A 70,878-nucleotide genomic window follows, 5' to 3' on the forward strand; every position below is an offset into this window, starting at 1 on the left:
CTTAGTTCTGCCCTGTGCTGGTGAATGATGAACAATGTGGCAAGCCCCAGGGTTGTAACGCTTGCTGATCTGTGGGCTGATTTGAGGATTTCACACTACTGTGGGAACATATGTGCACTTCCTGTTCTGCCCTCCCGTGGCCTTGAAGCACACAGTGCCACACAGCAGTTAACTGAAGCTCTCCCATAGTATGATGAGGAGCCTTCCCTGAAGAGATGTAAGCCATGTCTTCCTCTGCCTCCTAAGGTCCCGTCTAAATGGAACCATGTGGCAGTCTTCTGTGCAAATTTTTTAATTAGCATTATTCTTTTTTAAAATATGTCTTTTACAGATTTATTTATTTATTTATTTATTATGTATACAGTATTCTGCCTCCATGTATAACTGCAGGCCAGAAGAGAGCACCAGATCTCATTATAGATGGCTGTGAGCTGCCCTGTGGTTGCTGAGAATTGAACTCAGGACCTCTGGAAGAGCAGCCAGTGCTCTTAACCTCTGGGCCATCTCTCCAGCCCTTAAAGTATGTTTTTATTGAAATAGAATTATGTCTCTTTTCCTCTTCCTGTCCTCCCTCCAGCAGCAAATACCGATGATTTGCTTGCTTTGTAATGCTGGGGATCAAACTCTGGCAACATGCATGGTTGACAAGTGCTCTGCCTCTAGGCAGCATCCCCATCCCTGAAATGAACCCATTCAAACGGCTAAGGTGGGGCCGGATCGACGGCTCAGAGGCTGAGAACACTGGCTGCTCTTTTACATGACCCTGGTTCCATTACCAGCACATGGCGGCTCACAACCACCTGTACTCCAGTTCCAGGGGATCCAGTGCCCTCCTCTGGCTTTCTCAATTATATCACCTATATGATACACACATATACATGCAGGCAAAACACGCTTACACATTAAAAAATATATATATAGTGTTTTAAGATGACTGAGGTGGTACACAACTATAATGCCAATATTGAGGAAGTTGAGGCCAGAGAGTGATGAGTTCACACCAGGCTGAGACTCTGGCTCAAAAAACCCATACCAGCAGCTATATCCTAGAGATAGAACACTTGCCTAAACCTGTCCAAGGCAGTCCTGGGTTCTATCCCCCAACATAACCATAAAAAGGCTAAAAAGCTAGAGAGGTATTTCAGTCATTAAGTACTTGTCTTGCATGAGTACCCAAGTTCAATTCACAGAACTCCTGTAAAAAACCGGGGAGGTGGAGACAGGAAGATTCCCAGAGCTGGCTCGCCAGCCAGTCTAGCCTAAGTTGTGAGCTCCAGGCCAATGAGATGCTTCCTCTCAAAGGAGGCAGGCCGTGCTTCTGAGAATGACAGCCAGGGTCGTCTTTTGGCTTCCATAAGCATGTGTATACACATGCGTGTGCACCACCCACATTCAAATAAAAAAGTCAATAAATACATTAAGATATAAAGCCCTCATGTATTTTTTAACCACGGATTGAAAAGTACTGGCATTGGGAGGGTGGGGTGGCTAGCGAGATGGCTCCATGGTGAAAGGTATTTCCTGCCCTTCCAGAGGACCATGGGTCCCTAACTCCCATGTCAGGCATCTCTCAGTCACTTGTAACTTCAGCTCCAAGGGAAGTGGAACCCTCTGGCCTCTAAGGACGCCTGCACACCCATGACATGTGTGCATGCACACACAAATAAAACTAAAACAATAAATCTTAAAGAAAACAAGTGGTTCTTAAAAACAAAGAGGACATGCTTCATTATCAGAAGCCATGCCCAGTCTGGAGAGATGGCTCAGCAGTTAAGAGCACTGACTGCTCTTCCAGAGGTCCTGAGTTCAATTCCCAGCAACCACATGGTGGCTGACAACATCTGTAATGAGATCTGGTGCCCTCTTCTGGCATGCAGGCAGAACACTATACATAATAAATAAATCTTAAAAAGAAGGAGGAGGAGGAGGAAGAAGAGGAAGAAAAAGAGGAAGAAGAAGAGGAAGAAAAAGAGGAAGAAGAAGAAAAAGAGGAAGAAGAAGAAGAAGAAGAAGAAGAAGAAGAGGAAGAAGAAGAAGAAGAAGAAGAAGAGGAAGAAGAAGAAGAGGAAGAAGAAGAAGAGGAAGAAGAAGAAGAGGAAGAAGAAGAAGAGGAAGAAGAAGAAGAAGAGGAAGAAGAAGCAGCAGCCATGCTCGTTGCTGAGGAACAGTAACAACCTGACTCTCATGCTCTGGGCCCGTGACTCTGAGGAACACACCCTTCTACGCTGTACTGTACTCTATGATAAAGAGGTCAAATTCTGCTCTGAGGAAAAGAACATAGTAAGCTGGTCATGCCTCAGGAACTTCCAGGTGCAGAGTCAGAGTGTGTACGGCGGCCTCCCTGCTTCGGAGACATGGGTCAGAAGCGTGGACAGCTGCTAGAGGATGATAGAGCAGACTCCTGCCTCCCCTCCTTCGTTACTCACCGTTTTGGACTTGGGTTCTCATGGCCAGGGGACACACCCTTGTGGTGTACAGCTGGGGACAGGGCACAAGTGAGAGAAGGCACTTTGGGCAGGCTTTGGACTTTAGGCTCCTCATGTCAACCCCTCTCTAGACAAGGTGCAACCCAACAGCACAGATGAAGAACACATGTGCACGCTTGGACCTCGTTATGACCCTTTCCTTATCATGACGGCTGCGAGACCGGGACCGATGCCAGTCCCTGCCTCAGAGCAACCCCCAGCACACTCCCACCTCAGTTTGTGCCCTCAGGCATCCAGGGCTTTCCACGATGCTGTGTATGCACACTGCTGAATAGCCTGCCATGCTGCCCCATGGCCCAGAAAGATAAGACGTAGGGAAAGATGCATTGGTTGCTGCTAACTAGAATGCTCTATAATTTGAATGCAAAAGAAAGTGATTGCAATTGTGATAAGGTAGAAGCTGGAAACCCCCATCTGCAGCCATCAGTACACCAGGGGCCTCAGGCCACTCACTGCTGGGAGAACACTTTGTCCTTGGCTTTAAAATCTGAAGAGGTGGCAGCGTTGCTTGGTGGCAAGAGCCGTGAGCATACACCAACGTGGAAAATTAGGGTAGAGTCAGAACAAAACCTGCCTGTATGTGTGGTGTCCTCACTTCTCTTCACACCTCCATCATTTAGGTGAGGCATGTAATCCCAGCACTCTGAGGTGGAGGCAGGGAGGCCAGGAGTTTCAGGTCATCTTCACTGTATATATGGAGTTTTAGGCCAACCTGGGTTATTTGAGATAACCACCAAGGGACTGGGGGCATGATTCAGAAGTTAAGAGCACTGGCTGCTCTTCCAAAGGACCCGGGTTCAGTTCCCAGCACCCACATGATGGCTCACAACCATCTTTAACTCCTATTTTAAGGGGTCTGATATCCTCTTCTTGGCTTCCTTGGGCACTAGGCATGCACGTGATGCACATACATACATGCAGGCAAACACTCATAGACATACAAATTAAAATAAAAAAATAAAATCTTTTTCAAAAAAACAACCTCTACCAAAAATCACACTCTGTATCATTTTACTAAACCTTTTCTTCCCCATTTACAGTGTACAGGTGAACCCAGGGCCTCATTCATGATGGGCATCTGAACGACACTCCCTTCCCAAACATCTTTGAGACCAAGTCTCAGTATATAATCCAGATGGATGCTACTCAAATCTTCCAATCTCAGCATTCACAGTGTAGGGATATTTATATAGATGTATGGATATGGATATATAGATAGATATAGATATAGACCACGATGATGCCCAGTATGATGATTAGTTTTAAATGCCATACTTGTGTCAACCTAGAATCTTCTGAGACAAGAGCCTCAGCTGAAGAAGTGCCCAGATCAGGCCTGTGGGCATGTCTTTAGGGGATTGTTTTGATTGTTGATTGACATGGGAAGTCCCAGTCCATTGTGGACAACACCATTCCCTAGGCAGGAGCTCCTGCACTATTCAGAACAGGAGAAAGCTACATGAGAACAATAGGCAGCTTGGGTGCATTTGATCTCTGCCTTTGACTGTGACTATGATATGACTGATTACTGACTGAGTTCCTGCCCTGGTTTCCCCTCAGTGATGGACTGTGACCCAGAAGTATAAGCCAAGTAAACCTCTTCTCCCTTAAGTTGCTTTTGGTCAGGATGTTTTATCACAGCAACAGAAAGGGACCCAGGTCACCCAGCTTCTCCCAGCTTCTTAATGCCTTCTTCTCTTTGTTCCAAAAGCAAGTTCCTGAACTCAGCAGGAGGCAGTCGGATCTCTGTTAGTTTGAGGCCAGCCTTATCTACATAGTGAGTTTCTGGACAGCCAGGGCTGTGTAGAGAGACTCTGTCTTAAAAACAAAAACAAACAAAAAGATAAAGAAGGCAAGGCTACAAGCCCTGGCAGGTGTCTGCCTGCCTGTGGGTGTCCACAGAGGTTTCCTAGTGAGATCTGAGCTCACTTTACCCAGCAGGGCTGCATAAGGGGATGGACTGACCACGTGCGTGGTTACCAGGTGCTGGAAGGGTCTGCACTTGGCTGTGCTGTAGGCTTTGATCTAGCAAGGGGAGGGCTTTTGCCCTTAAAAAGCCCATTAGAAGGGACAGAAGGGGCCGGTATTTCTATCTGACTCTCTCACCTCTATTTTTCTATCTAAATATTTCTCACTTCTCCCTCCTCAAGAGTACTCTGAGGTAAAAGTGGGAGCGGGTCTCCCACACCTGCCATCCGCCAGTCTCCTCTCACTGTTCCCTTTACGCACTTCAGACAACCTAATTTTGCAATTCCTTCATTGCAATGTGCATGCTATTAGTGCATACTGTCCCCTTCTGGCGCCCACCACTGCCCCGACTTCCATGTTCAGCCCTCCCCGACTCCCTACCCCTGCCAAGAACCATTCATAGCCCCGAGTTGCTCAATATGTTCATGTGACTAAACTCCATACGCTGCTTAGTTTTTTTTTGTCAATGGACAGGAAGACTGACCTCAACTGAGAAAACGCCTTCATCTGATTGGCTTGTGGGCAAGTCTGTGGGGGCATTTTCTTGAATAATAATAATGGATGTGGAAGGGCCCAGCCCATTATGGGTGGTGCCACCTTTGGGCAGGTGGTCCTGGGATGTATTAAAAAGGCAAGTCACGGAGACCAGACAGTAAACTGTGTTCCTCCATGGTCTCTGCTCGGTTCCTATTCTAGGTTCCACCTTGGCTTCCCCCAAGGGTGCTGTCGTCAGGAGATGGACTAAACCCTCCCCTCCCTAAGTTCTTTTGGGTCATAGTCTTTATCACCGTATAGGAAGTAAACTAGGACATTCTGTTTCCCCCAATGAGAGTCTGAGCCCTCAAGAGGCCACGGCTATTTCTGTACCCATTGCCTCTCCTCTCTGGTAGAAAAGGCCCAGTAAATAAAAACACCGACTAAAGAGAAAATCATACATAAACTCACAGCCCAGAAAAAGCTGCTCCCAAACTCTAAGATTTCCTTCTCTCCCCGACATCCTTCCCTTTCTTGTTTTTTGTTTTAGACATGGTCTCACACAGCCCAGGCTGTCTATCCGAGCATGACCTTGATCTACCTGCCTCCACCTCCCAAGTGTTGGGATTACGAGCTGTGACCACACCAGGCAAGACTTATTCTCGAACTGTGTGCTGACCGTTTCTGTGCTGTGTTACTAATCATGATTTTGGAATTGAGGTCTGTGACCTAAATCTTCATCCCAGAATTCTGGGCAAAGTTCCTTCACCATTTAGAAGCACCTTACGGGGCTGGAGAGATGGCTCAGCAGTTAGAGCACTTGTTCTTGTCGGGGAGCCAGATTTGCTTTCCGGCACCCACATGGTAGCTCTTAACCATCAGGTGACTCTAGTTCCAGGGGATCTGTGTCCCTCTTCTGACCTTGGCAGGCACCAGGCATGCACGTGGTACACACACACACACACACACACACACACACACACACACACACACATACATACAGGCAAACCCATGAGAATACTCACACGCATAAAATGAAGTAAATAAATCTTTTAGACCATTTTGGAAACAACTTAATGTGAAAGGTTGATCCTGAGAGGATGTTTGGTGGCTTTGGTGTCTCCTATTGTTCCCCACAGTGGGTCAAAACTGCCTCCCGGAGAGGAGGGAGTCCCCCCAGGTACCGCACCTGAGTCACACAACTTTTTCTCTTTAACCCTCTGGCTCTTACCAGAGATGGCTCCGAAACACAGGTCACGTTACTGGAAATATTAGTCATATGTGTTCCTGCCACATGCCTCATTCTGTGATCTGTAACTCACCCAAATGTCCATGAGTGTGGAGGCCCACAGAGGTTTCCTAGTGAGATCTGAGCTTGCTTCACCCAGCAGGGCTGTATTAGAGGATTGCTTGACCACGCGTGTGGTTACCAGGTGATCGGAAGGGTCTGCACTTGGCTGAGCTAGGGGGAGGTCTTCAGTTCCACCCTTGGCATTCCTATAAAAGGCCCTTTAGAAGAGACAAAGGGGGCTGGTGGATAAGGATCCAGGCCCTCCCGAGGCTACCCTGTGTTTCTGTTTCTCTCTCCCATCCTTCTGCCTAAGTCTTTTATCTCTCTCTCCCCAAGATTACCCTAGGGCGCCTTCAATCCCAGCACTTGGGAGGCAGAGCCAGGCGGATCTTTGTGAGTTCGAGGCCAGCCTGGTCTACAGAGTGAGTTCCAGGAAAGGTGTCAAAACTACACAGAGAAACCCTCCCTTGAAAAAACAAAAACAAAAACAAACAAACAAAAAAGAGTACCCTGGGATAAAATGTGGGAGCCAGTCTCCCAGTTGGCCTCCCACACCTGAGTTCATCGGTGGTGTTTCTTTCTTCCTTCCTTTCTTCCTATCTTTCTTTCTTTCTTTCTTTCTTTCTTCCTTTCTAAGAATTTTTTAATTCATTTTACATACCAACCACAGATCCCCCTCTCTTCCCTCCTCCAGCCTCCTCCACCAACCCACCCCCCCATTCCCTCCTCTGAAAAGGTAAGGCCTCCCCATGGAGAGTCAGTAAAGCCTGGTACTTTCAGTGGAGGCAGGTCCAAGTCCCTCCCCCTGCATCAAGGCTGTGCAAGGCATCCCACCATAGGTAGTGGGCTCCAAAAAGCCAGCTCATGCACCAGGGATGGATCCTGATCCTACTGCCAGGGCCCCTTAAGCAGACCAAGCTACACAACTGTCTCCTTTATGCAGAGGACCTAGTCCAGTCCCATGCAGGCTCCACAGCTGTTGGTCTAAAGCTCCTGAGTTCCCACTAGCTTGGTTTGGTTGTCTGTCTAAAGACACTGTTTTAGAACAATTGCTCAGACTTGAATGGAAAGAGGGAAGGAAGAAGGGGGGAGGGAGGGACAGAGGAATGGATCCTAACTGAAATGCTTACATCAAAATAAATTGCAAATGGATCAAAGAGTTGACCCTTTAAAAATCACCGTGTGTGCACACACGCATGGCCAACATGCACTTGTTGGGGGTCAGAAGACAACTGCTGTGGGATGTTCTGTATGTCAAATGTGTTGCTCTGATTGGTTAAGATAAATAAAGTACTGATTGGCTAGTAGCCAGGCAGGAAGGACAGGGTAGGTGGGACAAGGAAAAGGAGAAGGCGGGGAACAGGAAAGCTGAGGAGGGGGATACTGCCAGCTGCTGCCATGACAAGATGTAAGGTACTGGTAAGCCATGAGCCATGTGGCAAAGTATAGATTAATAGAAATGGGCTAAATATAAGAGTAAGAGCTAGACAATGATAGGCCTGAGCTAATGGCCAAGCAGTTTAAGTAATATAAGTGTTCATATGATTATTTTATACGTGGGTTGTGGGACCGCGGGGGTTTGGTGTAACCTGGAGAGAAGCTCTCCAACTACAGACATCTTTGTATTATTGGTTCTCTCGCTGCACCTTTTACACGGTTCCAGGGATCAAACCCAGATAGCCAGGCTTGCTCACCCAGCAACCTTACTAGCTGAGCCAAATCACACCACCTCACAAAAATAAAATAAAAATAAAAAATGAAAAAATGTGTAAATGATCTCACAGTGGTACAAATAAATAATAGAAAAGAAAACCTAAAAGCCGTTAAAAACAAAGCAAAACAACAACAAAAAAAAAACCCACAATCTTTTCTTTAGTAAGTAAAATTTTTTTGCAAAAAATAATACAAGTATGGCCCGAGAGTAGGGGAGAAAGAGGCATCAGGATTAACGTATAGAAGAAGTCAGTCGGCCAAAAGATCAGAAACCGTTCCCCACCAGGGCTCCATGTTACAAGAACAGAGCATGCGCCAGAGAAGCCCCTCGCTCTCCGAGGGGAGATGGCCGGCGCTGCCCCGACCCCTTGGACCTGTCCCGACACTGAAGCCTACTTCTTCCCACAGCAGCGCCTTTCTCTTTTTTAAATACACTTAAAAAAAATCACAGTCCATGGTCCAGTTCTTTGTTCTCTAGCACAAGAACGTGCACATCTCAACAGGCGCCCTCTGGGACCTTAGCCCCTCACACCCACCTACAACACATACATCAGTTTAAAATGAACATTTACTATTTTATATATGCCTGACCTACGATATTTCTATGTAAGTCAACGTCTGCGTTATGGCATCTAAGTGTTCAGAAGCCGCCACAGCAGCCTAAGACACTTCTCTTAACCCATTTTACTAGAAGCCTCTGAAGAAACTGATACCACAGTTTTCATTTTACTGCTCTACGTCACAACCTAGATCTTGGTGGTGTTTCTTAAGGTTTTTTAAAACTCTGACAGTTGAGCTGGTGGTTCAGACTTGTGGGTGACCCCAACATTTGGGAAGCTGAGGCAGGATTCTCTCAGGTTCAAGGCCTGGCTGAGCTATATAGTGGATTCCAGAACAGCCTAGATTACAGAATGAGACTTTGTCTTAAAACAAAAGTGAGGGGTTGGGGATTTAACTCAGTGGTAGAGCGCTTAAGCACAAGGTCCTGGGTTCTGTCCTCAGCACCGGAAAAAGAGGATAAATAAAAGCATAAAAATAAATCCCAAAGCTAAAATACAGTGGCAGATTTCCTTCCTCATCCAGAAGCCAACAGAAGCAAGGGCAGGATGGACAGGGAAAGCTCAGCAGGCCGAATCCATCTGCCACCGAGGGGCAGGGCGCAGGGGAGGTAACAAGAGGAGGTAGTCTGAAAACCAAGAAGATCCACGAACTCCCAGGCCAGAAGCACCCAGGGCGCTGTGTCCCCAAGAGTGCCCACTGCCCTCCTTCCAGCCCTAGAGCCTGATAGCTGTGGCATGGCTGCGCCCTGAGACTCAGGACCGGTCTTCAGAGAACACATAAGACGTGTCTATAGAACTTCCAGGAGTGCCCTGAAAGTGCCCTGGGCGCAATGGCCCTGATTCCTGTGGGCAGGCTGCGGTTGGGGCACGAAGGACCATCCAGGGTGAGGAAGACCAGACGGAAGCGCGGCCCATACTGCGGTGCAGCGGCGCACCCCCTCTGCCCTGGCTCAGCTCAGGCATATGCCCTCGAGACTGAGTGAGGACGAACGTTGGTCACGCCGAGCTGCGACTGCGCGGGAACCAGATACTGGCTGGATATTCTCTGAGGGTCTGAACACAGACCTGCGCCTGCCCTGTTGGGGAAGTCGAGGCAGAGATTGAACCCTCCGCTTTCAGATCCCTTCTTATCACAAACAGGCAGAGAGAAGAGAAATAGCTGGGGGCTAAGAAGCTGGTTTTGGTCTCTACATGCCCAAAACTGCAAACTTACTTTCTTTTCCTATCTATACCTCACTTCTCACCCCTAAGTAAGTGACACCACCAACCATCCTCAATTTACATGCATTTTTTTGGAGGGTCTTTTTCAAACTCTTTAAAATATATGGAAAGCTCTGGTCCTGCTACACCTTAGCTGGAGACCTTGTGTTGGAGCTGTGTAGGAAGAAAACCGAAGTTTTGTTGAAGGGAGACGTCTCCACTGTCCATTGCCACTTGAGCGGACCTACATTCTTAGATTCGTAGTGGGCTCCGAATAAACGGCTGAGGGTGAAGGAGAGGGGAAAAGATGTCTGTTGATTGGACTTGAGCCACAGCAAATAAATCAAAGAGCATGCCTAAGACGAAAATCTGCGGGCCTGGGGGGGACTTTGCTCTGGATTCTGACCACTTGGGCTGGCCAGCCCTGTGGCTGAACACGTGCTGAGGGCAGGAGCCGGCAGTGGCCAGGCTGTGGGCAGACTGCTGGACCCCGACCAGCCTCGGGTGATTTATCCTGCACTGCTAAGGAAGAGTACAGGTATTTACTGCTTTCCCAATAGTGAGAAGTGGATCTCTCCAGGCCACTCAAAGTTCCTTAAAAAGACAAAATAAAAATTTCTCCTTAGAAAGTGTTCCTTGGGGCCAGGGCATAGCTCAGCACATGCACTCAACTCAGTCTCCAGCACCAATAATAATAGTAATAGTAAAGGGAATATTAATAATAGTTTGGGCATGGTTACTTGGGCAAAAACTGACTCTACTAGGGTGCTTGCCTGTAGAGCTCATGGTGGGGACCTTGCTGCTTGTCTCTACAGCCTCATCCATTGCTCTGTTGTCCAATGTGGGGTTAGGCAAGTGACAGCTGCCTGTGTCCATGTGTTCCAGATAGAAAGATCCTTTCTAGTCACTCTTCAAGAACATGATTGGGAGAAGCTTGAGCAGTGGGGAAACACTGAGGGCTGTTTCTCCTGGGTGCCATGCTGAGCCTGCAATTTCAGGGGACACACTGGTTTAGCCAAACTCTAGACACTTAACTTAAAAAGCAGAAGTGAAAGGGGGGGCAGTTTCTCGGTGCCCGAAAGGGTTATTCTGATTTAGACTGGCAATAAAAATGCAACTGACTGGGAGTTGGCATGACCAAAGTGCAATCTAAATATCTTCCCTCTCCACACGGCACAGCTGGCACTTTGAGGAGCTGAGCTGTAGGCTGCCCTTGCAGAGCAACAATGGAGAAAGATGATCGAGAAAAGGAAGGGGTAAGTGTGTGGCTGGTAGCGGCCAGGGCTGTGGACCTGCTCAGCTGTCCTTGGAAATCCCCGGGGCTCTGATGTTGCAGAGCCTGCCTTCAGCTGGATGCACTGTCTGGAAAGGGCCGCTTGCTCAGAAGCCCACCAACGGCTTTAGAGTAGAAGTGTGATGTTTAAAGACAGATACCCACTAGGAATCATGGTACTGGAACAGCTGTTGAGAAATAACTGGGCTGGGGGTGTGGTTCAACTCGTAGAGTGCTCACCTAGGATGCGTGAAGTCCGGAGTTTCGACCAGGTGTGTCCTTGGAAGTAGAGGTCAGAGGGTAAGGAGTTTGAGGTTAACCTCAGCTACAAAGGGAATTCAAAGTCAGCCTGGGATAGAGACCCTGTCTCAAAAAATTTTTTTAAATTTTTTTCTTCTGTTCCAAACACACAGTGTAGCTGTGGGCTAGGTGTAGATTTCTTTGAGAAAAACTTGCAGTCCCAAGAAGGTAACATGAATCGATCAATGTCCACTTTCAAGGAATTTGCATTTTAAATTTTTTAAATAATTAAATTTTTAATTCAATTTTAATAATGCATTTCCTAGTAGCATTTGCTCATAAGTGGGTGGAGAGAAGCATGCATTTGGGTAAAATATTATTTATTGAGGCCTGTAAGACATATGGTCTGGAAGCAAGGTCTGCAGCGTGTAGAGCGGGAGTGGGTTTGGGACGGAGAAGTGCCTGCTATTCTGAGCCGTGGCTAAGAATTTGGCCAGGTATTTAATTGCAGTAATTTAGTTATTGAGACAGTTTGTACCACTGAGGCTGGCCTCAAACTCCTGATCCTCCTGCCTCCACCTCCCAAGTGCGAGGTTGTAGGTGTGTGGCATCTCACCTTATTAACTCTTTTAGTGTCTTCTCACCTACAAGATGGACTGATAGCCACTCCCCTCCTGGTGCCAGAACAGTCAGCCAGTGCACAGGAAGTGTCTGGCCAGCAGGGAATGCTCCTGTCCATATTCTGCTTGGTTTATCCTATGGAGCAGGTGACCTCACTATTGACACTGGGCATGGGCTATCTCTGGGACTGTCTAGAGTGATGAACTCCCAGCTTCTCCTCATTTTATTTCTGGTATGATAAACAAATGTCCTGGCCGGGCGGTGGTGGTGGTGGTGGTGGTGGTGGTGGTGGTGGTGGTGGTGCACGCCTTTAATCCCAGCACTTGGGAGGCAGAGCCAGGTGGATCTTTGTGAGTTCAATGCCAGCCTGGTCTACAGAGCGAGATCCAGGAAGGGTGCAAAGCTATACAGAGAAACCCTGTCTCGAAAAACCAAAACAACAACAACAAAAAATGTCCTCCAGAGGGCAGAATCAACCCCTCCCTGCAACCCAGAATCACCAGTTCAGTCTTTACCCAGGGACTTCACTTGGATTATCTCGTTTTGTTTTTTTGTTTGTTGATTTTTCCAGTGCTGGGAACTTAACCCAGAGCCTCCTGCATGCTAGGCAAGTGTTCTACCACTGAACTACACCCCCAGCCACTTTCTCCCTTTCAATTTAAACTAGGGGCTCTCTAAATGGTCTAAGCTGGCCTTGAACTTGTGATCCTCCTCCCTCAGCCTCCCAGGTGGCTGAGATTACAGGCCTGTGATGCCATGCCACCTGTCTGGGATTGTCACGGCTGAGAAAGTGTCTGACAGGTCAAGTGCCATCACCTGTATTTGATAGGAAGGCACCTGAGGCTAAGAAGATGAAGTCCGGGGTCACAAGAGATGCTGTGCCTGCTGCTTAAGGAGAAAAGGGAAGAATGGGGGTGTCCCCACAGGGTGCACTCTGCAGATGACTCTCGGTGGAGGGAAGCAACCCAGGCAGCCACTAGCATGGGGCATGGCTCGACTGTCCGTCCAGGCGTGAAGCCAGGCATGAAGCCTGGGGGATTAGAAGCCAGGGGCAGAGGCCGCGTGGTCTTCTGGGAAGATGCCAGACAGCAGTAGGCCCCAGCTATCTCTCAGTAGCTGTACAGCTCAGGTCTCAAAACTACTTAAGAACTGTTGAACAGATCTCTCCTTTTTCCTACAAACTAGTGCTTTGGACAATGAGGACAATGTTTTGTGAAGTGTCTCTCCACAGCTACTTTAGTGTCCTGGACGGTATCCCTTGCTGTCTGACCTCCCTAGGTCCTCATTGTTCTGTATTAACTGACTAATGAGCCCACCCATGTATGACACTTGCTATAGATCAGCTGGGGCTGGGGGAGCCTCCTTCCCTGTATTCTTGAATCAACCCAGCAGGGTCAGCCCCAATGGTGGGTACTTTACTTAAGTCTCAGGATGTTTCCCCAGTAATCTGGAGAGAGTGGGATGCTGAGGAGGGAGTCTAGAGCCTCATCCATGCTCAGCAATTGCCCTGTCCCTGAGCTACGTCCTAGCTCCAAATTCTTTTCCTCCTTCTCCTTGAAGGGAGGAAAAAAGAAAAAGAAAGCTGAGGTGAGACTGTAACTCATGTGACGTAGGGTTCAACCATGTAAAGATGTAGTTAATCGCTCTCAAAAATAAAGGGAGTCCTATTGCTTTGTGCCTGGGTGGGCACGCGGAGTGGCAGAGTCAGGTACAGAAAGACACAAGCTGCATTAGCAGATGTGGGTGCAGCCCAGAAGAGCGGTTGCCAGGGGCCTGGGGAAGAGGTAATGGGCAATCTGCTCAAGAGTGCGAAGTTTCTGTTGGTGGGATGAGCAAGCCCTGGAGCTGCACCTCAGGGCCTGTGATTGCAGCTGGTGATGTGCAGCTCGCTGGCCAGACTGATTGCAGCTAGCTCTCCTTGGGTACTTGAGAGTCACTGAGTGCATTTTATATGTCTTAGCCGCACACATAGGCAAAGGTAACTGTGCTGATGTACTGTGTACCCTAATAAACTTGCCTGAGGATCAGAGGAAAAAGCCAGCCACTAGATTAGACACAGAGGTCAGGCAGTGGTGGCACACATCTTTAGTCCTATCACTCAGAACACAGAGATCCGTCTGGATCTCTGTATAAGTTCAAGGCCACCCTGGGCTACATGAGATTGATCCAGTATAGGAGAGACACAGAGCAAGGCAATGATGGCACACACCTTTAATCCCAGCACTTAAGATCTCACGCCTTTGCTTGGGAAGGACACACACCTTTAATCCCAGGAAGTGATATGTCAGGGCAGAGAAAGGTATATAAGGCGTGAGGAAACAGGAACTCACTCTTTAGGCTGAGGATTTTTAAGAGGTAAGAACTAGTGGCTGGCTGCTCTGCTTCTCTGATCTTTCAGCTTTCATCCTGATGTCAGGCTCTGGAGTTTTTATTAAAAGACTATCCAAGATTTGAACAACAGGTAACTATGTGTGGTGGCGAGTGTAGTGATGAGATGACTGTGCTACATTTTACAAAGTGTGTGTAAACACTACGCTGCACACCATAAAGAAAAGCCAGACCTGCCTGTTCCTTGGAAGACTGGAGCACAAGAAACACAGATTCAGTGGAAGCCTGGGCTACAGAGAGTTCAAGGTCAACCTCGTCAACTTAATGAAACCCTCTACCCATCTCAAAGTAATGGGTAAAGGGGGGTTAATTTGTAAATCTTTCCCCCACTTCTGTTTTTGGCCAAGACTAAAAGCCTTTTCATTGCTTGTTGGTGCTCAGTGGGAGAAGGAGGAAGGACCCAGCTTGGGGACAAAAACTGGTCAGTTTTGGTATCATAGGTAGGATGTGGTCTCATGATCTACACTCCTCCTCAGAGAATTAAACATCAGACAAGAAGCTGAAGAGATGGCTCAGCATTAAGAGTGCTTGCTGCTCTTCCAAAGGACACAGGTTCAATCCCCAGCACCCACATTGGGCAGCTCATAGCTGTAAGTCCAGGTCCAGTGGATCTGGCACTTCTGGCCTCTTTGAGCACCTATATTCATGTGCACATGCCCACATACAGACCCACACACATACACATAATTAAAATAATTTTTATTATTTTTTCCCAAGACAGGGTTTCTCTACATAGCTTTGGCTGTCCTGGAACTCACTCTGTAGACCAGGGTGGCCTCGAACTCGCAGAGATCCACCTGCCTCTGCCTCCTGAGTGCTGGGACTAAAGGTGTATGTACCACTACCTACTGGCTATAAATTTAGTTTTTAAAAGCAGCAAGTCGGGGCCTGGAGAGATGACTCAGAGATTAAGAGCATTGGCTGTTCTTCCAGAGGTCCTGAGTTCAATTCCTAGCAACCACAGGATAGCTCATAACCATCTGTAATGAGATCTGGCGCCCTCTTCTGGCATGCAGGCATAGATGCAGACAGAGCACTGTATACATAATTAATAAATGAATGAATGAATAAATGATAGATAGATAGATAGATAGATAGATAGATAGATAGATAGATAGATAGATAGATAAGCCTTTGAAAAAAGAAAAAAAAGCAGCAGGTCAGTATCGAAGGAATGCTCCTAGGGTTGACTCCGTGACTTTTTCTTTTGGATTATGGCATCCATTGTTAGATCCTTATCTAAAAAAGCAGGGATTGTTGGGGACCTACTTCTGAGGAAGAGAGAGATACCTCTACTGTGAGGGTCCCCAAACCACACAGCTCACTTCTTGGAGGTTGAGAGAAATCTCTGGAGCTGGAGGCAGAGATAGGAAAGCCTAGAATTCTTCTAAGAACTTTTCCATCATCAAGATCTGTTCTTGAAAGTCCATGGGCTATGTGTGATGGCACACACTTTTAATCCCAGCACTCCAGAGGCAGAGGCAGGCAGATCTCTGTGAGTTCAAGGCTAGCTTGGTGTGGTCTACATGGTGAGTTCCAGGACAACCAAGACTGTTGTAGAGAGACTCTGTCTCGAAGAGAGAGAAAGAGTATAGTTCACACCTACAATGCCGGAACTCAAGGAGCCTGAGACAAGAGAATCAAAAGCTCAAGGCCAGCCTGGACAACTTAACAAGATCTGTCTCAAAACAACACAACACAACACAACACAAACCCTAGGTGGTGGTGGAAAGCTCTATTAGCATGTACAAGACCCAGTCAATGTCCGATCCACCCAGCCAGCCAGCCAGTCAGCAGCCGAGTAAGCCAGGTATCAGTCTAGGTGCTGGAGATACAGTGGTGAGCACAGCTGACAAAAGTCCCCTCCATGTGGCTGTTGATTTTGTCTGTAAAGAAGGGACCAAGCTGTCTAGATGACTCAGAAGGTAAAACCACTCAGCAAGCTGCTGGCCTGAGCGTGGTGCCTGGAACCTGTGTGACAGTGGGAAAGAAGAAGCAACTCCTCAAAAGCTGCTACATGTGGCCCCAGGCACACATGCACACACAGGCCCTCACACAGGTGCTCCTGGTGCACACACATAGACCTACACACAGGTGCCCCTGGTGCGCACACAAGCACAGACCTACACACAGCTGCTTCTGATGCACACACACACACACACACACACACACACACACACACACATACACACACACACACACACACACACACACACACACACACACACACACATGGCACTCCTGGTATGTGAGGAATCCTTTGGAAAGCACGACAGAGGGCCAGCTGCAGCTGTATGGAGCCAGTTGTAATGGGCCGGTTGCAGAGGTACTTGCTGGAAGTCCCAGCTACTCAGGAGGTTGAGGCAGGAGAATTGTTTGAGCTGAGGAGCTGGAGAACAGTCTGGATGACTCAGGGGGTTGGAAGAGTGTGCCTGGATGAGAGCCTGTTCTAGCCTCAGTGGGTCAGTCTTTGAATAAAGAGTAGCTGGAAGACCAAGGGTGATGTTAGAATGGCTGTGTGCACACTGGCCATACAGCAGGGACCACTCCTGACCCCTTCCTGACATCCACCTCTCACAGAAGCTGACCCTGGTGCTGGCTCTGGCAACACTGATAGCTGCCTTTGGTTCATCCTTCCAATATGGGTACAACGTGGCTGCTGTCAACTCCCCGTCAGAGGTAGGTAGGTCACTGTGGTAAGTGAGCCATAGCTGCTGACATAGGGAGGGGCTTAGAGGTGCCTCAGGGAGCAAACATAGCCAATCCCTTACGGGAAAGGAGAGGAAAGTCTCTTCAGAACCTCAGGTTAAGTGAATGGCCAAGTCCTCAGACCTCAGGTTCTCATGAACATACCTTCTGTGGCTTGGCAGTGTGTGGAGTCACCTGGAGGGCAGTGGCCACACCATCTGGAAGTCTGCAGCCATCCCAGGGTGTGAGAAACACCACAAGTGTTGGCCTGCTAGAGTTCTTCCCATGGGTGTTCCAATCCACACACTACCCAGTCAGCTCTGTCCCTATCTCCAATGGGGCTGTCCCGATTCCGTAGCTAAACACCTATATTAATTCTTTGTGCAAAACAAGCTCAGCTGCTCTGACGGTCTGTTCCCTCTGTCCCCAGTTCATGCAGCAGTTTTACAATGACACCTTCAAGGAGAGAACCCAGGACACCCTTGATTCCTTCTCCTTGACACTAATGTGGTCCATGACGGTGTCCATGTTCCCCTTTGGAGGCTTTATAGGTTCTCTCCTGGTTGGACCCTTGGTGAATAAGATGGGCAGGTAAGTTGGTGTGTGTGTGTGTGTGTGTGTGTGTGTGTGTGTGTGTGTGTGTGTGTGTGGTGTGTATGTACTTACTGTTGTTAGTATGTGCATGTAAGTAAGCACTAACATGCTAGTGCAAGTACAAACATGTATGTGTGCTTGTGGAAGCTAGTGGTAAATGTTGAGTGTCTTTCCTCTATTCCTTTTCACATTTTTTAAATTGATTTATTATTTTTATTTTATGTGTATGAGTGTTCTGTCTGCATGTATGTATGTGCACTGCCTGTGTGCCTGGTGCCTAATGAGGTCAAGAGAGGGCACTGAATCCCCTGGAACTGACGTTAAGGACTGCTGTGAGTGCTGGGAACAGAACCCAGGTCCTCTGCAACAACAGCAAGACTTCTTAACCACTAGGCCATCCCTTCATCATTTTTTTTTTTAAAGATAGGGTCTCACTATGTAGCCCTGGTTGGCCTCAAACTCACAGACATTCACCTACTTCTACTTCCTGAGTGCTGGGGTGAAAGGCACTCTGCCACCGCTGGCCCCACCCTTATTTAAGACAGCACCTCACCAAACCTTGAAGCTGCTCCACCTGGCTTAGCTGGCTGCTCAGTGTCCTTCAGAACTCGGCCAGTGTAGTTAGAGTTTTCCTGCCTGGCCCACAGTCAGGACAAATCTCACCCACCAGGCCCATAGACGCTCAGACCCAACCAAGTAAACACACAGAAACTTATATTGCTTACAAACTGTATGGCCATGGCAGGCTTCTTGTTATCTACTTCTTCTATCTTAAATTAACCCATTTCTATTAATCTATAAATTGCCACATGGCTCATGGCTTACCGGTGCCTTACATCTTCCTTGTCATGGCGGCTGGCGGCTTGCAGCTTCTCCATCCAGTCTTCCACTTCCCACCATTCTCCTCCTCCTTGTCCCACCTACCCTATCCTTCCTGCCTGGCTGCTGGGCAATTAGCACTTCATTTATTTTAACCAATCAGAGCAACACATTTGACATACAGAACATCCCACAGCAGGCCAGTCTTAATGCACCCTTCCCTGCTGCCCTGCCCCCACCCCTCTACCTCTATTGCTGTGGCTACAGTCACATACCACTGTGCCTAGCTGGGCATGCAGGTCCCCAAGCTTGCACATAGGCACTTTCCTGGCTGGACCATCTCCCCCATTTGTTTCTGTTTTTGAAACAGGGTCTCCTGTAGCCCAGGTTGGCCTCATACTCATTATAAAGTCAAAGGTGGTCTTGAACACCTGATTTTCCTGCTTCTTCCTCCCAGTTGATGGGATTGCAATCATGTGCCAGCAGGCCCATGAGGGTGGGTAGATTTTTATTACCCCAAACTTACAGATATGTATCATCAGCGCTTTTTTTGTTTGTTTGTTTTTTGGTTTTTGGTTTTGGTTTTGGTTTTTGGTTTTTTGGTTTTTCGGAGACAGGGTTTCTCTGTATAGCTTTGCGCCTTTCCTGGAACTCACTTGGTATCTCAGGCTGGCCTTAAACTCACAGAGATCTGTCTGCCTGCCTCTGCCTCCCAAGTGCTGGGAGTAAAGGCGTACGCCACCACCGCCCAGCATCATCAGCTTTTAAACATGGGCCTGAAACCGAGTTCTTATCATGAGATGAGGGTAATTTTACTTTCTATTGGGGTCATTCAAATGACTAATGTTTGGGAAGCTAGACAAGGGTGGCTGGGGAAGTCCCCAGGAATGAGCATTGTGTGCCAGGGAAGACAAGGGGCTCCATGTCCTTTGCCTCACTCAAACCAAAAGCTTCTTCCTCGTCGGTGTTTTTGACGCTGGCAGAATTACCTGCCCGTATGCAGTCATGCATCCTACAATCTCAGGACTCGGTAGGTGAAGGAGAAAGGATCTGGAGTTTAGTGCCAGCCTGATCTACAAAGTGAGACCCAGTCAGGATCTTGAATCAAGACCAATCTGGAACCTTCCTTCTTCATACTTTTGGAAAGCCTTGGGGCTGGAGAGATGGCTCTGTGGTTAAGAGCACTTGTTGCTCTTGCACAGGACCCAGGTTTGGTTCCCAACACCCACATGGCGGCTCCCAACCATCTGCAACTCCAGTTGTAGGGTATCTGAGGTCCTCTTCTGACTTCCACAGGCACCAGGCATGCACGCAGTGCACAGACATCCATTCAGACAAAATATTTATACACAAAATTAAATATATAAGTAAACATTTGAAATTTTTCCTTAAGTATTCAACCTCTGATTGAGGATCTGAGACCCTGAGATCACTCTGTGAGGTTAGTATTGAACCCACGCTTTCTCCAGGAGCCCCAGGTTGAGTCAGATCTGCCAGACACAGGTCAAGGCTGGTGAGCGCTTGCCCAGGTGGGGCCCAGCCTTGCTCACCAAGCTGTCTACTTGGAATTTAATCAGCATGCACTTATGTGTTTACAATATTTGCAGGTATTTTAAAAACAGCAACGGTGGCTTAATTTAGGGATGTTGTCTATGTTCCAAACACTCTCCAAAGCATTCATAGCTGAGCAGGGCGGCTTACTCCTGTGACCCCAGCACTTCAGAGGCAGCAAGTCTAAAGTTTCAGGCCAGCCTACATGACTGTTTTTAAACACCTTTAATCCCAGCACTCAGGAGGCAGAGGGAGGCAGGCTTCTCTCTGTGAATTTGAGGCCCTCCTGGTATACAAAGCGAATTCTAGGACAGCAAGAGTTGTTACACAGAGAGACCCTGTGTAAAAAAACAAACAAACAATTTTAAATATGTATGCACATACACACATATACACACATGCACACACAGACACATGAGTTTTAGTTGGCTTTTGTTTGTTTGCTTATTTTATTTGGTTCTGAGGTTGTGGTGGTCAAAGCCAAGGCCTCCTGCATGCTAAAAAAGCAATTTATCACTGAGCTGCATCTTCAGCACACAGCTGGATATGTCCATTTTTCTTGAAGCTGTGTTGAAACCTCTCTGGACAGTTTTGGGTTTTGTTGGGTTTTTTGTTTTGTTTTGTTTTGTTTTCTGTTTTACCTTTTTATTCCCCCAAACAATATTTTTTCAATTTATTTTTATGTATATAGGTGTTGTCTGCATGTATGTATGTGTACCATGTGTGAGCCTGTTGCCTACAGAATCAGAAGAGGACGTTAGATCCCATGGAACTGGAGCTGTAGACAGCTGTGAGCCACCATGCAGGTTTCAGGAATCGAACCTGGGTCTCACAGAAGAGTACATAGTGCTCTGAACCACTGAAATATCCAGACTCCTTTTGCTTTGTTTTTTGGAGGCAGGGTTTTAGATGGCAATCCTCCTGCCTCAGCCTCCTAAGATGGCTATGGAGTTTAAGACATGAGCCGGCTCTATTTACCTCTTTCCAGCAGCCTTGTGTTTCTTATATTTTTACATCAGCTTATATTTTGGCATTTCTTTTTTCTTTTCTTTTCTTTTTTTCTTTTTTTTTTTTTTTTTTTTTGGTTTTTCGAGACAGGGTTTCTCTGTGTAGCTTTGCACCTTTCCTGGAACTCACTTGGTAGCCCAGGCTGGCCTCGAACTCACAGAGATCCGCCTGCCTCTGCCTCCCAAGTGCTGAGATTAAAGGCGTGCACCACTACCACCCGGCTCATATTTTGGCATTTCTTAAGGCTGTTTGCAACCTCTCTTTTTGTCTATATTGGCTTTTTGTTGTTTCAATTCTTATGTTTTCCAGCTCTCTTTTTTCTTCATTTTAAGCATCCATTTTTTTTTCTTTCATGCATTATACTTTGGTATTGCATCTAAAAGTGCATTGTGAAGCCACCTAGACTTTATACTTCTAGAATGTTCTAGTTTTACATTTTTTGTCATTATCATATTGAATTACTATCGTAAAGGGTACAAAATCTGTGTCTTGATTCATTTTTATTTGTTTGTTTTTTAATTTTTATTCTTTATTTTATATGTCTGGGTGTTTTGTCTACATGTGTGTCTGATGCCCAAGGAGACCAGAAGAGGGTGTCGGTTCCTTTGAACTGGAGCCACAGATGTTTGTGAGCTGCCATGTAGGTCCTGGGAATCGAACCCAGGTCCTCTGCAAGAGCAGAGTGGTCTTAACTATGGAGCCATCTCTCCAGTCCACATGTTCTGTTTTTGTTTTTGTTTTTTATTGTCACACTGGAACTGAATCAGGGCCTTAGCACAGGCTAGGCAGCTACTCTCCCAGCCAAGCCACCCCAAGACTTGTTTATTTTTGAGACAAAGTCTCCACACTGTGCCACCAGGTCTGGCGTGAATCGCTGGGCTCCAGGGATCCACACCCACAGTCGTCAGAATGCTGCAACCGAAGCCCGCTGACACCATAGCAGATCGACTTGACTGTGTCCGGATGAGTCCGTTTCCCTCTGTCCTTTGCTCCACAGCAGGATGCGCACTCTGTTAGCTTCAGGTTCCAGTGACACTCACTGCTGTAACTAGGGGACGGTGGTCTGAGTAGACATTGAGAGTGTTTGTTGACTGCATGCATTAGTCATGAGTGAATGATGAAGTGAATGAATGAATCCTTACACTAGCCTGACTCTCCCACCCCCTCTACAGAAAAGGGGCCTTGCTATTCAACAACGTCTTCTCTGTCGTGCCAGCCATCTTAATGGGGTGCAGCAAAATGGCCAGGTCATATGAGCTGATCATTGCTTCCAGGCTCATGGTTGGAATATGTGCAGGTAAGGAACCCTGGCTGCAGTGCCGCTCAGCATGGAGGAGGCAGAACCCACTCTCAGGGATCTGGTGTCGTCTGGGGCCTTTGGGAGCCCAGAGCTTGAAGCTGACCCTCCGCAGGCACTTGAGTTTGTGCCTGGTTCCCCTGGGTGGGCAGTGGGCCAAACTTCACAGCGAGGCTTCCTGCAGGGAAAGCTGTCTTTGCCTTTGTTTTCCCAAGGCTGGGATTGAACCCAGGACCTCATGAAAGCTGGATAAGCACTCTATCGCTGAGCCACAATTCCCAGCCCCGGGAAGTGGTTCTTTGTAAGAACAAACTACAAACCCTGAGTTTAGAAGCGTCCTTCCAGTCTGATCCCTTTTCTTCCAGTATCTCAGCATTGGCTAGAGTAACGGTCGGTGGGAGGGTAGAGGTGTCAACTTAGTGAGCAGCAGCTTTGGGTGACAGTAGACTGTCCTATGTCATGGGAACAATAAGACTCCATGGAATTTTGTCTCAGTCATTGTTCATCTGTGCATGTGTGGGAGAACCAAGTTGAAAAATCCATTTCCATACTTTTTTTTTTTTTTTTTTTGGTTTTTTGAGACAGGGTTTCTCTGGTTTCTCTGTGTAGCTTTGCGCCTTTCCTGGATCTCACTTTGTAGACCAGGCTGGCCTCGAACTCAAGAGATCGGTGTGCACCACCACCGCCCGGCCATTTCCATACTTTTTTAACTGTGGTTTGTGGTCTTAAAAAAAGGTGTGGAACTTGGGCCGGGCGGTGGTGGTGCACGCCTTTTATCCCAGCACTAGGGAGGCAGGAGGATCTCTATGAGTTCAAGGCCAGCCTGGTCTACAGAGTGATGGGACAGCCATGTTACACAGAGAAACCCTGTTGTGGGGAGGGCAATGTGTGAAACTGGCTTGTAAACCCCCACCCACTGTCTTCTCAACCCAAGCTCTCTGGAATATGCTGCCTTAGTTTTAGAAAGGTCTCCCCTAATTGCTTAGAAGTGGAGACACTTTTAAAGCCACACTTGTGGCTTCCCCAACAGTCAGCCTTTCCCAGTGTCCAGCCAGGAGTGGCTTTGCCAATTCTCGGGGTCCTACAGAAGCAAGGTAGGCACCTTCTGACCTCTGCCCTCACATATCTCCTTCTGAATGGTCTCAGAGTGTCCTTCCTAATGTGGGGTGCCTGGCTATAAGCAAATCCCTAGAGCTCATTAGCAGGCAGAGAAGTTTGCAAGCTGGTGAGCCAGAGACGGCTCACACCTTTGATTCCAGCACTCAGGAGGTGGAGACAGATAGATCTCTGAGTTTGAGGCCAGCCTGATCTATAGCAGTTAGCTCAGGCCAGCCAAAGTGAAGAACTGCCAAACAGGGTGGTGAGGGAGAAGTAGCCACATCAGGAGAAAACTAGCCATGAGGCAAACTTCACTTAGCACTGAGTTCTTGCTCCCGGTCTCACCCCCAGGCCCCACCCTCACCCTCACCCCTGAGAGTTTCAGGACAGCATCCCTGCCATCATGGCCTCACCTGGCTTGGCTCTGCCTTTGGTTTTCCATGCAGAAGCTTTTCAAGAAATAGAAAGCTCCAGAAGTTGTCAGCTAGTGCAGTCACTTTCCCATTGATCATAAGCATTCAGGATGAGTTTCCAATAATAATAAAGTAATAAACTCCAATCAATAAATCACAGCTAAAAGTCCTGCACACACATGCACACACACACACACACACACACACACACACACACACACACACATAAACATAATTTAAATCTTAACCTAAGCAGGGCCTGGTGGTACACACCTATGATATCAGCTACTTAATGGGCAAAGATAAGAGAATTTCAGGTTCAAGTTCTACCTGAACTGCAGAATGAGTTTTCGATTAGCTTGGACATACTGTATCTCAAAACCAAAAAAAAGTAAAAAGAGGGCTGGGAATATAGCTCAGTGGTAGAACGGTTGCCTGACAAGATCAGAGCCCTGGGTTTGTTCACAGCACACACACAAATAAATGCTAACCTATGGAGATGAGGGCTCCTAACCAACTCTAACACTTGCCACATTGAGGCAGGAGGATTACCAGTTTGAGGCTAGGACTGTATATATGTAGCAAGACCTCGATTGTTTTGTTTTCATTTGTTTGTGTTTGCTTTTGAGACAAGGTCTCCTCTGTAGCCCACACTGGCCTCAAACTTTTAGCAATCCTTCTGCCTCAGGCCCCGAAGTACTAGAATTATTAGGCACTCACTAGCATACCTGGCTAAGACCTTTGTGGGGGATGGGAGACCCCAACCTTTATGTTTCAAAAGCATACTTTTAGTCAACAATTTGTCTCATATTTTTTTGGCACTCATGTGCCATGGCCCACATATGGAGACCAGAGAATGATTTATAGGAGTCCATTTCTTCTTCCATTGTTTGTGATCAAAATCCGTTTTTCTTGCAAACTTGGTGTTTCAGTCTTGGCAGTGATCACCCTTTCCACTGAGCCATCTTACTGGCCCTGTTCTCAGATTTTGGCCTTGGCCTTGGGACTTCTTTTCATTCCTTTTTTTTTTTTTTTTAAGCTGGGGATCGAACCCAGGGCCTTGCGCTTGCTAGGCGAGCACTCTACCACTGAGCTAAATCCCCAGCCCTTCTTTTCATTCTTGAACTAATTGAGTGCTCCACAGGGCTGGAAAGATAGGTCAGAGGTTAAAAGCACTTGCTGCTCTTGCAGAGGACCTGGGTTCAGTTCCTCAGCACCCACATCAGACAGCTCACAACTGGGACCAAGGGGACCCAAGGTCCTCTTCTGGTCTTGGCATGTATGTTGTATGGACACACACACACACACACACACACACACACACACACACACACACGGTTTTTGTTTTGTTTTGTTTTTGTTTGTTTGTTTGTTTTTATAAAAAGTAGTCAGCTAGAAAACAAAACAAAATGATTGCCAGGTGTGCTGAGCTCAAGACTCAAGACCAGGCTGGTCTACCCAAGACTGCCTCAAAAAAAAAAAAAAAAAAAGGTATGTTTATGTTTTAAGACAAGTTTTGTAAGAAGAGTGACTTATTTCACATCTTTGCAAATCACTTTAATGTCTGTCTTATCAGCAGACAGTTGGATTTTCTCTTCATCTTCATGGAACAAATGATAAATTGTATTTATACAGTAAATAAATACAGTCGACAAAAATACCAAACCAACCACCATCCCTGGGACTGAGAAACACCTGGGTGAACTCCTCTGGGTGTTCAGGAAGGGAATGGCGTGGCAGATGCAGTACACGTGGCCAGTGGCCTCATGACCAGCACAGCAGGTGGCAGGGACATGTGCTGGATGGCCAGTGGGAGGGAGGAGCCCAGAGGCTATGGGATGGGGCCTGGGTCAGAAAGCCTCTGGTCATTGCTGCATGATCACAGGCACGGTTGATTTTCAAATCTGTCCAGTTAGTTGTAACTGTAGATGACAAGTGGCTTCTGGAAAACTCCACACTGTGCTCCAGCGAGGTCAAAAAGGAAAAGGGCAAAGAACACCTTGAGACAGTAACGAAAGTAGTTTCAACCTCAGAGATGCCCTGGGAAGGTCCTCAGCTCACACTTGGACCCAGCGGTGCGACATCGTATGTTTGAGCTCAGCTTCTCACTCACACCTGGACAGTCAGTCATGGTGTGATCAGGCTTCGTGCCCTGGGACCACTGACCCCAACACCATAGCTCACCCTGAGAATAAGTAACCAGCCCTGCTGTGGGAGAGGAGCATGGGTGGCTGAGTCTCCGCTTCTAGAGGCTCACGGTTCATGGGTTCGCTGTTGATTGACTCCTTGGCAAGAAGGCTAAAGGCTTTCCCTGGCCATCAGGAATGCAGACATTACAAACCCCCAGATCCAACTCTAGGGTCTTCTCTTCCACTGAGCCATCTCACCAGCCCCAACTTCATCTATTCCTAAAAGAGTCATGTTTTGATATGATGGGAAATTTTATGGGATTAAATAGTTGGGAGCTGGAGAGATGTCTGAGTTCAGTTCATAGTACCCATGTTGGAAGGCTGACAACCACCTATAACTCCGGTTCCTGGGGGAGCTGACACATCTGACCTTTGAGAACATCTGTGCTCATGTAAACATGCCCATGAAGACACACACATACACACACACAAAACTACATTACTAAAAACAATAAAATTGTTTTAAAGATTAAATAGTGGGGTTCAAAGTAGCCCAGCATTACATAAATTGCAGAGATGTAGATTTTCAATGATATATACTGAAATTTGTTGTGGTTTTTGTTTTTGTTTTTGTTTTTTTTTACATTTTTAGACTTTTCTTGGTTTTGTTTTATTTTGGTTTGTTTTCAAGACAGATATTCTTTGTGTAATAGCTCTGGCTGTCCCGGAACTCTCTCTGTAGACCAGGCTGGCCTTGAACTCACAGAGATCCACCTGCCTCTGCCTCTTGAGTGCTGGGATTAAAGACATGCTTCTTTTAGATTTATTTTTACTATATGTATATAAGTGGACTGCATGTATGTCTGTGCACTACATTTGTGCCTGAGAAGGTGGTGAGCTTCCATGTAGGTGCTGGGAATTGAACCCAGATCCTTTGCAACAACAAGTGCTCTTAACTACTCAGTCAACTTGCCACCCATTTGAAGCTTTTCTAAGTCATGGTGTCCTTTTGTATCCCAGGTTGGCCTTCCTGCCTCAGCCTCCCGGGTGCTGGGATTAAGGTGTGAGCCACTACTTCACGCAAACTAACAAATGTAGCTTGTGGTATGTGTGTGGAAAGGGCTCTGTGCAGAGGTTTATTGTGTGATGTGCTGTCCCCAGAAAGTAATCTGGTGGACAGGGGTGTTCTTTTCTTTTCTCCCTGAGGCAAAGGAGAGGAGCATGTCTAATCCTCTCCCTGAGACCCGGGCCAGTCAAAAGCAAGGACACAGGGCCTGGCCAGGCTGACACCAGTCAAGAAGCAAACACTCCTATTAGGAACGTCTCTGATGCCATTTCTTTATTGAAGTTTAAGGAACTGAAAATTAGAAGAGGTGTTTGCAAGGGCCATTCATTCATTCACTGTGTTATGGGAGGCTGTGTGTGAGGTCATTCATTCACTGTGTAATGGGAGGCTGTGTGTGAGGTCATTCATTCACTGTGTAATTGGAGGCTCTGTGAGAGGTCATTCATTCACTGTGTTATGGGAGGCTGTGTGTGAGGTCATTCATTCACTGTGTAATGGGAGGCTGTGTGTGAGGTCATTCATTCACTGTGTTATGGGAGGCTGTATGCGAGGCGGGGTGCACATGTGTATAGAGGCTACAGGTTCACGTCAGATGTTATTCTTCAGGAGTTCTACACATTATTTTCTGAGACAGGGTCTTTCAATGAACTTGGAGCTCATTGAAAGCTGGCTGGTCTTCAAGCTCCAGAGATCTGCCTCCCCAAGCCCCTCCACTGGGATTACCAGTGTGTACCCCCATACCCAGTTTTGTGTGGGAATTGAACTCAGGTCCTCATGGCTGCACAGCAAGTTCATTACCAGCTGAGTTATTCCCATTTGAAGGGAGGGCTGGGCTAGAGAGTGTGCTTGGTAAAGTAGGGTGGGTCCTTAAAGACACAGTCTGTCTCTCCAAGACTCTTTCCTGGTTGTATTCTTATTTCGGTTCTCCTTCAGGTCTGTCTTCCAATGTGGTCCCTATGTACTTAGGGGAACTGGCCCCTAAAAACCTGAGAGGGGCTCTTGGGGTGGTACCCCAGCTCTTCATCACCGTCGGCATCCTTGTGGCCCAGCTGTTTGGCTTTCGGAATGTTTTGGCAAATGAGGAAGGTGAGAACAGAGCCCTGCCCCTGCCCTCTGTCCCCCGAAACCCCTACTGCCATTACTGGAAACTACCGCCTGCTGACTTCCCTGTTCTGTCCAATGAAGACTATCCTTGTTGCCATGATCTGTCCCTAGCCCACCATGCACACTGTGGGCCCTGAACAAGCATGTGGTGACACATTTCTTTTAGGAGATGGCAAGGTGTCTCACCTGAACAGGAAGGGCCTATGTCCCTTGACTACTAAGTGACTGTCCACACACTTGGAAGCACACAATAACTTATAAATGGCATCATTACCTCCTCTTTGTCTTGAGTCTTGGGCTACTTTTTTTCCGTTTTTGAGACATAGTCTCATGTAACCCAGGCTGGTCTTGAATTCACCTTGTAGTCAAAGATGACCTTGAACTCCTGATCTCCTGTCTCTACCCCACAAGTACTGAGATTACAGGTGTGTAAAACCACAACTGTTTCATGCAGGGCTGAAGACCAAATCCATAGCCCTCTGTGTTGTTGGGGGTTTTTAGTCTTTTGGGGGGCCCGCCACCCAGCTCCCAAATAAATCACACGTGGAGGCTTATTCTTAATTATTAATGCCCAGCCTTAGCTTGGTTTAGTGTCTAGCCAACTTTTCTTAACTTTAATTATCCTGTCTATCTTTTGCCTCTGGGCTTTTCTTTTCCTATTCCTGTATGCTTTTCTTTGTTTCTTACTCCATGGCTTGCTGTGTGGCTGGGTGGCTGGCTCCTGGAGTCTTCCTCCTGCTCTGGCTCCTAGATCTTAGATCTCTCCTCCCAGATTTCTCCTTCTATTTATTCTCTCTCCCTGACAGCCCTGCCTATCCTTTCTCCTGCCTTGCTATTGGCTGTTCAGCTCTTTATTAGATCATCAGGTGTTTTACACAGGCACAGTAACACAGCTTCACAGAGTTAAACAAATGCAACATAAACAAAAGTAATACACCTTAAGATAATATTTCCTAACAACTCTGCACATGCTAGGCAAATACTCTACCAATGGAGCCCAGCCCTACCCGCCTATCTTCTCTTCTTTCCCCTCCTTCTTATCTTTCTTTCTGATTCTTGAGCTTCTGAGAAGGAGACCAGTCTCAATGATCACCCCAGTCAGGACGTAGCACTTGCTTGCCATGGCCCCAGGTGCCATGTCTTCTGCAGTAGTTCATTTCTTCCCCTGGCAGTCAGTCCCAGGAGATCATGTACTCTACACCCATTTTACAGATAAGCCCATAACTGAGACTCAGCAGATTGGAAATTTGTCCAAGGTCCTGTTAAGATTCACCCTGCAGCTTGGGCCTGCTCTGTGTTGCTCTGCCACACCCCTCTGTCTTTCCATCAGGACTGCATGTGTCCAGGACACTTCTGTCAAGTGCTACATTCTCCCTAGGAGCTGAGACCCAAAAGGGTCTGGAGAGATGGCTCAGAGGTTAAGAGCACTGGCTATTCTTTCAGAGATCCTAAGATCAATTCCCAGCAACCACATGGTGGCTCATAACCATCTATAATGAGATCTGGCGCCTTCTTCTGGCATGCAGGCATACATGCGGACAGGACACTGTGTACATAATAAGTAAATCTTGAAAAATAAAAGGAAATAAAAGACAAACGGGCTGGGGATTTAGCTCAGTTGTAGAGCACTTGCCTAGCAAGCGCAAGGCCCTGGGTCCAGTCCTCAGCTCTGGGAAAAAAAAAAAAAAGAGAGAGAGAGAGACCCAAAATGAATGGTCTAGGGTTGAGTCTCAGGGCACCACAACCAGCAGGACTCAAAGCCAGGAGTCAATCTCTGCACTGCACTACATTGAGCAGGAGGGCAGGTACAGTCCAATCCAAGGAGAGAACATTCTAGACCTGGGCAAAAGAGACAAAAGTGTCAAAATCCTTTGTATTTGTAGGGAACTTCAAAAGGGTGGCATGTTAGACCTCCACCCTTCTCTGTGACTCTCCTGTAGTGCAAGGGTGGGGTTTGACCTTCCCCATATTAGAGTCTCAAGTGTGATCCCTGGCATAAGACAACGGCTTTGCTCAAACAGGGATGGCAAACAGGCATGAAGTCAGAGGAGGCATGGGAAGAAGTAACCCCAGGATCAAGGTTGCACACTTGTGCTCAAGGGTGAGAAGTAGGATCTGGGTTAGTGTCTGGGGATCTTCGGTGACTCCCGTGAGGAGAGTGACAGTTAGGTAGGGCCTGGGAGGAAGGGCCCAGCGGCTGGTAACTATGGCTCCCGTGGGAGATGCAACAGCAGCTCTTGCTACAGACAGGGCAGGGGGATAGGCACAGGGTCCCAGGATAACCTGGGGCCCTGGTTCTGATCAAGGGCCAGCAGAGGGATGGCAGGAGGAGGATGCTCCAGCCAAGAAAGTAGTGAGGCCACAGCTGAACTTAATATCAGATGACGCTCAAATTCTAGAAGATAGAAGCCGATTTCTTGGCCAGAAGCAATGGATTGGGGACAGGGTGAAGGTTCAGAGGTTCACATGTGCCTTGATTACAGCCAAATGAGGGTACCCTTGGCCTGTTTCTCTTTTATGGGATCAACTATAAAAGGCCAGGGAAGTTAGACACAATGACACATGTCTGTAACCCCAGAACTCAGAGGGTAGAAGAAGGAGACTCAGGAATTCAAAGTCAGCTGTAGATACAGAGTAAGTTTGAAGCCAGCCTGAGCTACACCTATTTTCTTTAAAAAAAAAAAAAAAGAAAAATGGCCAGTTCAATGGTTAGAGGCACCCATTACCAGCTCGATGACCAGAGGACGCACATGGTAAAGGGAGAGAAGTGACATCACAAATTGCTTCTGATCTGAATGTGAGCTCTGAGGTATTTCTCTCCCTCCCTCTTCTACACACACACACACACACACACACACACACACACACACACACACACACACACACGTATCATAAAATAAATACATGTAATGAAAATGTAAAAGCTCAAAACCAAAAATGCACTTACATTGGGCATCATGATGCCTGTCTATAATCCCAGCCCTCAGGAGACTGAGGCAGGAAGACTCTGCTTGAATCAGTGTCTGTGCATGTAACATGGGGCTGGTCTGGAACCCACCCCACTGGGTGCTTTAGGGAGGGCATGGTTAATTTGTGACAGGCAGTTAGGTTGGTTCTTGGCATTCAGATAAATGGTGCATTTGGACATCCGTGATGTCACTGGCCCAGAGCACAGGAGAAGGAAGCAAGCCAGAGACATTCCTCAGGCAGGAGACGGAGCTGTTTGCTTGCTTTTGTGGTCATTTGCTCTTGTTTTGTTTCTTGCAAATGGGCGTCTGGCCTACTAGTATGTCTGTCTGTGCACCATGTGCGTGCCTGGTGCCCACAGGCACCGGAAGAGGCCACGAGATCCCCTGTATCAGGCTTTTTCCTTTAGGCCACCAACCAGCTCCCAAATCATGACATGGAGACTTATTAGTTATGAATGCTTGGCCTAGTTCAGGCTCATTTCTTGCTAGCTCTTTTCACTTAAATTAACCTGTTTCTCTTCACCTTTTGCCTCAGGGCTTCTTACCTTCCTTCCTTCTGTATGTCTTATTTTCACATAATTAAATGCCACACGTCCTTACATTGTTAAACAAATGCAGCATAAACACATGTAACACACCTTTGTCCAGTTACAACAATATTCTACAACAAGAAACTGAATCCAGATCCTCTGTGAGAGCAGCAAATGCCCTTAGCCTTAGAGCCATGCCCAGCCTCTTCATTTAGCTATTTTTATTGTGAACACATCATGTATGATCCCTAGTAAACATAAAGAAGAGAGAAAGAAACCAGACACTGTGACCATTCCCCAGGACAAGAGAGAGTTGCGTCAGCCCCCAAGAGCTGCTGTGTGCCCATTAATAACACCTCCCTTCCCGGGGCTTGGGGGTGGGGTGCCAGTGTGCTGACATATACCCTTGTTGTTTTCTTTCTTTGGTCCAGGCTCGTCACGTTTCGAGATGGTAGGGTTGATTTTATCTGCTTCTGAACTTGATGTAAGGTCATTGAACATTGAGTTTTTACGCTCCATATTACATTGGACAGATCTTTCCAGGTCTTTGCTGTTTTTGTCGCGGTACTGAATAACATTCTAGAACCACAGAACCGCCTCTGTGTCTGTCCATCCCATGAGGACTATAATGGGCATCCGTACTGCTCCTGGTTTTGTTTCCCAGTTGCTCTGACCACTCCAGTTTAACTGTCCTTGTGTCCCCCCCACAAGCCTCTCTGGACATGTTCCTGGAGAGGGATCACAGTGTTGGTCTCAGTCCGCATCTGGTCCCTGGTGGACAATGCAGGTCTGTGTGATAGATAACACATGGAGGCTTCCCACTGGCACCACATTCTTGCCCACATTTGGAATCATCAGGTGCTGTTGTTTGCCCACCTCATGGTGTGGAGTGGTTATGCCTTAACCCCTGTGTAAATAGCCACCACACAACCACTGAAATAGTCAAGCATTGTCCTCACAGAGCTGTGTCCTGCCTCAGGGGAATGGTGCAGCGTGCCTGGCACGTGCAGGGGCTAGAGGAAAGGGCCCCAGGCCCCTAGGCTTCGGTGACAGTCGACCCTTGCTTGCAGGCTGGCCCATCCTCCTGGGGCTGACTGGAGTCCCCGCAGCCTTACAGGTCCTCTTGCTGCCCTTCTTCCCTGAGAGCCCCCGCTACCTGCTGATTCAGAAGCAAGACGAGTCAGCCACCAAGAAAGGTGAGGTTTATGTGGTCTCCTTTTCACCCTGGATCCCCAGGCTCTTCAGCTCTGAGTTCACGCCCTCTGCTCATCTCTCCCTCAGCCCTGCAGAGGCTTCGAGGTTGGCAGGATGTAACCCTAGAAATGGAGGAGATCCGGAGGGAGGACGAGGCCGAGAAGGCAGCGGGCTTTATCTCCGTGTGGAAGTTGTTCAAGATGCAGTCCCTGCGCTGGCAACTCATCTCCATCATTGTCCTCATGGCTGGTCAGCAGCTGTCAGGAGTGAACGCGGTATGGACAGCCTGTGGGCTTAGGGGCAGCAGGCAGTGTGTGACCAGGTGCCGACAACGATTCTTGCATATAGCTCTGAGGGGTTGGTGTGCAGTGGGCCACTGGCCACCCTACCTTTGAGGCCCTCTGCCAAACCCATGGTTGCCTTCCAGATCTACTACTACGCTGACAAGATCTACCTCAGCGCAGGTGTGAAAACCAATGACATCCAGTATGTGACTGCTGGGACAGGGGCAGTCAATGTGTTCATGACCATTGTCACGGTGAGTGTCTATGAGGCTGTGGTCCTATCAGCCACCGGGGGTAGAGTGAAGAAGGTCCTAACCTTGGAGGGATCTGGGGCCTAAAGTATGCAACATGCCCCTTGGGCCCTGATGCCCCAGCCTCAAAGCTCTGCTATGAGGACATCCCCATATGGTGGGGAGCAGCCATGGACCCCTAAAAGCAGAGGCCCAAACCTTACTCCAGGTGCTCCCACTGTGTGCAGTGACTCTGCTCTGACCTCTTCTATCTGGGGCTGCTGAGCGTGGCAGAAATGGAGAGAGTCTCTGCACAGGATAACTCAGTGGCCCAACAAGGAGCTCATGACTCACTGCTGAGGTAGTACTTGAGTGATACTTGTCCCCCTGTTCAGAGGAGCCAGCCAGGCCTCCACGTGGGCAGACCCTCTCAAGTTGACTCCAGTGCCTGGCTTCTTCCTTGCAGGAGCTTAGAGTCACAGGACTCAGGCCCTTAATTTGGGCTCTCATTTAAGAGTGATTCAGCTGGACCTCTTTCTCCACTGGCCACCCAAGGACACATGTTCTGCGCATGCATGTACACACTGGTGGCTGGGCACACACTCCTCCTGACACCTCAGCAGTTGGCTGAGGGATAGTGAGGTTGCTCCCATGATGGCAGCCCCAGGCAGGGGTGCTCTGTCCCGCAGGGGTAACATGGGGCACTAGCTCTAGAACCCCACTTTCTCCCTCCCACACCTCCAGATATTTGTGGTAGAGCTTTGGGGACGGCGACTTCTGCTCCTCCTGGGCTTCTCCACCTGCCTCACTGCCTGCGTCGTGCTGACGGCCGCTCTGGCTCTGCAGGTAAAGAATGCTGTGACAATCACCCATTTAAAGAAGCCTCAGAGAAGGCACCAAACTGCACGGGTGTCACACGGGGCAGAAAGAGACTTCCTCTTGTGGTACTTTAAACCATGTGTGAACCCAAATTTGAATTCTCCACTTCTCTCCCTGTGTCTTCCTCTGGTCTGCAGTTTGTGACCTGTGGCCTGTGTGTGTCTGATATCTGTGTCCCTAACAAAGGGCTTTGATCTATATTTATTGAACAGCACAGTAAACACTGTGAGATTGGAAAGGAATGAGGGATATTTTTCTTTCTTCTTTTTCCTTCCTCCCTTCCTCCCTCCCTCCCCTCCCTCCCTCCCTCCCTCTCTCTCTCTCTCTCTCTCTCTCTCTCTCTCTCTCTCTCTCTCTCTCTTTCAGACAGGGTCTCTACATAGCTCTGGCTGTCCTGGAACTCACTATGTAGATCAGACTTCCTGGTCTCCCTGAACTCCCAAATGCTAGGATTAAAGGTATGCGCCACCACCGCTTGACTATTTTACAGAATTTTTTAACAGAGTTTTATAAGGGAAGACATTGTTTACTGACCCCTAACTGGCCGAGAATAGCATTCAAAGTCACATACAGATATTATCAACCTATATCCACATTTTACTTCCAACACGTGTGAGATATTTGTTGTTCAAGTTTGCTTTTAACCTGTTGGCTGCTTTCAGCTAATGATTACCACCACACACACACACACACACACACACACACACACACACACACACACACACTCACACATGTGCACAGAAGCATGGAAAGACAGCATAGAAGAGTACATATCTGAAGATTTAAAGCTATGCATTTAGCTTAGGTTGGAAGAGCTGATTGCATAGGAAATCAAGATATAGTCAGCTTGGTTATATTGTTGTACTGATGGGAGAATAAACTTATACAGCTGGAACACACAGCAGGAGAGCATGTTAAGTACACAGTCATCAATGATCTCAAGGCCTATTAGTAACTTAGCTGCAGGGTCCAGCAAAAGTTCAGCCCCTTGAAGGCTAGAGGCGTTTTCAGAAAAAGCTTGTCACAGCAGGTACCAGCTGTGCTGGTGGCCCTGCTCAGGAACAACACCATATTGTTCCCAACCTATGTTTTTACCACAGTAAAGGGACTAGGCACCAAAAATTAGTGTGTTTTAGCATGTATAGTCTTTGTCAGGTGTCTAGGGACCATGTGCCCCTCCCTCAGCAAATCCAGTCCCCTCTCAGCTGACTTCTAAGATCTCATCATGTGGTCTAGCCGAGTCACTGCTGGCTTGTTCCAGACCCAGCAGGTCTTTGCTTTGCCAGGTGCTGACTACCCATTTTCCCACCCACAGGACACCATCTCCTGGATGCCTTACGTCAGCATCGTCTGCGTCATCGTCTATGTCATAGGACATGCCCTGGGACCCAGTATGCATCTCTAGGCTGGTCTCATAGGTTCAATGCCCCACATCCTGGTCCTCCAGGAGCTTCTCTGAGAATCCCCAGGGAGGGTGGATGCATCCCAAGTGACTTCTGCCTTGCTCCTTTTAGTACAGGCTAGAAGGGGCTGGCTTGGTCACTTGGGGATTTAGGTGATGCTGGGGTCTCTGGGTTGTAAGCACTGCCGTGTTAGATCTGCAGAATGAGCCTCTGCCATGCATCACACCCAACATCCTTATGACTGCATTTGCTTCCTCACTCAGCCACTCCCCAAAGTCCTGTGTCTTAGAGATACTCTCTGCCCCCATGGCCAGGTGACCAGGGTGCCAAAACACCCACAGGTTCAAGGCCCCTTTATGAGTCACTCTGCCTTCAGGGAGGGTGTCTCCCCCTAATCTAACTATCATCCCCGCTTCTCTTCACCCTTCCCTCTCACATCTCTCTCTCATCCCTCTGTACTCCCTCTTCAGGTCCCATCCCTGCCCTACTCATCACTGAGATCTTCCTGCAGTCCTCCAGACCAGCCGCCTTCATGATCGGGGGCAGTGTCCACTGGCTCTCCAACTTCACTGTGGGGCTCATCTTCCCATTCATTCAAGTAAGTGGGACCCAAACCCCCAACCCACCAAGCCAGAACCTTCTGGCACATCCTCCTTCATTGGTCCCTCTTCCCACAGGTGGGCCTCGGGGCCTACAGCTTCATCATCTTTGCAATCATATGTCTCCTCACCACCATCTACATCTTCCTGGTCATCCCAGAGACCAAGGGCAGGTCATTCATTGAGATCAACCAGATCTTTGCCAAGAAGAACAAGGTGTCGGATGTGTACCCAGAGAAGGAGGAACTCAAAGACCTTCCACCTGACGTCTCTTTATAGCAGCAGAGCCAGGGCACAAGCCAGGATAGCTGGTCTGCATGGACCTTTTCTCTGGACTTTGGTTCTGTCTTCTTATTGTCTATGACACTGGAAATGAGACTAGCCTGGCAGGGAATGCCAGCCCCATCAGCAGCCCTCATCCAGTGAGGACATCTGACCTCCTTTAGTGCTTTTCTGCTGTCTCTAAGCACAGACCAGTCACAGGCTCTCAGCCACGTGCAACACTGTCCCTCACCTTTGCTAAGGTGACTGTGGTACAGGTACACTGTAACACAGCTTTTCTAATAAAAACAGTTCCGGCAGGACCAGACAGGAGGACCACATTACACCAGTCAAGCTGACCCTTTGGTGGCTCCCATGTGCCTCGGGGGTCCCTGAACCACAGTGACCCAAGGAGGTCACTGGCGATCGCTCGGGATTGACGTCATCCTTATCCTGACCCAGCGTGTCACAAAGCTGGGGAACAGACCTTGGGAAGATATTAACTGAGCATGAACTATTAACTGTAGATGATAACATTAGTGGAATACCTCTGTATAACCAATAAAGAGATCTGACACTTTTCACCAGGACATACCAGTTCTCTGAAGAGGGCTGTCAGGGTGACCCTGCTGCTGAGGATGGATGGTCCCTGAGGGCAGGAGTGGGCATGGAGGGACCCTTGGACACTCTCTGCTGAAGGGTGACAGTTGCAAATGGTGTGAGGGGTGTGAGGTGTTATGTATAAAGTCGGGCTCTGCTTGTCTGCAGTTACACAGTGAATACCAAGGGGGCTAAAGCTGCAGGAAGGAGAAGTGGAAAGGATGGGAGGCCCCTTACATCAACTGGAGTCTTAGAGATGTGGGAGTGTGTGTGTGTGTGTGTGTGTGTGTGTGTGTGTGTGTGTGTGAGAGAGAGAGAGAGAGAGAGAGAGAGAGAGAGAGAGAGAGAGAGAGAGAGATTACAGAAGTTTACAGAAGTGTAGAGAAAGCCTTGAGGTATGAGGAAGGAAATGCTATGGGATATGCTGTCTTCTCAGCATGGCAGCAGTCAGGGCAATGGGGACAGCTGTGGGAGTCGGGCAGTTGTTACAGGTACAGAATAGAGACTCTTATGGCATCAAGTCATGCAACCAGCAAGAGCAGTCTGACATGCAGGAGGTACATGCTATGATCGAGCCATCCTTGACATACTACAACATGTGAGCAACACAGAACCACTGAAAGATGGACTCCTCAAATGCCTGGGAGAGGTGATGTCAGAATTGGGAGGTGAGGACTGAGGTACCGTTGTGGATTCTGCTCACAGGAACAGTAGTACCTGGAGCCAGGGGATCCCTGAAACTACTCTCCAGTCCAAACCTTGGTTCTGCCATTTATTAACCATACAGAATGCTAAGTTAGTTAGCTTCTCTGTACTTCAGACCAAAGTGGAAGAAATAGGACACGTCCTGTGTGGCTGCCACAGGAATTAAATGACTTCATATGTCTGTAGCATCTAGCTCAGTGGTACGTGTTGGATGCTCTCTGCTGTGTTGACGTACTTGGGAATGAGCCTTCATCTAGAGACTACATAAATCCACAAGTGAAACACACTGGGAGAGAGCAGCTTCATGAGTGCATGGCAGATGGTGGGAGAGTACAGATGGTATGGGATCCTGGGATACTCCATGTGGCAAGAAATTAAAGTTGGAGATCTTGGCATGAACTCACATACAGTTTAAGACTCACACAGTTATACATAGAAGTGTCTAGAATTCTGCTTGTGTGAGTGGGTTATATAGCAAGAGGTATGAGGCATTAGAGTAGGGTGATAAAGACTTAGAAAATATGAGGGGTTCTCCATTTAGTGAGGATTCAATAGAAGTAGGACATTCTGCTCAAGGGAGCCCTCAATATTTTGGTATAGAAGGAAACCAAGGAGGTCAGGACCTATAAGAGAGCCTATAAGTCTTTGGGGTGGGGCGGGGTCTCACTGTGTATCCCTGGCTGGCCTGGAACTTGCTTTGTAGACCAGGATGGTGTTGAGCTCAGAGGTCTGCCTGCCTCTGCTCTACCACACTCAGTGACAATTTAAGTCTTGACTTGTTATTATGATAGTCCTGGAGGCTGAGTACGTGCCTCAGTGGTAGAGCCTAGCATACACACAGCCCTGGGTTCCATCCCCAGCACTGAAAAACAATCAAGATAATCCTGGTGTTAGAAGAACACAGTTTCTAGCAGTTCCAGGTGGGGCAGGAGAAGCGAGAGCCAGAGAAGGTGAGTGAAATGAGACAGAAAGGGAGACAGGGAAGGGGGAGAGAGGCTGTGGAACACTTAAGCCTCAGGAAGGATCTGAGTGTGATGAGCGGCCCTTGGGCTGGGCAGATCAAAGCCCCAGGCCTAGTCACACAGTCGCTGCCCCACAGGAGAGCTGGGGAGCCCTAGAGGAGGCTAGGCCCCCAGAGCTGTTCTGAATTCAGACTTCATCTGTGTGAGCGTCTTGGATATTTACAGAAGTTCAGAAGTTAGGGGTTGCATGGAAGCCACCAGGAAGACCCAATGACCAGTCTGCCATTTGCTGGGGCCAAAGGAAGAGGCTCATTGGATTTGGTGGCCAGTGGCCCCAAAGGGCACAGTTTTGTGGGGGTGAGGGCAGAGGGTAGGTCCTTAGCTAAGGACGGCTCCAAAGGTCAGAATAATTACCTCTCCCTGTCCCCTGTCTCCTCATCCTCTGTCTCCCCACCCTCTGGCTTGAGTGCTTTCTCACAGGTATCACACTGTGTGGTCAGAGCTTATGGCAAATAACTGTCCAGATTCTGGAGGTGTGAAGTCAATATGTTCTGAAGGCTCAGCCAGGAGTGGTGGAGATGTCTGTGATGCTAGCTTGCACTTGCCAGGTAAAGGAAGAAGGATTAGGAGTTCAAAGTCATCCTTAGCTACATAGTAAATTCCAGGCTAGCCTGGGATACATGAGAATCTATCCCCCTAATCCAAAACCAATCCCCTCCCCTAGAAATGACACTTTGAGTGACGTGTCAGGAAAGTGGGTCATGCGGGGGGGGGGGGGGGGGTGGGGACAGGGGGGAGGGGAGTGGTGACAGCAGCAGCAGAAAAGACAGGACCCGGAAAGGGTTTCTACCCTCAAAAGTCAGACACACTCAGAGCCCAGGTCAGGCCCAGAATCTCCTCTGGACAGAAATTTCCACATGCGGACTAACCTTGGTCACCTTGGTCACCTGCTTTTGATCGTGGAAATGAGAACATGAAGAAAACATTGGACTCTTATGCAATCAAAATGAAGAAAATGGCTGGAGAGATGACTCAATGGGTAAGAGCACTGGCTGCTCTTCCAGAGGACCAGGTTCGATTCCCAGCACCCATATGCAAACATTTATAACTCCAGGATATCTGGTACCTCTTTTGGCCTCTGTGTTGCATAGACATACATGCAGGCAAAACACCCATACATATAAAATATAATCATCTTTTTTTTTTTTTATGAGGAAAAGGCACTTTAGAAAAAGAGCAGAAAGTACACATCCCCACCTCGCCCTGAATCTATGGGAGGAAGACATGAGGAATGGCAGGAGGTAAGGGCACCTCTGGAAGGGCTTTGAGATGAAGTCCCAGGCTGTAATGTGAACGTTGGTGAGGTAAAGCTGTGTTGTTTCCAAGCTGCTCTCCAAGGCTGTTCCTGGCCCTGGAGAAAGACGTGGGAAGAGTAGCTGGCCGCCCCTTGCTTCTTCAGGCTATGAGATTTGGTTCTCTGTTTTGTTTGTTTATGAGACAATGTCTCCCGCAGCCTCAGATGGCCTCAGAATCACTATGTAGGAGCCAGTGAAGTAGCCCACAGCTGCCCTTGTCCTGTGTCACCAGCCACCAAGCCTGAAAACCTGAGTTCAATTCTTGGGACTCACATGATGGAAGAAGGGCACCAGTGCTGACATGCGCACACACTAAATACTAAGTCATCGAGGGGAAACAATCTCACTATGTAGCCCAGGCTGGTCAGGGATTGCTCACCCTCCACTGCGGAAGTGCTGGGGTTACAGGTTTGGTTCTTTGATCCCTGAGCACTCCCCGTTCCTCCTTGCTCTGTTGTTTGATGTTGCCTTTGTCATCCTTGTGTTCTTTTTGCCCGGGCTGGGCATGGAACCCAAAATCCTGTGCACACTAAGCATCTACACTTGAAACTGGTGAAAGCCAGGAAGGAACGTAGGGTTTGTGTGTGAATGGTGGGGAAAGGTTTCCTGAGAGTGAAAAAGAAGCCCAGCATGGTGGTGGTAGCGCAGGCTTGGAATCCCAATCTTGTGGAGGGAGACAAGAGCATCAGGAGTTCAAGACCATAACAAAGCCTAAACTCATGAGATTGTCTCAGAAGCAAACAGAGAAAAAGAGAAACAGAGAATGGAGCATCAGGAATGAAAGCCATTCAAGAAAATAGTTACAAAAAAGAGAAAAAATTAAAAATAGTAAATGTTACTATGTATGCTGAGTAGTGGGTCTAGTGCCAGAGCTGGAGAGATGGCTCAGTGGTTAGGAGCACATGCTGCTCTTGCAGAGGACCTGCATTCAGTTGCCAACACCCACATCAAATGACTCACAACTACCTGTAACTCAGTCTCTGCAGACACCTGCACTCATGTGCACATACCTACCACACACACACACACACACACACACACACACACACACACAATTAAAAATAATAAAAGAAGGATGTGTTTATATATATATTTTGCTGTTTTGAGACAAGGTCTCTGTGTAATCCTGACTGTCTTAGAATTTATTCTGTAGACAAGGCTGGCCTTGAGCTCAGAGATCCACTTGCCTCTGCTTCTAGAGTGCTGGGATTAAAGGCATGCACCATGGCACCTGACAAGGAAAATAATAAAAGATGGATCTAAACAAAAACAAAAAAAATGAATCATATCACTTCTCATTCATTTAGCTAAAATCGAGCAGTGCAGGTGAAGGCTAGGGCAGTAGCTCAGTGCTAGAACACTTGCCAGGTATGTGTGAGGCCCTGGGTTCAAACAAAGGCACTGTGAGGAGGAGATCCAAGTGGGGAGAGTGAACCAAAAGTATGGCCATCTTACAAGTGAGGGGTAAGGTGGCTTTTTAAAAACACTTATTTTTACCTTGTGTGTGAGGTTTTTGCCTACATGTATGTATGTGCACCAGGTGCATGCAGTGCATGCAGAGGCCAGAAGAGGGCACCAAATCATTAAAACTGGAGTTACAGACAGTTGTGAGTTTTGGGAACTGAACCTTGGTCCTCTCTTAACTGCTGAGTCACTCTAGGTCCCTGAAGATCTCTTTAAAATGACAACTGTGATGATTTTAGGTGACAGAAAAAAGGTGTGTTTGGAGACCATGACTTCCAGGCCGTCCATGGGACTGTTTGCAGAGAAGTCTGTAGAGAAGATGTGAGCCGGCACCATCCAATCCCAACAAGTGAAGGATTTCCTCCGCCAACCCTCTCTTCCTCGCTCTTTACTCACTCATGGCTGGGGCTGGTTTCTGCTCTTCGTGGGCATCAAAACTCCAAGCAATCTGGCCCTGGGACTCTGGGACTCACACCAACAGCTTCTCATGCCTCTAGACTCGCTTAGAGCTAGGTGTGTGTAGGATGGCCGATCCCCTTCCTTCCTTTCTTCATTCTGCTGTCTTGTTTGGTCTGTTTTTGTTGTTTTGAGACAGGGTCTTATATAGACCTAGATGGCTGAAATATGGTCTATAGACCAGGCTAGACCTGAATTTGTGATGATCCTCATGGGTGCTGAAATCATAGGTGTGTGCCACCACACCCTATGTATCCAATATATTTTCATCAATTAGAGCCATACCCAGTCCCCACTTCTAACTCTCTCTGTGGCCCCCAACATAGTCCTCTCCCAAATGAATGTCTTCTCCTCCTCCTCTTCTTCTTTGGTCTTCCAAGGCAGCGTTTCTCTGTGTAACAGCTCTGACTGTCGCTTTGTAGCTCAGGCTGGCCTCGAACTCAGAGAGATTCACCTGCCTCTGCCTCTCCAGTGCTGGGATTAAAGGTATGCACCACCACTGCCCATCTTTTTTTAATAACCCATGAGTTCTGCAGAATACAAATAGGTATGGTACCATCTCTCAGAGCCAACCTAGCAGTCACCACTCGCCCAAAGAAAACTGACTCTTCCCTACCCCAGCAGCCATTCATCTACTGCCAATAACTCCTCAACTATGTGGAGCCTGTGAGCCGCTCCTCCTCCATGCTGGAATTTTGTCCAGTTTGATCTTGTGCAGGTCTCGCATAGACCTTGAGTTCGTGAGTGGAACAGCCGGCTCATGTCCAGAGGGCAGCATTTCACAGCACTCACCACCACCCTCCCTCCCGCTTTTGCGATCCTTCTTGCCCTTCTTCCAGGGTGTTCCTGAGCCTTGAGGGTGCTGAAGAAGACATCCCTTTTAAGGCAGAACACTCACAGTCACTATTTTCAGCATTTGGCCAATTATATGAGTCTCTGCCTCCACCTCTCTGCCCACTGCCAAAAAAAACTTCTCCAACCAAGATTGTGAGCAGCACTAATCTATGAGTGTAAACACACACACACACACACACACACACACACACACACACACACACTTAGAAGGCAGTTTGACAATGTGGCCTTTTAGCAAAACAACAGTGAAATTCTCTCAGGACTCTGCCCTCTAGGGTGGTTTGATTAAGAACGACCCCATAGACCCACATATTGAAATGCTTAGTCACCAGGGAGTGGAACTGTTTGGAAGGACTAGAAGGATTAGGAGGTGTGGCCTTGGAGGAAGTGTGTCACTGGGGTGGGCTTTGAGATGTCAAAGACAAAGCAGGCCCTAATTCTCTCTGCCTATGGATCAGACATAGCTTTCAGCTACTGAGTGTAGCCATTCCATGATGGTTGTTGTGGGACAGTTAATCGAACTCTGACATTCCCAAGACTGCCAATAAAGTTTACTTTGAATCAGAGGGTGGAGCTAGATACCAGCTGACCAAAACTATCCATAGAGGTTTTGGAGGACCAAGTGTTGGTTTTAAATGCATGGCACTGTTACGTGCGAGGAAAGGTCAAAGGCATGACCAAACCCAACATCAGAACTTTATTAGGAGGAAGCAAGGGACAAAAGAGAGCGTGGCCAGGCCTGGGACAGAGAGAGAGAGTTGCAGGGAGGAAAGAGCAGAAGAGAGAAGGGGAGGGGTCTGTGTCCGGCTCTTTAAGGATTCCCCTGCATATGTACAGGCGGGCTTACGGAGCTACTGCCACACATGTGCTGATTGTATAACCACGCCATGCGCACATTTGGGCAATCACCCAGTGCACTGACTATGTAAGACGTAACCCCTTACTTAGCTACTAAACTGAGCATGTCCGGACATATAGCTAGAGTGGCAGAATCCTAACACCAAGGACATATAGAGAGACACAGGAATTAGTAGGGAGGGGTTTAGAAAGATTCTCTGCCCTTTTAGATGAAGGAGAGAGAGAGAGGAGGTCACTGGTCACTTCACCACCACTCTGATCAATCAGGCTCTTACTCCAATATCTGACTCCTGAGTTTTTATTGATAGAGAATAATGTGATAAATGCCTCATCCGGCATCTATCACAGGGCACAAGTTCCGCTGCTGGCTGCCGGCTTTGCAGCTGCTGGAGTCGCCAACACAGCTGGTTTTCTCTCTCTTCCCCCAGGCCCTCCACATGAGCCTGAGGTTTTCCTGCTGCAGCCTCTCTACAGTGGTCTCCAGCCGCAGCACATCCCCGTCCCCAAATGCCGCCTAACAGCCGCCCAACACCGGCCAGCTCTGTCGCTCAGGAGGCCCATGCCCTTACTTCCCACAACACAGGCTTCTTCTTGTGTTCACTTCTCAGGTGGCTCACTCTCTCTCCTCGTGGGTTGTGGGCTTCCCCTGGACCCCTCCTCAGGCCTCTGCCACACTAGGGTAGCTAGTTCTACACCCGCTGGGACTTTTCTCCAACCACCCCGCCGCCGCACACTTTCAGCTCCCAGGTACATGCAAGCAGCTGCAGCTCTCCTTGACCAGGCTGTGCACTGCCTGCATGCTCTGCACAGCTGTGCAGCGCAGCAACAGCAGCCTCAGCCTTCTCTGCTGTCATCAGTAGATCTGGTGAGACACCTGGGACTTCTTAAGGCGGAATTTGTTTTTTAAAAATTTTTTTTTACCCCACGTAAAGAATGGGGTAAAATATTGTGATGCAGAGTTAGGTTTCTGCATGGTTCCACAGTGGATGGTTTGAAATAGAAAAATTAAATGAAGGGGTAATCAACTTAGCTGGGATTTACATAAAGTCAATTATCATCATTATCAGGTTAGTAATACATATTTTATCCCTAAAAAAGTGGTTTGATATCAATGGTAAATACAAAAAAAAATTGACTGATAAGATACAATCCTTAGAAAGACCTATTAATGAAGCTAAGAAAAATATTCACACACAGAAGGGTTTAGAGCAGAACCTACCATACCAGTGCATTATGAAACTGAAGAACAGTAGCCCAAGGTTATTAGAAAACCAACCTCAATTTATTCAGTTTCAAGAATGACCATCAGATGATAGGTACCCCAAGGCTATACAGAAGTTAACTGGGGTCCTAATACTCCCAAGACTGCCAATAAAGTTTACTTTCATCAGAGGGCAGAGCTAGCTATTAGCTGACCAAAATTAGCCATAGAAGTTTTGGAGGACCAAGGACATATAGAGAGACACAGGAAGTAGTAGGGAAGGGTTTAAAAAGTTTCTTGGCCCTTTTGGATAAAGAAAGGAGAGAGAGAGGAGGTCTCTCCTCTTACCTCGATATTTGACTGCTAAGGTTTTATTGATAAAGAATAATTAGATAAGTGCTTCAGATGATAATGGACTCAACCTCTGAAACTATATGCCAGCTCCAATTAAATGTCTTCTCTTGTAAGAGCCGCCTTGGTCATAGTATCTCTTCCATGAGTGAGTCTGAACTGAATTGCCAAATTGCAGGAGAGGACCTGACATTCCAACTCCATGCCATTGAATAGATTTGTCAACGGTAGAACTAATTTCCACAATTCCATTTGAACTATATCAATGCCGTCTCAATTTTAAGTGAGAATATCTTTCTTGAGGGAGCTATAAGGGCTCTAGTCAATGACTTCCACGTGGGAGATATTGATCAGCACTTGACGGCTCTCACTCTTACGTGCTGCCGATGTTCCCGGTCAGATTCCTTGTTGGTAACTCACCTCTTACAAAACAGATGGAGCTGGGAGCTGGGAGCAGGATGGTGACAGCATCATCTCCTGTCCTCTAAAACCAGATGCATGAAGCATATGAAATTTATAAAAATCCTGGGTAGCATTATGTTGTAGAATATTATTTTTGTGGCTCATTTCAGTTTATTGCATGAAGGAGTTACACTAGACAAGTTAAAAGTGGACCCCAAATGATTACATAATACAAGCTGTGAGGGCTTTAAACTCGTGACAAGGGACAGAGGGAAATTCTACTCATTGCAAGAAAATCCTCACTTAAGCTTCAGAGAGTCACAAGCACTTAAAACCCATGGACCTTCAGCTGGTCGTCCTTAGCCAGTCCAATATCTATCAGGAACTGGCATATGTTCTCAAACTGTAATTCACCCTGTAGCTGAATTACTTCTCCATATTCTGGATGCTCAATTACAGTACCATTGCAGGCAAATTCCTTCTTAAACGCCTTCACTAGTTTCTTTTTATCGTAATCATCAGCGATCCCTTGGACAGTAGTAAGGGTCTTCCTGCCATTTCTCTGTTGAATTCTTATATGGATATAATCCTCGGTGCCAGCAGGAAGCAGGTCATCACCCTTACTTGCATCAGCAAAGGGGTCGAAAGAGTGGAGGTTCAGCGTCGGGAAGCAAGGGGACTCAAGGGGGAGGCAGCTGAGTCCTTGGCAGCGGCTCAGTGACTGGAGCATAGAATATTATTTTACTATGTGTTACATTTGTTTATGCTGTGGAACATTTGTTTAATGATGCAAAGATATGTTGCATTCTTTTATGTTGCATTTGTTTAACTCTGTGAAGCTGTGTTACTTTGCCTGTCTAAAACACCTAAATGGTCTAATAAAGAGCTGAAGAGCCAATAGCAAGTCAGAAGAAAGGATAGGCAGGGCTGGCCCATAGAGAGAATAAATAGAAGGAGAAATCTGGGAGGAGAAAATCGAGATTGAGGTAGAGCTGGCTAAGTACTCAGTTGAGTGTCTGTGATTCCTTGTATAAATAATGCACCTCTGCCGTGGCAGATTTCTTGTTATCTAGTTTTTCTATCTTAAATTAACCCACTTCTATAAATCTATACCTTGCCACATGGCTTGTGGCTTACCAGTATCTTACATGTTGGTACTCATGGCAGCGGCTGGCAGCGGCTCCTGACTCAGCCTTCCTGTTCCCAGAATTCTCTTCTCTCCTTCTCCCGCCTATACTTCCTGCCTGGCTACTGGCCAATCAGTGTTTTATTTATGAACCAATCAGAGCAACACATTTAACATACAGAACATCCCACAGTAGACATTGAATTCTATTTCCCATACAAATATGAATTCCTTGCACTCCCACAGTATAACTCATGATTTCCATGCCCTCCTCCATAGGCTTAGACGGTCTTTGATTGTTATAAGGACCAGGAAGCCAAGATGATTCATTAACCACCACAGGGATATCCATATCTCCCAACTCACTCCTGTGTTAATGGAGGATTCGGAACATAGGCCCAATATGTATCATTGGTTCTCGTTACTTGTACAGTTACCACAGATAGCACAGCAAGGAACAAAGCTGTAGCATTTGAACATTCCCCAGCCAGTCAAACTGTTCCTTCCCTTTCATCAGGCAATGGCCCTGGTAGGAGAATCAGCCGTTCACTTTAAAGGCTTTTTTAAAATCTCTTTCTTCCACAACTTTCCGTCTCTTACAGAAACATAAGCATACCCTCGGCCCCAGTATAACTCTTCCCAGGTTTCCATTCTGATATCAAACTATCCCTGTGGCACACAGTTTGACTCAGTTCAGCGGTTTTTTTCCTATGATCCCATGCCTTTCAGCAGCCATTGTCCCTGCTTCATTAGCATTTAAAACATTTAAAGTTAGTAAAGCATTATGGGATCTATCCCTGGGATTCTTTAATTCCCCCTTTTGTTTAAAAAGCATCTCTTTTAGGATGTGACTAGATCCTTTAACAATTGTGTGTCCTGTAGGGTTATAAAGTGATGAGTTTAATGTTATAACACATATAAAAATTGTTTTATTTTATTGGAAATATAAGCAGTTTTGATCTGTATTTGCATGCCCATTTTAGCCATTGCTTCTAATATAAGTGTGTAATTATAGAATCAGCCTTTTTAGAACTCAAAGTAGATGCCCATTGAAATCCAGAGTACATATTAATGGTATGATGAATATATTTTAATTTTTCAATTTTTGCTAAATAAAATACATCCATTTGTTAAATTGTGTACCTTTATGATTACTTCCTGCAGGTAAAGGAACTTGATTATACAAAGAACAAGAAAGACAATTTTTTATAATTTCTTTAGCTTATTGCCTAGTAATGGAAAACCTTTTCTTTAAGACTTTACTATTAACATGATGTTTTTTAAATGAAATTCTGAAGCTTCCAGCACATTTCCTTCCAGTAATTAATCAGTTTCTTCATTTCCTTATGCTAATGGCCCAGGCAATCCAGTAAGAGACTGAATATGAGTGATATATAGTGGATAATTTCTGTCTTGGATTGCTTATTGCAGTTGCAAGAATCGAAAAATTAATTCTGAATTATCAGGAATAAGTTCAGCAGTTTCTATATGTAATACAATCCCTTCAGCATATTGAGAATTAGTAATTATATTAAGAGATTCAGAAAGTCTAATAAAATCATTAGAATAGCATATAACTCTGATTTTTGGACTGAAACATATGGACTTTGAATTATTTTACTGATGTTTTCTGCTTTATAACCATCCATTCCTAATTTATTTGCATCAGTATAAAATGTAAGAGCCCCAGAAATAGGTACTTTTTTTTTTTTTTTACTATACAGAGAAGAATCCATTTAGTTCTTTTTAGAAACTGAAGCCGCTTACTTTTTCGGATATTTGTTGTTAATTTCTCCTAAGAAATTACCACAAGCTCTTTGTCAATCATCATTAATCGCCACCAATTGCATAATTCCAACATTAGTATAGGGTACTACAATCTCAGCTGGATCCATTGCTGATAATTGATGAAGTCTTGTTTTTCCATTTGTAATTAATTTAGAAACCTTTTCTAGGTCAGGCAGTGGTGGCGCACACCCTTAATCCCAGCACTCAGGAGGCAGAGCCAGGCAGATCTCTGTGAGTTCAAGGCTGGCCTGGTCTACAAAGTGAGATCCAGGACAGGCACCAAAACTACACTGAGAAACCATCTCGAAACAAACAAACAAACAAAAAGGAATCTTTTCTATATAGTTTTTTTTAAAAAACTTTTGTTCTGTTTGTGAGCTAAAATAAATCCATTCTAAAATACCATCCTCTGTTTACATAAGGATTCTAGAAAGGGGGTAAGTAGAAGGTAAAATAACTAAAATACACTCAATGTGACATCTAATCAGTCTATATAGGCATTTCACAATTTCTGTTCGACTTAGGCCACTTCCTTTTCTGCTTCAGCTGTTAATTGTGTTGGACTGTTTAAGTCTAGGTCACCTTGCAAAATTTTAAACAAATTGCATAATTCTTGAGTAGTCCATCCAAGGATAGGCTGCAACCAGTTAATATCACACAATAATTTTTGAAAATCATAAAGTGTACAATTGATCTCTCCTAATCTGTACCTTTTGTGGCTTGATTCTCTGTTTACTTAATTTAAATCATAAATAGTTAAGAGAATCTCCTCTTTGTATTTACTCAGGAACAATCCATAATCCCCAACAAGGTAAAATCCTTTGTATTTCATTAAACGTTCTTTCTAAAGTATCTGTATCAGAAGGCTGGGTGGTGGTGGCACACGCCTTTAATCCCAGCACTCGGGAAGCAGAAGCAGGCGGATCTCTGTGAGTTCGAGGCCAGCTAAGCTACCAAGTGAGTTCCAAGAAAGGCACAAAACTACACAAAGAAACCCTATCTTGAAAAACCAAAAATAAAAAAATAAAAAAGCCAAGAAAATATCGTTCATAAAATATTAAATAATGGATTGAGAAAATTGTTTATTAACTATCTATAATGTTTGATTTATAAAATACTGACACAAAGTTGGACTATTCAACATTTCTTGTGAAAGGACTAGGTATTATTAAAAGTAGGCACTGTAAAAGCAAATTTCTCTATCTTGTTCTTGTAAAGGGTAGTGAAGAAGCAATCTAGTAAATCAGTAACTATAATAGGCCAATCTTTAGGTAATAAAGAAGGTGAAGGAATTCTAGGCTGCAAAGGACCCATAGGTTGAATTACTCTATTCACAGCTCTCAGATCAGTTAACATCTCCATTTTCCAGATTTCTTTTTTATAACAAGTACAGGAGAATTTCAAGGACTCGTAGTTTCCTCAATATGCTTAGCATCTAAATGTTCTCTTATTAGTTGTTCAAGTACACACACACACACACACACACACACACACACACACACATATATATATATATATATATATATATATATATATATATATATATATATACACAGTTGGGCTTCTGGCATTGGCCCCTACTCCAAATTAGGGTAGCCAATTTCTATCCTGCCCTGCTGCTGGACAACTTATTTAGCCTGTGATTTTCCTTGATAATTCTTTTCAGTACCTTTTCCAGGAACATATCCCATTTTTATCATTCTGTGAGCTATATCTGAAATTGCAGGAATATGAATTTGGGCTCTCCATTGTTGTAACAAATCTATCTCCCATAAATTCATGGCTTTATCAGCCACATATATCATGGAATATTATTTTAAGGTGTGTTACATTTGTTTATGCTGTGGAACATTTGTTTAATGATGCAAAAATGTGATGTATTCTTTTATGTTGCATTTGTTTAACTCTGTGAAGCTGTGATGATTTGCCTGTCTAAAACACCTGATTGGTCTAATAAAGAGCTGAACAGCCAATAGCAAGTCAGAAGAAAGGATAGGCAGGGTGGCAGGCAGAGAGAATAAATAGAGGGAGAAATCTGGGAGGAGAAAATTGAGATCAAGGAGCAAGAAAAGAAGGGGCCAGCCACACAGCCACATAGCCAGGCATAGAATAAGAAGGAAAGGAAAGACATACAGAAATAGGGGTTGGGGATTTAGCACAGTGGTAGAGTGTTTGCCTAGCAAGTGCAAGGCCCTGGGTTCGGTCCTCAGCTCTGGGGGGAAAAAAAGATATACAGAAATAGAGAAAGGTAAAAGTCCAGAAGCAAAAGGTAGATGAAATAATTTAAGTTAAGTAAAGCTAACTAAGTACTCAGTTGAGTGTCTATGATTCCTTGTATAAATAATGCACCTCTGGATTTTCCTTTTTGGGAAGCAGAGCCAGGAGAAGGACAAAATTTGAAACTCACTTCCTTGTGAACTGAGAACACACTCTAGCCATAGGCAGTTGTGATGTCTGCTGTTAGGGATCTACATGCTAGTGAGTTTTCCCAAAGGCATTCAGCTCTGGAGCAGGCTAACTCTGGCCACACCCTGAGCCACTGTGAATTTGCTGGTGTTCTTATGATTTACTGGAGTGATTTTAAGGTTTTCCAATCTTATATGGCTCTTTTTTTATCTCTAGTCATAGATCACATGTAGATAGGTGTATATACAGCTAAATTTGAGCAATCTTATTACTGAGACTAGCCTTCCTGTGCTGCAGTCCTTGATGATCCTTCTACACTTTGGAACTAGCACTGCCTGACCCACTCCTGAGAGCTCTAGTTTTCCATTCCAGTTTGCTCCAGCATTGCAGGGACTCTTAAGATGGAGGCCAGGTCACCCGAGTTAGCCCAGTGTGCTTTCCACCAGGAAATATTGTGTGTACAGATTGGCAAGGCCTCATCCCTCCTATGTGTGTCTCACTGTAGGAGATTGCTCTGATTGGGATAGTTGAGTATATGCTAATTTAAATATGCACATAATTTGCTTTTGATTTCTACAGAGTTGAAATGTTTAGAGAAGATTTTTAAAAACTAAATAAATAAAGTGTCTTCCATTGTTAAACAAAGTGTTTATGGTGTTACAGCCCCTTCTGTGGCTTCCCTCTTTTGCAGCACACTCTGGTCTATAAGCCATTGATAGCCCAAGTGACAGGACTCAGATACTGGCTGATTATCTGGGGAAGATGGGAACCAGGTCCAGGGGCCAAGCTGCCCATTTCCCAAAAGTGGGCTGTGTCCTCTGAGAGAAATAATTGTTGGTGGCTGCAGACATTATTAAGAATCCTCCCCCTTTTATTCCTGCCTCCAAAGTTCTCTAATTAAAGGTATGTTTTACCACACCAGGGAAAAAAAGAAAGAAAGAAAAGCTGGCTAGAAATAAGCCAAGTTAAGGCCAGGCATTCATAAATAAGAATAAGACTCTGTGTATTTATTTGGGAGCTGGGTGGTGGGCCTTCCAAAAGACCAAAGAGTAAAGAGCCAAAAGAGTAAAAACAACAAAAAAAACAACAACACACATAAGGCATTAATATCCCTATTTGTCCTTCATGTCCTATATATTTAATCTACTTTACACTTTGTTTCACCTAATGTTCTAATGTTCCAATGCCTAAAAACTAAGTGGTGACTTCTTGTAAAGGCCAGTTGGGATTCCAAAATTCTTGCGACATTATAGACACATCAGCTCCAGTGTCCACTAACCCTTCAATCTCAACTTTGTCCTCTCATCATTAATAAGAGTTTGCCAAAATATTTTCTTCCCAGGCTTCCAAACCCTCCTTTCCTGTATACTGAAGCTGATTTACCTTTATGATATGGGAATAATAACAATTGAGCAGTTCTATCCCCAGCTTCCATTTGCATAGTCCTTTTTACATAAGCCATAATTTTAATTTCTCCTTGGTAATCTTCATCTGCAATTCCTGGATGTACAATAAAACCTTCATATATTAAACTACTTCCCACAATTATCCCTACTGTCCCTGGGGAAAGAGGACCATACACCCCAGTAGCTACTTTATAACAAAGAATTTTGGTGATAAAGTAAGATGTTTGCCCATTCCTAAATTTAAAGCAGTATTAAATCTCTAATACTGAGCCTGGGTTTTCCTTAAGGATACCCAAAGAGTAGAGCCAAATCCTTAGTAGTAATAAACAGATAAGAGCATACCTAATGATATAATTAAAAACTATGAATTTTGGTCTTTTTTTTTTTACTATGAAAATTAAACAGTTATTGAAGCATTAATTAGACGATCAAGAGAAAATAACATCTTACATATATGACTAATACCTCTGGAAATTTAAACAGCATCAACTCAGTACTTTATGCCCTGGTTGTGATTGTTTTCTACTAGAAGTTGCGGTAAAAATGCTCGCCATACTGGGTTCTTATAAACCATGTAACAGCTGAACATGGTAACATGGATCTGAATCCCAGTGCTTCTATGTCAAGGTAGGAGGCAGAGACAAGAAAATCCTCAGAAGTTGAAAGCCCCCTAATCTAGCAAATGAAGCACCAAACAGTAATAGTCCCTGTCTCAAACAAGGTAGAAGCTGATAACAGATACCTGAAGTTGTCCTGAGACCTCCATGTGCATGTTCAAAGTCACACATTTACATTACACACATACACACACACACACACACACACACATGCAAATGAACACACATACACACACATAGTGGTTTAAATGAGAAATGTCCCTCATGGCTCTAGTATTTGAACACTTGGTTTCTAGTTGGTTGTGCAGTTTGGGGAGGTCTAGATGTCACTGGCAGTGGGCTGTGAGAATATATATCCTTACCCTACTTCTAATTTGCTCTCTCTGATTTGTGCTTGCTTAAAGATGTGAGCTCTAGGCTTCCTGCCCCACTGCCTACCACTTGCTGCTGTGCCTCCCCACACTGATGGACTCTTACCTCCCTTGAACCAGAGCCAAAATAAACTCTCTCTTCTCTGAGTTGCCTTTGTTCATCATTTTTATTGCTGTGGAATAATCCTTCTGTACACTGTGTGACTATGTGTTGCTATGATTGGTTTAGTAAACAAGTTGGCTGGACAATAGCTGAACAGGATAAAGTTAGGCGGGAAAGCCAAACTGAGAATAATGGTCAGAAGGGTCACCAGTCAGGTGGAGAATGAGTCAGACATACAAAATGGGATAGAACAAGCCTCAGAGCAACACATAGATTAATAGAAATGGGTTAAGTTGAAGAGTTAATTAGTAACAAGCCTTGATAAATTGGCCAAGCCTTTATAACTTATATTAAGTCTCCAAGTCAGTTATTTGGGAAGTAGCTGATGGTTATTTAGGAACAAGTAGTCAGGACAGGAAAACTCTGCCTACATATAGCACCCAAATGTTTGGTCAGAATTTCCATGTAAAACCTTAAAAACCTTTCCATGTAAGCTTAAAAAAGGATTCTAGACACACAAGAATGGGGTCAAACATGGCTTATTGGTAGCCAAATTTTCTCCAGTGGGCTCTGTTCGCTGGTGGTGAGCACAGGCATAGCTCCTTTAAGAGCTAGCTTCCTGTCTCAGTGTTAGCAGCTAAAACTGGTGGCTCTTTTAAGAGGCCCCACTACCAAACACTTATATGGCATTTATGACTAGCGGGTGGCACACTACTCAGTGGAGGCATGGACACAGAAACACCCCAGAATTGGGGTGGTAAACATGCTCCTAGAGCTGGTGGTAAATGTGCCTCCACCATAAGAGAACCAAGGTGGAGGAGCCAGCCACCAGCATGCTATGATCTAAGTTACACAGCAGTTTTTTGCTCATGCAGATATAAAAGGTTACAGATGCACAGTAAGGACAGATTCAGACAGAAAGAGCCTCTAAATGTGTCACAGTGTATTTAAAAATATGTGTAGGCTTGAGAGGGAGAAGAGGAAAAATACATACAGTCTTAGATATAAAAAATATAGTTTTAAGCTGGGCAGCGGTGGCGCACGCCTTTAATCCCAGCACTTGGGAGGCAGAGCCAGGTGGATCTCTGTGAGTTCGAGGTCAGCCTGGTCTACAGAGCAAGATCCAGGACAGCCACCAAAACTACCCAGAGAAACCCTATCTTAAAAAAACAACAACAAAAATAGATATAGTTTTAAAATAAAATAAAGTCCTTAAAAAGGAATAGAATAATAAAAAATGCAATGAGCCATGTAAAAATGGAAAATATACAGAGAGTCTGCATACTGTATGTTATTGTAATGTCTTTGAATTTTCTGACTGCTGAGGAAGGAGCAATAGCTGCTAAGACACACTGGATTATAAATGCTGCTGGATTAAACCAACCTATATATTTCAAAAATATCTTGACTTCAAAATTAAAGTCAAAAAATGTGTTACGTTGGGGGAGAGATTGCACTTTTATTTCCACAGAAAATGAGAAGCTATGGATTCGTTCTGGGTTAAGGAACATCAGGTTTGATCAAGAAAGACCCCCTGAAATCCTGACTACAGACATAAGAAAATAAACTTAAAGTAACTACAAGACACATGATGTATATTTTATGGGCTCTGACATAAAACAAAAAATCATCTTTGACTGACTTATTACAATATACAGTCCATACTTGAATTAATGCAAGTATGTGTGTTACCTTTAAAAGTTTACTTATTTTCTGAGCAAAGAGACCAGTGAAAATAGGTGACCCAGATGACCCAGCATTTCAAAATGCCTCTATTACAGTCTCCCCAAAATTCTGCATCCAGGACAGCTTCAAGGCTGCTGGCTGAAATGACCCAGCCTCACAGAAGCCACTGGGGTCAAAGCTGCAGCTTGCTTTGATTTTCAAAACTCATTTCAGGGGAGTAATCAATACCTTTTCCCTCCTTGTGGGAACTGTGGGGCTGCTGGTTGGCAGTTGTAGGATGCAAAGACATAACCCCTCTGCACATGGTTGCTACTAGCAAAGCATCAACACATATCTTATCAACCTGTCAAGAAGGATGGGCTCCTGCAGAAAGCCATTAAGGTCCAGAGGGCAAGAGGATCGTAGACTAAGCCAGCCTCGAGGAAACTCAGCAGATCCAGCTGGCAGCCAGTACAGAGCAGGGCCCGGTGGCATCTGAGAGGCAGACTGTACCTGTTTGCGTACCTGAATGAGGATGGAGAACAAGGGGACAGGGACGCCTCTGCCCACACCACACACCAAAGGGGTAAGTGTCAATTTTGGAAACTGCCTCTCTCTCACCAAGCTGGAGACTATTGTCTGCACATGAGTGCTCTGAACACTGCCACTCCCAAACCTGGGGCTCAGGACAAGCAGGCTCCAGATGCTGATGTTTCACAACTCTCCTCTATCCTGCTCCTTCACCCCTAAGGAAAGGCAGGAAAAGCAAGTGCCTGGAAACCAGAAGGGGGTCCTCAGAGCTCCGACAAGCACGCTTGGCTCACCTTCCCAAACAGCCCCCTCCTCCTCCTTCCAGGATTGTATTCTGCTTCTAGCCAGACCTTCCTTTCCATCTCAGGAGGAAGTGGAGGCCTAGCCTTGCTCACTGCACCCCCAATCCTAGAAACTCCAGGAACCAACCCTACAAGAGTCTCTGAGCTCAGAACTCTCTCCCACAGCGCCTGCAGTCCACGCTGGTCCTGACTACCCTAAGTGCATCCTTTGGCTCAGTCTTCCAGTATGGCTACAACATCGCTGTGATCAACACACCTCACAAGGTGGGCACGGGGAAGGTCCCATGGGTAGAAGTCAGCGGCTGTTTTGCTTCTAAAAGCCTCCATCTTCTCCTAGGCCTCCCCTAGATGCCCACCTCTGGGGACCCAGGGGCAGCTAGAGGCATTTCCCCCGCAATATTATCTTTTCTAGGCATATCAGTACTAGGAAACCTGGATTCTGTACCTAAGCACCTTGAGCTTGGCCCCACTTTGCTCACCTAGGAGGGCCATGTGTAGATGACAGTCTGTTAGCACATAGGGACTGCGGTTGGGGCAAGGAGAAGAATGGAGATAAAGGTTGGCTGGAGTCAGTTCAAGAGGAGACATATTACATAGTGCAGAAACACGGGCAGGGCGGACATACTTGTGAAGAACTTTGCTGTATGGGGGAGTCTGAGAAGGAAGTTTAGTAGGGGGATGCTGAGGGGTCTAGACTGGTTTTCACACAGTGGGAACCATGTGCATACTGAGGTACAGAAGGAGACCAATGAAGCAGGGCTCACAAGGACACATGCAGAAAGGATGTCCCTGAGGAGCAAAGGGGACAAGCACCTTGGGTGGTATACATGTGAATTCAGCAGTATTTTTTAAAAATCGCTGTCATTAGGAGACAGGCACAGTGATGCTCATCTGTCATCCCAGATGCTGAGGAAGTGAAGAAGAGGATTGAGAGTTCGAAGCTAGCCTGGATCAGTGAGACCCTGTATCAAGGATAGATAAATAAATAAATAAATAAATGTCATTAACTTCCAGCTATTGTTTATAGAATGGAAAGCAAGTAAATATATGCAAATATTTATATATATAAATTGCATTTATATACATTTATATTTACATATATTAGTGACATTATCATTGATGGGGCATCTTTGTTATGAAGGTTTTGGTGGTATTATATTTTGCAATACTGAGAATTAAACCCAGGGCCACATGCATATCAGAAAAGTGTTCTACCACAGAGTAACATCCCCAGCCAGGTGATTTTCTTCTTTTTAATATTTTATTTCACCAGGCATAATGGTGAACACCCTTAGTTGTAGCATTGGGGAACCAGAGACAGGAGGCTGTCTTGTGAGTTCAAGGCCAGTCTGGTATACATAAAAAGCTGTAGTTCAGCCAGGACTACATGGAGAGACCCTGTCAAAAAAAAAAAAAAAAAAAAAAAAAGGAAGAAAATATGTACATGTACAATTACATTTATTTATTTATATTTATTCACTCTGTTAAGTGTGTGTGAGTATGTGTGGAGCATTACTTGCCACAGTGAGTGTATAAGGTCAGAAGACAACTTACAGAAATCCTCTCTCTGCTTCTACCTTGAGGGTCCAACTCAGGTCATCAGCTTTGGCAGTGACCACTGAGCCATCTCACTGGTCCCAGTCCTAGGTTTATTGAGACATTATATACATCAAGCTGGCCCTGAACTATCCTCCTGCCTCAGCCTCTCCAGTGTTGTGATTAGAGGCATGAGCCACTGCCAATGTTTGAGGAGCAGCAGGTGGCAGTTGACTTCAGGGAGTCAGCCCACCAGGAAGTGAATCCATGATGGGTGAATCTCAGGTAGGCAAGGCCCGAGACCACAGACCCTAGAATGTCTTTTGCTTCTGCTGTGCCTTTACATGTTTGCTGCTGCTGTCTTTCTCTGGTATCTGGGATGGTGAGAATGGGTGTGGGGAGATCCCCACTGCCTGTAATGTGGTGTGTTTATCTCATGGAAACATCCTGTTCTACTGAGCATTTTTACTTGTGGACTATTTTGAAGATGATTTCTTCCTAAGCTGTACTGTCTAATTGATAATATTAATGTTAATTTAATTAGTGTTTTGATGACTGAAAATAAATACAAGGAAGTGTCACACAGCTAGGGCCTAGGAGTTTCACTTAAGGAGCTGCATAGATCACAGTTCAGGTTAGTGATTAAGGAAAACAAAACAAAACAAAACAAAAAAAATGATTAAGGAAAACATTTGACTCCTAGGAGTCAGGCTGGCTTAAATTCTTTAAATCTTGATGTTGAAAGATGCATTCGCAGGTTTCAGTGTGCATCAGAGCTAAATCAAAACCTTAAAATAACTTCAGATTAGATTGAGATGTTTTGATGGTATCTTTGAGATGAAAAACCCCAGAAAACAATCTAAAGTTGACAAGGACACATAGCTGAGTTAGAGATTCATTAGGTTAGGATCAAAGGACAAAGCAATCCAAATATTACAAGCTGATGTACTTTCCTTGCTAGTATTGGTTAGTGATCAAAGATGATGATTAATTCCTTGTACCCATTTCTGTCCTCAATCTCCTGATATAAAAGACTATTGATGAGTGGGTATGCACCTTAAAGATTTAAAGTATAGCTGACTGTTTTTCATGTATAAAAGGTTTGTGATTCCTTTAAGATTCCTTATAAGATTGCCTTTCAAGATAAGCAATAAAGTGATTAATTCTTTCTTTGTAATCACAATAGGCAGCCTGCTAGCAAAGGAACTGGCTGAGAAAAATACCCTGCTTGCTTACACCCTGTTAATCTATTAGAAGTTGCTTGGGTATGAATGTACGTGGATTCTTCAGACAACTAGTTTTTCACCTGTAATACATAAAATGTTTAATCATGTAAGGGATATGGAAAACATACTGTTTATTTACTTGTATTCATTGTAATCATTCACTTGAAAACTGAATGTAACCACATTGTAATTTTTATATTGTTTGAAATAATTTGTGGGGGTATATAATCTGTAAGGGAAAGAATAAAGTGAGTTAGAAGGAAAACATCAAGAGAGACAGAAGGGATGTTTCTGGAGAGAGGTAAGAATACAAAAGAAAGATTACAGAAAAAAGAAACCATCAAGAGAGTGGATGAGTCTCTTTCCCTTATCCCTTTAGATAAAAAAGTACTTCTGACTCCCTGGATTCCTCTCCAGCCCTACACTGCTGGAGGCTAGCCCCCAGGCAACAGGCTAGCTCCCAGGCAGAAGAAAGGCACTTTGCCCCGTGCTGTAGTTTATTGGTTTGTTTGTTTCTGTGGTGTCAAGAATTAAACCCAGGGCCTGGAAAGATAGACAAGGGCTACCACTGAGTTACATCCCCAGTGTGGGATCCTTTTTATCTCTGTGTGCACGCTAATAGTGGCTACAAGTACTGCTGAGGCGGGTGGTTGTGTGCCACCTGACAGGGGCGCCACCTGACATGGGTGCTGGGAACCAAACTGCAGTCCTTTGCACAAGCAGCAAGTGCTCTTAACTGCTGCCATCTCTCCAGCCTTCCCTCTCCACCCCACTTTGTTTTTTGTTTTTTGTTTTTGTTTGTTTGTTTGTTTGTTTTGATTTGATTTGATTTTTTTAAGACAGGATTTCTCTGTGTGTAGCCCTAACTGTCCTGGAACTCACTTTGTAGACCAGGCTGGCCTTGAACTCACAGAGATCCACCTGCCTCTGCCTTCCAAGTACTGAGATTAAAGGCATGAGCCACCACCACCCAGCCTCCACTCTACTTTTTAAGGCAGAATTTTGGTAGTTGAGACTGACCTCAAATTCTATATTTAGCTGAAGCTGACCTTGAAGTTCTGATCCTCCTGCCTCTACCTCCCCCAAATGCTGAGATTACAGATGTGTACCACCATAGCTGATCTTATTCAGGGTTGGAGATGGAACCCAGGGCTTCATGTACACTGGGCAAGTGCTCTACCATCTGAACTGCATCCCCAGCCCTGGGCCGTCTATTCTAAGTATAACACAGGCAAAGTGCCATCACTGTTATAATTAATGTCCCAGCTAGTTTTGTGTCAACTGGACACAAGCTAGAGTAATTTTGGAAGAGGGAACCTAACTTGAAAAAATACTCTTTCTAGATTGGCCAAGCATTTTCTTGATTGATGAGTGATGTGAGACAACGCAGCTCACTGTGGGTGGTGTTATCCCTGGGCAGGTGGCCCAGGGTGGTATAAGAAAGCAGGCTGAGAAGGCCATGGGGAAGCAAGCCAGTGAGCAGTGTTCCTCCACAGCCTCTGCATCAGCTCCTGCCTCCAGGTTCCTGCCCTGCTTTCCCTTAGTGATGGGGTATGAGCTGAGAGCTGGAAGATGAAACGACACTTTTGTCCCCAGGCTGCTTCAGGTGTTTTGCCATGGCTGTAGAGGCCTGTCTCTCTCAGGCAGAAGAAGATGCTTTGTATAACTGGTGAGGAGATTAAGACTGTGGAGACTGACTCACTGCCCAAAGTCATCCAGTTAGTGTGACTCTTCTACATTGCCTTTGGCAGAATAAGGCTATGAAAGTGAATTTTTAACAATTTTTGTTCAGACTGGCTTCCCATCTCTTTCCCTTCACACGAAGTATTATTTTTCTCTCAGATACCAACAGAGTGCCACTAGGCTCAATTGTGTCCTGCGGGTACTGACAGGAACAGCCCTCTAGGAGTGGCAGCTAAGAACACTTACATCACCATCTCTGTGAGTTGCGTGGTTTCTGAGCAATGGATGGGGCCCTGTCTTCCAGGTCTTCAAATCGTTTTACAATGACACATACTTTGAACGACACGGAAGATTCATGGACGAGAATTCCCTGTTGCTCCTGTGGTCTTGCACTGTCTCCATGTTCCCTCTGGGAGGCATGTTCGGGTCCTTGATTGTTGGTCTAATGGTCAACAAGTGGGGCAGGTAAATAGTAGATGTCATTCCCAAATTTGAAATTCATGGCAGCAAGCCACAGGCTCTCCCGGTGATTGAGCTCCTGGTGGGAAGCCACCCTGAAACCAGATCTGAAAGCAAGCTTCCACATTGCCACAGACATCAGGGCTCAAGCTAGCAAGACCCTTTGGGATCTTTCCTGGGCAGCTGCCCCCTCTGAGGTCAAGGTTCCGATGGTACTTAACTTAATGCCTTGTAAGCACCCTCTGAAGTCAAAGGTTCTAATGGTACTTAGCTTGGTGCCTCATAAGCATTTGTGGCAGATGTTCAGAAATGCAGATGTTCAAGGAGGTTCATTCTGAGGTCAGATAGCTTCAGGTGCCAGCAGCACTCTTCACATGGGCTCAGCAGCTGTCCTGAGGTTGGGAACAGGGCTGAGTGAGACACCACACGTGCCTTGTCTCATATCTCCGTTGGAGGTGAAGCCCAGGTCTGTGCACTTTGCTTGACTACTCACAAGCCCATGTTGCAGGGGCATGGCTGAAGATAAGGAGGGCTGTGCAGGGCAAGGTCCCCATGCTCACTTGAACTTGTCACACCAAGGTAGGCTGTGTGAGGATGGGGAGTAGAGAACCCCTAACGAAAAAATAACTAAAAATATGGCCGTTTCCTTTTCATGCATTAAAGAAAACTTTATCAGTTGGAAATTGTCTGCTTACGAAAACTGGACCCAGGGGCCTCTCCTTGTAAAACTTGGTGGACAGCGAACTTGCCCTTTCTTGTGCAGTTGTGTGAAGAAAGAACTCAGTAGATTCTAATCATGCTGCAGGTTAGGCTATGTACACTTATCACATTGCAAACATCAATTAGACTGTTCTAGAAACCCAGGCATTCCTTCCTCCTCTTCCTCAGTTATGAAACTTTGGTTGTAGGGGAAGCTTAAAGAACTTTTTTTTTCCCCAAGATAGCCGGGAGATGAAGTGGTGTCAGCTGCCTAGTTGGGTCCCTCCAGCCTGAGCCCCCCTGAGGCCAGTAGACTTCTTGGGGATCAGGAAGGCTAAGAGGGTATCAGGACTACAGATAGGACTGTATGTTTATCCTCCTGGGTCTTCAGGGGCTCCAGGGGAAGCTGCAGGACTATAGCAGCCCTAGGGGGAGAAAAGTGTTACATCTGCGTGTTAACTAGAGAGGCGGCTTTCCTAAGACCCCGGCTTCACCGGCAACAGTTGGGAGCTGGGGCCTCACACACTGACAGCTCCAGATCTGAAGGTGCAGAGCAGTTAGCAGCCCCTGGAGTGGGTGTGGGAGAACACAGCTGTAGTCCAGCCCCTGGAGTGGGTGTGGGAGAACACAGCTGTAGTCCAGCCCCTGGAGTGGGTGTGGGAGAACACAGCTGTAGTCCAGCCCCTGGAGTGGGTGTGGGAGAACACAGCTGTAGTCCAGCCCCTGGAGTGGGTGTGGGAGAACACAGCTGTAGTCCAGCCCCTGGAGTGGGTGTGGGAGAACACAGCTGTAGTCCAGCCCCTGGAGTGGGTGTGGGAGAACACAGCTGTAGTCCAGCCCCTGGAGTGGGTGTGGGAGAACACAGCTGTAGTCCAGCCCCTGGAGTGGGTGTGGGAGAACACAGCTGTAGTCCAGCCCCTGGAGTGGGTGTGGGAGAACACAGCTGTAGTCCAGCCCCTGGAGTGGGTGTGGGAGAACACAGCTGTAGTCCAGCCCCTGGAGTGGGTGTGGGAGAACACAGCTGTAGTCCAGCCCCTGGAGTGGGTGTGGGAGAACACAGCTGTAGTCTAGCCCCTGGAGTGGGTGTGGGAGAACATAGCTGTAGTCTAGCCCCTGGAGGTGAAGGCAGGAGCACAGCTACAAAGCAAATCTAAGGCAAGCCCGGGATACATGAGGCCCTATTTCAGCAAACTAAATCAAGCAAACAACAAAAGGTGCCTTCCGGGGCCTGGAGGACACCCAGATCAGTGCTGCTTTACAGACCTCCCCTCTCTCCCGTTCACAGACCATTGGGTTTCATTGTAGAGGTCATCCAGTCCCATTCTACACCACATCTGTTATGGGAATCTATCTGGTCAACATCTCTGACCGGCATCAAGTCTGGTCTAGACATCACCAGTGGGGCTTCACTACCCCCAGCCACCGGAAGCTATAGTGTTTGGAAGGCACCGCCCCCTCCACCACTCCTGCTAGCAAGTGCTCCCCTTCCTGGAACTTTGACAGACACTCTCCTTTCTGCTTTCTCATTCTTGGTCAGCTTGTGCTTTCTGTTGTATTTGTATTGGGAATTATGCACTACAAGAGCACTAGTCCCATCAGGAGGATACCAGAGTCATCTGAAGCCCCTGAGGGGCGAGGTTTGTTGCACATGCATGACCCTGGGGGACACTCCAGGACACAGCCCCACCCACCAGCCCTTCTCAGGCATAATGTAGCTCCTTTGCAGGGAACAGTCTGGAACATTAGGTTTGGTGTGAAAAAGCCTGTGCTGGGCACCCCGTCCTCTGGGCCCTTCTGTCTTGCAGGAAAGGAACATTGTTGATCAACAATATCTTCGCAATCACCCCTGCCATCCTGATGGGAGTCAGCAAAGTGGCCCGGGCATTTGAGCTGATCATCTTGTCTCGAGTGCTGGTGGGGATCTGTGCAGGTACCCAGAGTGGCCACTGAAGACCCAGGTTGGTCTGGTGTGCATTGGTGAGGGGCAGCTCTGAGACAGGGGTGCCCAGCAGCACCAGGACCAAGACTAGACACAGGGTCTAGCTGTCTGCCTTTTTCTTCTCTTGGTTTCTTCCACTTTCCAGGTGGTGGTGTGCAGTAGTGGTGGTGGGTCGGGTGGGGGTGACACATTTCTAGGGTTTTAAGGGATGTAGTTAGAGTTTTCCTGCCTGGCCCACAGTCAGGACAAATCTCTCTTACCCGCCAGTCCCACAGTCGCTCAGACCCAACCAAGAAAGCACACAGAGACTTATATTGTTTACAAACTGTATGGCCGTGGCAAGCTTCTTGTTATCTACTTCTTCTATCTTAAATTAACCCATTTCTATAAATCTATACTTTGCCACGTGGCTCATGGCTTACCAGTGCCTTACATCTTGTCATGGCCGCGGCTGGCAGCATCTCTCCCTTCAGCCTTCCTGTTTCCAGCCTTCTCCTCTTCCTTGTCCCACCTACCCTATCCTTCCTGCCTGGCTACTGGCCAATCATCACTTTATTTTAACCAATCGGAGCAACACATTTGACATTCAGAACATCCCACAGCAGAATAGGTACCTGACCTGAGAGGAGGGGAGCCTGTGAGCTGGGGTGGAGGGCTTTGAAGTCTGTAACAGGTACTTGTAAGTGAGGATTGGTGGAATCTAGAGGTTAGCCTAGACCTTGATATGCTAATAGGCACCACAGGCATAGTTAATGGAAGAGCCAGAGACAAGAATAACTCCTTTTAGCGTGTAGGAACTATTTCCTCAAGCTCCTGAGGAGTTGCTGGCTTTTGTCTAAATGCCAGACTTTGCAGAAAAGGAATTTCTGGGCAGACAATTTTCACACTCTAGCAGGGCTGAAGGGGGAGGGTTGGGAGAGCTGTGGTTGCAGCTTCAAACTGAACAATCAACATCATCCTCTTCCGGTCCCAGTGAGACTCGAGTCCACCTTAGGCACTGGGTTCTGAGAGCCTGGGGACTGCTCTTGACCTTGATTCCCATTTTGTCTGAATCAGGCATCTCCTACAGTGTTCTCCCCATGTACCTGGGAGAACTGGCTCCCAAGAACCTGAGGGGTACATTAGGGACAATGACGGAGGTATTTGTCATCATTGGAGTCCTCCTGGCACAGATATTCAGTCTGCAGTCCATCCTGGGCAATGCCACAGGTAACCAGCAACGATGGGGTGGCGAGAGGCAAACTGTCAGCATGCATGGTGCAGCTGAGGCTCAGCTGAGCCCAAACTTACCAGTCCAAACAGGAAGGTGTTTTGGTGATCTTTAGGTCAGCTTGTGGGTATAAGACTTTGCCTAGGGTGGGGTTGCTGAGTCCTAGAGATGGGAGAAAACTCAGATATAAGTGAGGCTAGGCTGGCCAGCCAATGAGTTCCCTGGATCTGCCTCCACTGCTCTCGCACCCTGCCAGAATGCTGGGGTCAGGCGCACACACAGACAAACACAGCTTTTTAGGTAGGTGCTGGGGAGTAGTGTTACCCACTACGCCCTCTCCTCTCTTTTAAACATGGATGCCCTTTGTGGGCAGCCGCATCTTGGCAAGGACTAGGTGCCCACCACCCTCGCTTATCACCTGGTTGGGCAAGGTGGGGGGCGAAGAAGGAGGGGAAACCCCTGCGTGCCCCTAGTGGCAGATTCAAGTCTCCAGTCGTCACGTTTGTTCTGTCCAGGCTGGCCGATCCTCTTGGCTCTCACGGGGGTCCCTGCGCTGATTCAGCTTCTCTCGCTGCCCTTCTTCCCCGAGAGCCCCCGTTACACTCTGATTGAGAAAGGGGACGAAGAAACGGCAAGACAAGGTACTGGGACACAGGCTGCTCACCCACAGCCCCAATGTACAAAATGGCATGGATCAGGCAGGTGCCGCCTGGTGAGATCGCGATCGGGGTCAGGGTCACAGTGGACAGAGCAGAGAGCTTGCGCTGGGTGGAGAGTGTGCTTTGGGTGAGGCCTGGGTTCTGGAGAAGGGCCTGGCTGAGATACAACACAAGCAGAGAGTGAGCGTGGCATGCCACCTCTCTGCTCTGCAGCTCTAAGGAGGCTGCGAGGTTGCAACGACGACGTGGAGGCCGAGTTGGAAGAAATGCGCGAGGAGGAACGCAAGGAGCGAGCGGAGGGTCGCCTGTCCGTGCTCAACCTCTTCACCTTTCGGCCCTTGCGCTGGCAGCTGATCTCTATCATCGTACTCATGGCGGGTCAGCAGCTGTCTGGGATCAACGCGGTGCGCGGTGCCACCTCTCTCTCCCTAGATTTGCGGTCCCCTTGGGTCCTTTTTCATGAATGCACAGAAGGCTCAGGAGTAGCATTTTGCATTTTGACTCCTGTGAAGCTCAGTCTGGCCTCCAGGAGGGATGAGCTGCAAAGCTGGTGCTGAGTGGAGGGGTTTGGGTATAGTATAGTGCATGTTATTACTCTGGGTGCTTCCTTTGCAAGAAACAGGACCTAGGTCTGCAAGATGGTTCAGTATTAAGGCGCTTGCCCCCAAGCCTGACAACCTGAGTTTGATCCCTGGGACCCACACCGTGGAATGAGACACACACACACACACACACACACACACTCACACGGGGTGGGGGGGGAGGGGGGAGGAATAAATAAACATGGAGAGACATGGCCAAGCAGCAACCAGAGCACAGTGGCCTATAAGTAGACAGTGAAAACACCCCAAGGCTCTTGTCTACAGCCAATGGCAGGGGACAGAACCCAAGCATTATGAGCTGGACCAAGAAAAATATGATGCTCCTGGTAACGTGACAATCATCTGCTGGGGACAGTGCCATGGGCACCTCCAAACTCCTGTAGATGTTTCTCATGGATGGATTTCAGCCACAGCAACTGTCCACATATGCTTTGACTCCAGATAAGCACATGGCCACAGAGATGCAAGGCGATCCTTGCGGACTTCTGGGATACAGCAGACCAGGAGCAATTCCAGAGCATGCCTGCCTCCTCCTACCACAGGCTCAAGCCTGCATCGTGGTATTTGATGTCTAGAGGAAAATCATTTCTGAGAACCTGAGTACCTGGTACACAGAACTTCAGGAGTTCAGGACAGAGAGCCCCAGCATCCTGGTGGCCAATAATATCAATGCAGATGTATAGATTATTCAAAAGAACTTCAGTTTTGCCCAGAAGTTCTCCTTGCCCCTATACTCTGCCTCAGCTGCTGGTGGTACTAATGTTGTGAAGCTCTTCAGTGTTGCAATTTGATTAGCTGTGGCTTACAAAGAAAGTTCCCAGGACTTCATGGCTTAGGTAATACAGGAGCTTGAGACGTCAAGCTGAGCAGAAACAACAGGCCAAGGCAGAGGGGTGTAATCTCTTTTTTTTTTTTTTATCTTTTTGTTTTGTTTTTGAGACAGGGTTTCTCTGTGTAGCTTTGGAGCCTGTCTTGGAACTTGCTCCATAGACCAGGCTGGCCTTGAACTCACAGAGACATGCCTGCCTCTGTCTCCCAAATGCTGGGATTAAAGGTGTGTGCCACCACTGCCTGGCCCTGTCTCCTTCTTTTTTTTTTTTTTTTTTTTTTTTTTGAGCTGAGGATCCAACCCAGGCCCTTGTGCTTGTGCTTGCTAAGCAAGCCCTCTACCACTGAGCTAAATCCCCAACCCCACCCCGTCTCTTTCTTAATCAGTGGACATCCACATATGACTGAGTTGGGTATCAGGGAGCCATTTTGGAATGCTCTACATCTGGAGGACCTTTCCAGACTACCCCTACTCAACTTCCTGCAAGCCATTTGGAATGCCCTACCTATATCTGAAGAACCTCTCCAGGCTACCCCTGCTCAACTTCCTGCAAACTCACTGTTCTGTGGTCTGTGATGAGGTCACCACAAACACACTAGACAGGCGTCATACCCAAGGCCTCCTGCAGCAGGATGAGGATCCATGTCCAGCTTATCTCCTCAGCCCACTAGCAGCCTGGCAGTGTAGACTCAGTGAGCATGCTCACGCCTTTTTACTAGACATTGAATGTTTGTTGTTGATCCCAAAGTGACCTCAGGGACTCTGCCTTGGACTCCTGCTGACAGAATGACTGCAGACCCCTAACTACACTGTGTCCTGCGGAATCTGTGACGCCTCTGTCCCTGTTCCCTCTGAGTCTCCCAACCAACTTTTCAACAATATTTTTGACAGACAACTGTTGATTCCAGGGTTGAGGGGTGTGTGTGTGTGTGTGTGTGTGTGTGTGTGTGTGTGTGTGTGTGCTGTTTGAGGAGTTCTAGGTCAGGATGAGAGCACAGGAACAACAGGACAGGTCTAGCCACACCCAGTCACACACACATCACTATTCCTCAGGTGAACAACAGCTTCTTTTGAAGGCTCCACCTCGGCAGAAAGCGTTCCTCCGCCCCTCTAGAGTGAGTGAAAGCACATCTTCTGTGCATGGCAGAAACGGCAGAGGAAGACCTCCTCTCCTTCCTGCCGCCAGTCTGTTTTTCTGATCATCTGGAGCGTCATTTGCCTTGTCTTCATTATTTTGTTTGTATTGATTCCTTTTGCACAGTCAAGATTAAATTTCATAAACAAAAACAAAAGAAAGATGGATAAACAGATGTAGACAGTTCATCAGTGAAAGGAAGGAAAGAAGGCAGAAAGAGAGACAGATAGATAGATGTAGATAGCTCATCAGTTAAGACCACTGGTTGCTCCTGCCCAGGATCCGGGTTCCATTCCCAGTACCCACATGGTTACTCACAAACATCTGTAACTCTAGTTCCAAGGGACACTACGCCCTCTTCTGGAACCCGTGGGCACCACATGCACATAGTGCACAGACATATACATGCAGGCTAAACAGCCATGAACATAAGATAAAAATAAGTACATCTTTAAAAAGAGAGAAAGGGAGGAGAGAGAACCCACTGGAAAGAGAAAAAGCAAAACCAGGCCTTATTTACAGAAACTGGTGCCTGACTAAGGAAGATCGGCCACATTTGTGGTCTTGGGGACCTGGGACAGGATGTCTAGGGCAAAGAAGCAGCTCAGATACTCTCTGCTTCTCCCCACCCTTTGCATTTTCTTGCTATAAACCTTTTTCCTTTGCTTCTTAATCCCCCAAAGAAAATCCCCTGCCTTTAGTTACTTACTCTCCTTAAGAGGCCTTCGGAGCAGTGCCTGACCTCTGGTCCCAGTCACAGGCTCCAGGGAAGGGCCATAGATTGGTCCATCCTGGGTCAGGAGACCCTAGTAGACTCATTTGCTGTGGAAATACGATGTCATGTTCTGTGGCGGTTGTTTTCACTCTGTGGATGGGCAAATAGCTGGAGAACCCAGACGTCCGTCTGGCGGCCCTGCCGGTGTCTAAGAGAAGTAATGGGTGGAGATGATGCCTGCTCTTCAGGGGTTGAATTGTTTAGCAAGTGATCTTGGGAGCCGCCTAGTGGGGACTGTCCTGGGAGGGGCCAGGGCTGGCCCTTGAATTTGCAGGGTATAAATGCACATAGATAAGATGCTCCCATTTTATAGGCCCAGAAGCCAAGACTCAAGTCAGCAGAGCCTAGAACTCAGGGCAGAGTCAGATCTACCAGGTGCCTAGCTTCACCACCACCTTCTGCCTCCATCCTAACCCAGGCTCCCCAGTCCAGGCTCCCCAAACTGTGCATTGTTCAAAGTGAGAGCAGGGATCCAGTGACATGTCTCAGGCCTCTGCTCACAGCTCTATCTGTGTTCTAGGTCAACTACTATGCGGATATCATCTACACCTCAGCTGGCGTGGACCCCACCCAGACCCAGTACGTGATAGTGGGCTCTGGTGTGATCAACTTGGTGATGACTGTTGTCTCGGTGAGTTATTAGGGAGCGGTCTCTCTCTCACTGCAGGGTCCCCAAACAACCCCCTGACTGGAATACAGAAGCCCCTCAGGCCAGAGTGCAGGTGACCCTAGTCCTGGAGAACTATTTGAGTAACTTTGGTCAAGGTTTGGGGTATAGCTCAGTTGGTAGAGTGCTTGCCTAGCATGGACAAGTTCCTGGGTTCAGTCCCCAGCACTGGGGTCAAACTACACATAATGGCTCACTTTTATAATCTCAACAATTGGGAAGTGAAGGCTGGAGGATCAGAAGTTCAAAGTCATCCTTGATGATATAATGAGTTCAATACCAGCCTGGGCAACATGAGACTCAAAAACAAAGGTTCCCAAACCAGCTATGATGGCAGTTCTTGTTGTCAACTTGACTACCTCTGGGATTAACTAGAACCCAAGCAGCTGGACACACGTGTAAGGGATTTTTTTTTCCTTAGTTGAAGTAGGAAAACACACTTTTAATCCAGATCGTTTGAGTTGGGAGGATCTGCCTCTAATCTGGGCCATGCCTCTGCTGGCAGCCTATATAAAGGACCTGGAAGAAGAACGTTTTTGCTCTGCCTGCTTGCTCTCACTCTTGCTGACAAGTCCATTCCTTGGTTGGCATTAGAGCCTACTTCTTCGGATTCCAGCATCTACTAGAGACCAGCTGAGACATCCAGCCTTGTGGACTGAGCAGCTGCTGGACTCTTGGACCTTCTGTTGGTAGACAGCCAGTGTTGGACTAGCTGGAGCACAGCCTGTGAGCCATTCTAGCAAATCCATATATACATACATTCTGTAAGCTCAGTTCCTCTAGAGAACCCTGACTAATACAGACTTTGGCACCAGGATTGTGAGGTGTTGCTGTGACAGACCTGACCATGTTGTTTTTGGGGAGGATTTTGAAAGGATTTTGGGCTAGAAAGGCCATTGAGTGTTCGAAGCTGTGTGGGAACTTGGAAGATAAGAATGTTGGGAGCAGGGCGATGATGGAGGCCTGGCTTGTGTATTTCCAGAGGGAAGCTTGAGAGTCACTTAGAGGGCTGTTTGCTACTTTGAGTTGAGAATCTGTGGTTCTGGTTCTCTGGGGCTGAAGAATCAGTGGTGATTAAGAAGAAACCAGGATCAGTGAGGTGAAAATCTTTCGGGAAGTGTCTCCTCAGGGTCAGCACACAGTTGTGTTCCAGAGGTGGCTGAGGTTGTACCCACTGCTGGCAGCTGAAGTTGGTATGGTAAGACTCACCCGGTGGTACTGATTTTGAAGGTGTGAAGGGGTCGTGGAGAGCAGCTGAGGCTTGGCACTGTGAGAGGTCAGGGGAAGCCAATGGTGATAGTGCAGCCTGGGTAGCAGCTGGAGGCCTGGGGAGAAACTGAGGCTTGGCACCATGAGGAGAGCCCAGGAGAGGCTATTGGCGGAGGCGCAGCTCAGCTACAGCAGGAGACCCCAGTGTTTTGGAGATGTCAATACCATGGGGTGACCACCAAGGACAGTGCAGCTGTGGAGTGGGGCCTGCCCAAGCTGAGGAGACAGGCTGTGTGTGCTGCAAAGGACTGAGACAGAGAAGTGACCCAAGACCTTTGGAGGAACCAGAAGGTCATTATTAGTTATTTTGGCGCTCTTACCCCGCGAGGAACACGT

General features: G+C 46.7%; 3 protein-coding genes and 1 pseudogene across 5 annotated transcripts in view; 3 read left to right on the plus strand and 1 right to left on the minus strand.

Moving 5' to 3' along the window:
- Positions 1–10,774: 10,774 nt before the first annotated feature.
- Positions 10,775–36,914, plus strand: Slc2a5 (solute carrier family 2 member 5). Of its 2 annotated transcripts, XM_036178876.1 has the most exons (12): positions 10,775–10,948; positions 16,795–16,893; positions 17,333–17,493; positions 22,047–22,171; positions 27,811–27,963; positions 32,551–32,676; positions 32,762–32,949; positions 33,102–33,212; positions 33,933–34,034; positions 35,383–35,458; positions 35,941–36,068; positions 36,148–36,914. In XM_036178876.1, the coding sequence occupies exons 1-12, from the start codon at positions 10,919–10,921 to the stop codon at positions 36,346–36,348; spliced, it is 1,500 nt and encodes a 499-aa protein (XP_036034769.1). In that variant the 5' UTR covers positions 10,775–10,918; the 3' UTR covers positions 36,349–36,914. The 2 variants fall into 2 exon arrangements, with proteins under 2 accessions (XP_036034769.1, XP_036034770.1); XM_036178877.1 differs by lacking the exon at positions 10,775–10,948 and having other exon boundaries at positions 16,841–16,897.
- An 8,898-nt stretch (positions 36,915–45,812) lies between these two features.
- LOC118578030 (eukaryotic translation initiation factor 1-like) lies at positions 45,813–46,269 on the minus strand. The gene has a single exon (XM_036178640.1). The coding sequence runs from the start codon at positions 46,267–46,269 to the stop codon at positions 45,868–45,870; it is 402 nt and encodes a 133-aa protein (XP_036034533.1). The 3' UTR covers positions 45,813–45,867.
- A 9,287-nt stretch (positions 46,270–55,556) lies between these two features.
- The window catches only part of Slc2a7 (solute carrier family 2 member 7), a 22,762-nt gene continuing 7,440 nt past the window's right edge, over positions 55,557–70,878 (plus strand). Inside the window, exons 1-8 of one of the 2 annotated variants that reach the window (XM_036179440.1) lie at positions 55,557–55,607; positions 56,020–56,126; positions 60,576–60,764; positions 63,263–63,387; positions 64,453–64,605; positions 65,122–65,247; positions 65,479–65,669; positions 69,127–69,237. In XM_036179440.1, coding sequence (XP_036035333.1) covers positions 55,557–55,607; positions 56,020–56,126; positions 60,576–60,764; positions 63,263–63,387; positions 64,453–64,605; positions 65,122–65,247; positions 65,479–65,669; positions 69,127–69,237 — 1,053 coding nt within the window. The remainder of the gene's footprint in view (positions 55,608–56,019; positions 56,127–60,575; positions 60,765–63,262; positions 63,388–64,452; positions 64,606–65,121; positions 65,248–65,478; positions 65,670–69,126; positions 69,238–70,878) is intronic. The other variant, XM_036179443.1, reaches the window with a different exon arrangement.
- LOC118577392 lies at positions 65,904–66,733 on the plus strand (annotated as a pseudogene).

Source organism: Onychomys torridus, chromosome 2 (genome assembly GCF_903995425.1).
Source record: "Onychomys torridus chromosome 2, mOncTor1.1, whole genome shotgun sequence".
Classification (NCBI taxonomy): Eukaryota; Metazoa; Chordata; class Mammalia; order Rodentia; family Cricetidae; genus Onychomys; species Onychomys torridus.

What these genes read in the sequence shown, in the direction of transcription:
- Slc2a5 (XM_036178876.1), top strand. Translation starts at nt 10,919, where the DNA reads ATGGAGAAAGATGATCGAGAAAAGGAAGGG. An exon ending in CGAGTCAGCCACCAAGAAAG is followed by an intron (nt 32,677 to 32,761) that starts GTGAGGTTTATG and finishes TCTCTCCCTCAG; the next exon opens with CCCTGCAGAGGCTTCGAGGT. An exon ending in AGCTGTCAGGAGTGAACGCG is followed by an intron (nt 32,950 to 33,101) that starts GTATGGACAGCC and finishes GTTGCCTTCCAG; the next exon opens with ATCTACTACTACGCTGACAA.
- LOC118578030 (XM_036178640.1), bottom strand. Translation starts at nt 46,269, where the DNA reads ATGCTCCAGTCACTGAGCCGCTGCCAAGGACTCAGCTGCCTCCCCCTT.